The sequence below is a fragment of the Pseudopodoces humilis genome, chromosome 5 (assembly GCF_049639895.1).
Source record: "Pseudopodoces humilis isolate 2021_Gansu_Grassland_sample_001 chromosome 5, ASM4963989v1, whole genome shotgun sequence".
Lineage (NCBI taxonomy): Eukaryota > Metazoa > Chordata > Aves > Passeriformes > Paridae > Pseudopodoces > Pseudopodoces humilis.
In genome coordinates this window covers 37,478,191-37,550,279 of record NC_142204.1, presented here as the reverse complement: position 1 = coordinate 37,550,279, position 72,089 = coordinate 37,478,191, and positions in this window count along the sequence as shown.

The following is a 72,089-nucleotide window of genomic DNA, read 5'->3' as shown; positions in this document are numbered from 1 at the left end:
ACGGATATGGTCTTTAATTTCTAAGTGTTGGGATGGGTTGTGCTGCACCATCTCCTCTTTAAACTGATAGTTTTCTCCCTATATAAATGGCAAAAAAAGGGTGGTCCATAACTAGCAATCTCTTTTATAACAATTTATAGTATTTATTGTTTCTAGTATTGCATGGAATATATTTTTAATAATGAAAGTCAACATATAAATTGAAGTGAATTAGATACTTATGAAATCTGCCTGAAAAAAATAATTCTTTTCTTTCATAATCCTCTATGAAGATTCACAGGTTTGTTGCATGGTTTCATCCACAAGTAATATTCATCCTAATAATAAAAAGGATTTTTCCCTTTAGCTTTTTGTCAGTAGTTCAGTAGTTCTAGAAGTAGAAAAACTGATATATAAATGACATTTATCTTAGCTTTAATTTGTGTCAAATGAGCAAGGGAAGCTTGAAAAGTATTAAGCTCTTCAATATGTGGGTAACTTCAGTTATGTTCTCATAGAACTAAAACAAAATGCCTTTGGATTTTAATAAATAAAAAATCACATAATAAGTCTGTTTCTTATTCAAATGCACAACTGTTATTTCAAGCTATTGATTAATATCTCTTTAAGCAGTTGTTAAGCATAGCTGTGATGAGTTGTCAGTAGTTTAATCTGCATCTAATTCAATATATCAATTTTTCTTGCACAATGGGAGTATGTTATCTAATCATAGATGTTGTGTTTGTTGTCCAGGGTTTTATCTCTGTTCATTTTTTATATTCTTCATTTTAGCCCACTATTTCAATAAGAAGAGTACTTATAAAAGAGAATGCATTAGAAAACAGCAAAGCAACAAGAGAAACAACTCTATCTTGTTTGCAATCAAAGTCTTTCTTATACACCTAATAATATCAATATATGAGAGAATAGAGAGTTCTTTCCTTTAGAGTTACTGCAGTCAGAGGAATGGCATTCATAAACTGGCCTTCCTGACTCTGCTGTTTTTATTCACAGAACCACAGAGTCACAGAATGGATAAAGTTGGAAGGGGCCACACTGGGTCGTCTGGCCCAAACTCCCCTTGTTGAGCAGCAAGCCAAGATAAAGAGAACCCAGGAGCTGCCACGGGTAGGGAGGGCTGTTGGTGCTAGATTATGATAATGGAAGGATATGCTCAGTTTCTGCTTTACAGACTCCATTGGTGCTTCATCGCTTTCTTGACATGTTTTGACAAATTTGACTTCTAAATGTAGTTCCAGTCTGGAAAAGCAGTTCTGTAGAAATAGCATCATAATGTTCTGCGTTTATTGTCTTTGAATTGATTCCAAAATTGAAAGTGCTTGTTTTAAGTGGAAGAAAAACAAGATTTTTTTCATCTTTGAGTCTTCAAACTCAATCTGAGCTTGTAAATCAAGGCATTCCCATTAAAAACCGCAGAAAAAGATTGTATCTTTTGTTGCAACCATTCCTTCATCTTTAAAAAAAAAAATAATCCCTTGGTCCCTCAGTGAGAATTGGGCAAATAATTTGTGACTGCACAGGTCATAACAAGTCACATCAGCTCTTTCAGAGGGGTTAATTTTTCAGGGCTGGCAGGAATTAAAGGTGTTAGACACTTGTTTCCTTAACTGAAGTGTGCAGAAGTGACATGGTAGACACATGGGGAAAAGGCATGTTTTCTACAGCTTCTGAACTGAACTGCTCTTTAAAATACCCACTGGGTAAAAACAGCTTTTTACAAATCCTGTGGTTATTTCTCACATGGAGTAGGATTTTTTTGATGGGAGTTTTGAGTCCTGAGCAGCTGCAATTAGAATTAATCAGGGTTCATAATGCTCACAATTTGATTTTGAGTTGAAGTTTATTAGAGACAGCTGCTGAAAGAAAAAAAAAAAAGAAGCCATAGAGTAATGACTGTTTAAAAAAAAGTATGGAACTCAGCAACTAACAAAAACGTGAAGATGTAGCGCATGTACGTTCCATGGGTCTATTAACTGGAGGCAGAGAATGAAATGTATTTTTACTTTTAAACTGCATGATTCCTGAACTCTGCTGTTAATTTGGGGACCAAGCTCATGACTTTAAATGTTTAAAATGTTTAAATGTTTAACTCAGGCACCATTCCTCCTGAGCACAGGAGAGAAGACCAGGTTTTTGTGAGGCAATGAGGTTCTCCAGGAAAGCCAACCTGTGGCTGAAACATCTTATAGCACACAGTCCCAGGCTGGAGCTGTTGAAAAATATGAAGTAGGTAAAATTTTCTTAAGAAAGTATTTTTTTAAATGTTTGATATTTGTATAGTCTTGAGACCAATCAACAGGAAGGGAGATCTAATCCATGAAACATATAGCAGCTAGCAAGGTCTCAGTGATGTTCATGTGTAAGAAAAACAAATTACATGCTGGTAGAAATGCCTTGTTAGTATGATCTAGGGGGAGGTTGAAAAAGCTGTGAAGGATACTGGACATAAAAAGTGCAGAATTTATGGGCCACAAGTACATTTGGCAGAACTCCCAAGGTGTGGAAGATGCTAACAAAGCCAGCTCAGCAATGGTGTTGGAATTGGCTCCAGTGGGGTAAAAGCTAATTCTGTCAGGGGGAGATTGTGACCAGATACTCAAGGACTACTGGGCCAAGATATCCACTGACCCAAAGGAAGAGAAAGAAAGAGCATGTGAACTGATTATCATGAAAGGTGAGAGAATCATTGAACAGAAGATAGAATACTTCTAGAATACTTTTAGAATTAATTAATAATTTAGAATCAATTAATAAATAATGTAATGTGTAACCTCTAATTCCTTTGTTTCCTAAAATATACAAATAGCAAAAGGTTTTTGATAGTTCTGTCCTTTATTTGTGGAATACCACCAAGCACCCAGGCTTTTGCAACTCTGAAATAAATAATCAATGTCTCTATCAAGTGTGTAGTTATTGGCTTGTTGCACACTGGTTAATGAATATGATTTTTGTGGACAACAGGGCAGTTTCTGTTTTATTGATGTGACATGCCAGAAGCCACCAAAAAGGGTTCTAAAACTCTAAATTACTATAACACAATTAATAATGCAGAAAAAGTACTGCTATGAAGACAGAAAAATCAGATCTGTTAGATGCCACACTAAAAAAAGGACTTAAATACTTCTTCACAGACACTATGTTCTTTGTGTGCTGGTCTTTTCCTCATGCTTTCCTAACTGAAATGTGTCGGTAGCTTTTTGGACTGAAGTAAATCTCCACTGTTTTTTTCAGGTTCCAGAAAAGTCTTCTCTTCCTTGCCTTGGTTGGTTTTTGCTCCTCATGCCTGACATCTGACACACTTGCTGGGGCAACTTCTCTGTGCTCAAGATCCTTATTTCTGTCCAGGAGATTTTACACTTCTAGAACAATGTAAACAGTAGTACTGGCTCTCAGCCGCTGGCCATACTCCCTTTAATGGCATTTTTTTTCTTTATATGCCATTAATGGTTTAAATATATCTTGCAATACATGGAAGCAATGGGGACATTTGAGATATGTTTTTTTTTTCCCCATAATAAAAAGTTAAAATGACTCCTGAAGGAATGTTCTCTGAGATTAACATTTTGAATACAGACATCAGAAGCAGTCCCAAGCTAACACTGTCTGCATTTGAACACCTCTACAACTGTCCTTTCATTTCTATACCTCATAACATAGTATACCTAATCAAGTAGTAAGTAAAAATGGAAACGTATGGATACCTAATGCTTCAAGGTACCTACCATCACTAAAACAAAAAAAAAGTGTATTTATGCCTTTTGACATCAATTATTCTAATGTGAATTATCATACCATAATTATGTAAATTATATGCAATTTGCAATAATTGCTATGAAAATGAAAGGTAAGAGCACATTAGCATCCTATAAGTAATATGTTCGATGACAATGAATATTAATCCTGAGATCCATGAATTCTTTGCATTAAAAAGTATAAAGAAAAAATTCAAAACTAGAACCTTTAGAAATATCTGAATTTTATTTGTTTTCACTATTGTTGCCTGAATGTACTTTCAAATCAATTCCTTAATAAGTGGTCAATGAGAATACGTTATATCTACTGCATAATAGCCTATATTCTTTATGCAGTTTATGCAGGCTGTCAATATGTGATGAGACTTATCTGTGAAATTCAACTCTTCAGCCGCTTCCAAACTTTTTTGAAGTTTAAATTTAGGTTTTTGATGAGGGAACTGACAATGGTGTTTCAAACAGAGAGATTGTTCTGTCTTATAACACTCAAAGATTTCAAATCTAGTATTTCAAACTCCACTTTGCAAGCTAAAATTAAATGTATTAAGTGACTAGTGGCATTTTATGTTTGTGGCAGACATATTTACAAGAGCTATAAAAAATGTCTTTCATTTTGCAATAAAGCATTTGTGCTACAACTAAGAATGCAAAATCCCTCCCAACTTGAAAACAATCATATTAGTTTATCAATTATTGTATCAATTAGTCAATAATTATCTTTATATACCTATTATTATGGTTAGATAATTTTAGCTTGTGCCAAAAATAAGAATTAAAATGAAAGAAGATATCTTTCAAGGTTCTGTTTAAAAAGCACATTGAGTAGGTCTTATAGATTTTGAATTTTTTTATGCAAAGTAAAATGATATTATCTCCCATTGCTAGCTTAAAACAATTTTGTTTGTGGAGAGAATAATATTGTAAATGTGGTTTAGAATTAAATACTTTTTAAGTAATTGCATTTTGGATGTCTTACTGTAGACACAACACATCCTAATTACTACTGCACTGCACCTTCCCACATTAATCCCTGTTATTTCCTTTGGATCTTATTTTAACAAATAATTTATTCAAGGATAATAACAGAGATATAATTGAGTCAGTACTCATCTGACATAAACAGAATTGCTACTCATCTTTGTTATCCAATCTGTCAGCTGTCCAATCATTTTGATTTTGTTTGCCTTGATTTTGATTTTGCCCTGCTTTTGTCAAAGTCAAGTCTGGTTAACACCTGAGAATTTTGCTTCATGAAATACAAATACTTAGATTTTGTTTTGCTGGACTATGGCTTCAGACTGTCTTTTTCATTTACATTATGTCTTCAAGGTTTATAGAATTGCAATAAAATACAATGAGAAAGGTGAATTATTATACAAATTAATGCTTAGAATAGAACATGTGAGATTTTTCCAAGTTACCTGTACTTCTGTCATACTGGATAGACATCTGTCTAATATGGGCACTCAAAAACTTCCAACAATGGAAAGTTCACAGGATTTGTTCCTTGGTTAATCAATCATCTGAGGTGGAAATCTTTCTAAAAACTAATCTAAATCTCTCTTGTCACCAGTTACTTCTTGTCCTTGTCTCATGTTTATGGAGACCAGATTACTCCTTAGTGTCCAAAGGTTCTAACAGATTTGTTGAATGTCTTTCTACAGGCCCTCAGTTTTATTTTGCAGAAGAAGTAGAAAAAATTTATTCAAAATTCCCTTAGAAGTTTTTAGACTACCACTTGTTCCTCTTGACCTGCCCTGGACCCTCAGTCAAATTAATGCATATTTATCTGGAAGAGTGGTTATCCGAAAGTGGACATTGAATTTCAGCTGCAGTTCTACCAGTGCTATATGAAAGAAAAGTTTAAATTCTTCATTCTTTATATAAAATACACTGTGGTTTGTATGCTCTAGTTTGACTTTTACCCTTTTTGCAGTAATGTCGTGCTGTTGACACTAATTTTCATGGGGTAACTTGATGTTTCTGTAGAAGAGAGACAATTTATTTTGCAAAGTCTTGCATTCACAGCTGATTGTTCTTTCTAAGCATGGAACTTGGCACCTGTCCTGACACTGGGTTTCCATATCTTTTCTTTAGACCATTTGCACACCTAATCCTGCTGTACATCAACTCTCTGACAAGTTAATAGAATTAATATAAAGCCTTGCACAGAAGGCAGGCCAATCCCCTCATTCTTTCTGTGAACAGAGCATTCCTCTTCCAAAAGCCAGGCATGAAATTCTGAGAAACCTAATCAAGAATAATGCTGGTAGAAAGTGAATAATTCTCTTCCATTAAATACTATGTATCCATTGACATAGTAAGTCAGGAACAGCAATAAAAGTTCTCTTCCCTAAGCAGGTTCTCATTATTCAAAAGAAATGCTCCTTTGTAGAGGAGAAAAAGGAGAAAATTATTAATTCAGAAAGACTTCAGCAGTCTGTTATCCTTCAAATGACACCAAAAGGGAAGTGAGAAATCATGTGCAAACTTTTCTACCTCAGGTCTCAGAGACTCTATCTGAAAAAAAATTTCTCTTTCAATTCATTTCTAGACTACACAAAGTCGGATGAGCAGATAGGAAAAGAATGATTCTGGCAGGACATTTAGTTTTCACTCCATTCCCATTAATTCAGGAGATGAAATCTGAGAGTACTGGAAAGCAAGGGAGTTCTGCAATAGATTTCTACAGAAACAAATAGCCTGAGCTCTAGTTGGAGGCAGTCTGTGCTATGCTGACCTCCTGAAATGGCCCCTTACCTACCCTTTCTATCCATTACAAAAGACACAATCAGTTCCATTAGACAAGTTCACAGGAAGGATTATTTGTTTTAGGGCATTTTTAATCTTCAGCACCTCAAATACAGGACTAACACTTAATGTAACTAGTCACATGTTTAAATGATATCATACTCATGCACAGGTATTACTTTTTTTTGGTCAGCTACAGCAATGCTCAGATGGAAGCATAAATGAAGTTCCTGCCTCAGACTGTGTAAATTTAAAGCCTCAGGCCTGTGAAGATCAAAATGATATTTTCTTTCTTGGATCAGAAAGCCACTGAGGTGATTGAGGCTGCTGAAGAGGCTTAGCATTCAGCACAGCTTTGTAAAGTTTGGCAGGAGTGGGGCATGAAGCAAAAGCGAGGGGGATAAAATGGCCAGGAGTAAAGACTTGGTAGTAAAGACTTTATAAGGCTTTATGGGTAACAGGTTATGTACTTGTCCTAAACTATAATGAACTGTTTCCAGCTCTTAAGAACAGCAGGTTGCATTGTTCCCCTTCCTCTGAATATCAGCAGTACCATTTTCTTACCTGAATACCAGAGGTGCTATCCATGTTCAGGCAGAGGAGTTAGGGAAGGCTCTGTTTTCATTTGTTGTCCTTTGTACATCTCCTCACCAAGAGCTGTCTCACTGTGTAGTTTTGACATTGCTGTGCCTATATGTCCTACGTGTATCTTTTGGTCTTTCAGTGAATACTGAAGATAACAGCCATGATGGTCCTTGCTGGAAACTGGGGCGGAGGAAGTGAGACATTTTGAGCTGGAAAACTTCCTCTAATATGGTTTTGAACATTCTCAGAAGGAAGTTCATACTTTTAAAATTTATAGAAAGCAAATCTTGGATGTAGGCTTCAGTAAGCAAAATCCTTCAAACACAAACACAATTTGAAAACAATTCAAATGCTAAAATGCATTTATATAAAGACAAGCATTTTGAATTCTTAGCAGTAATTTATGGACAACAGAAAAGACAAAATTCTTCAAATAGATTGTAGAACATATTAATTTTTTAGTATAAACTTGGTGTAGAAAAAAAATATGCAAGAGTGCTGGCATTTTTCAATAGCAACAACTTCTATAATAAAATGTGTATTTTCCCAACACTTAATTGTGAGTTTAGAAAGCAGGTCTAAAAAAACCAGAGGTTAATGTTGACTTAATTTTTAAGGTATATTAAAACATACACTTTTCATATTCTACTTTTATAATCTCAAGAAGAAAATATGCGTGCAAATTGCAGATCTGTTTGGAAGGTAAATGTACTTGAAGTTCATTTTCTTGTAATTTATTTTACACAGTTTGATGGTTTAATGTCAGATTAAGCCTATGGAAGTCTCTAATGCTGTGCAACATCTCAAAACTAATGAACTGTATCACAATTCCTAATGTGGTCCTGGCTGATTAAGAATGTTGACTCCTTCTTGGCAATTTTGAAATGTCTGTTTAGTGAAAGATTCATGGTGTTGTGATATTTATCCTCACAGAAACATGATTTAACTTAATAGAATTTATTGCATATAGCTTTTATGGGTTAGATTTCAGAGTATTTGCTTCAGCTTATATGTGATTTAAGATCTAGTGTTAGTGGACTTGCTAGTCAGTGGGATAGGGTGATGGTATTAAAAGAATAACAGATGACATTTAGTACACATTTTAATTTTGTTAGTCTTATGTTCTGTCACAGCATGTGTAGAAAGCCAGCTTTATGATAATCTTGCCCTGTATCAAGTAAACTTTGATTTCTGAATTATTCAAAATGGAATTGCCTGTTATTTTTTTCAATGCAGAGAAAATGAATTAGTTTATTACTGCTTTTCAACACACACTTCTAGCTACTGATGATGCAGTGAAATAACACTTAAGTTACTATTAAAATTGAGTTTAACAAGGATGAGGATTTGTCCAGTACTAACATGAAAATAAGCAGCATACCCTTTTATTTCCAGAAAGAAATAATTTTGCTTAAAGACCATGTACTGAATAAAATTGCATATGCAGTCAAACTCTGTGTGTGCTAAGAAATTACTTTTAAAACTGAGCATTTCCACTCAAAATCTAATTGCTTCCAAGCTCCTCAAATTGGGATTTCATCTATAGTGTGTTGCAAGAGTGACTTCACTGTGATTTCTCTCTATTCCTGATTTTCCTTTCCTGTTCACAATTCTTCCACCGCCTCTTTTCCAAAATCCCCACCAGATTGCTGTGAGATTCGTACATTATTTCAGTGCAGAACATTGTGCCACTTGCACTGCACTGGGACTGTAGTGCGTGCCTCCCGGAGCATGGACAAATTGTGCACTTTCCAGAAGTACTTTGTTTCAGGTTTTATTACATTTACAAGCCCATTCTGCAAAGTGCTGGACTTTATCACCATGCAGGGCTATTTTTTCCCCTCCTGTCTGTGTTTAGAGTCTTGCAAGCTCTCTAGTGAGACATGCCAGAACAAAATGATAAATTAAGTTGAAAATTCTGAAGACTGAATGCTTTGCAGGGTTTTGAAAATACCCTAGAACAGACTAGATATCGATCCAATAAGGAAAATGTTTAAAAAGCTCGCTAAAATCAGCTACAGTCCTGAGGGACTGGAAAGTGGCAAATGTGTCTGTATCTTGAAACCATGTGGATTTCATCCAAGAGAGAACAGATCACTGAACCGTGTTTTGGAATCAGTTAAAACGACTGAAATAAATAAAAGGGTTAATTATCACCTACCTGCTGGAAAAAAACATGGTATCATTTTTTCAGGTGGAACAAATACTAGTCAGTGCATTTACCTGAATACTAGAATTAGAGCATTTTCATACAGAAACTGATTAATGTGAAGATCATTTTCTTTGAGATTGTCAAAATAGTTATTGGAAATTTACTGTATGTTTAAAACCAACAAATTAAGTTTATTAAGAAAAGTGTAGATAATATAACCTGTAACTGGGCAGTGTCAGACTGGTGCACACTACCATAAAGCTCTTTCCAGCATCTTGTGCTTTACCATCAGTCTTTACACAACGTTATTATTATTATTATTATTATTATTATTATTATTATTATTATTATTGTTGTTGTTGTTGTTGTTGTTGTTGTTGTTGTGTTGTTGTTGTTGTTGTTATTGTTAATCATTATGAGTACAAAGAAAATATAAAATTGATATAGTTATAATTAAAATTATTCTAATTATAAGAAAATATCATAATATAGGGCAACTTGGCAATAGAAATCAAAATCTATGTATTACCCACACCTGAAGAGAAGTCAAGTTGTTGAAGCCTCTATCGTCTTTGAATACCTAACAATTTTTCTTATTGAGGCAGATATGGTAAAGTAGAAAAGAGCCATAAGCATTCACACTTCACCATGTGATCAAACCCCTTAAATGAAGGAACTTGTGGAAAAATAGGTGTCTGGGAAACGGTTTACAGGATCATAGAGTCTTCATATTTTGAAAACATCTGTGATTAACCACTAATAAAGAAGGGATACTGAGCTGCATAGATCACTGAGCTGACCAAGCACCAACATCTATGTATTATTATATTACACTGTATTTTGCAACAATTGCCACTGGTGCTCAAGAAAGAAATATAATGGAGTGACAGTGATAATATAAGCTTTTGGTTGCACTTCTAGTATCTTATAATGTTCTTATATATGGGCTATATGGGCATATTCTTAAGCCTAGTATTAGTCTGATTTTAAAATTTAAACTAAGTTAGGGCTCTCATTTCCTCATTTGGATGCTCATAGCAAAAGAGAGCAGTAACTGTGAAAGATGAATGCCTCAGGCAATGCATGTGCCAAATGTAATAGAAAGAATAAATTATTTTAATGCTTCTATTTGCTGGACAATCCAAGCATTGTGGGACATTCTCCTGATACTAGTGCAATCTTGTTATTTATGGTAGGCAGGCTGAAACAGAAAGTGAAGTGTACCTGTGTGCCATCTTCATAAAACATAATTTTGTGAAATTGCAGTGAGTGCTGCTGGAATGGAAAATAAAAAACTGAATTCAGAAGTCCCTTGACATTATTTTTAATTAGCTGTATTTCTACATAAAATCATTAAATGGCTCCTCACTGGGAAATGGGCACTCTTTTTCTGACAGAATATTGCAATATTGCAAGGCACATCAGTTGTGTCAGAAGTTAACCAATTTGCCAGATGTCTGCAATGATAACACTTCATGAGCAGGAAGTTCATCTCAGTGCTGTGACACCAATATTAGTATTAATATCAGGTTTAAAATGATGCATAATTTGTATCTATTAGTAAAAAAGAAGATGTGTACTCTCTGAATTATTAATATCAGGCACAACTTCTAAATTATATAGTTTGATTTAAAATGGTAGAGAGCTGTTAAGGAACATAATTGAGCAGATATTTTGTCTGACATATAGGAAGCTTCTATACTGTTAAAACATAAAGGTTTCACTCTGTTGTTTGGAGTATTTCCACAGCAGGCTCCAGAAGGACAAAAAGGCATAACACAAACAGGTTGCTACAGAAGTATACCAACAACATATCCAGTGTGAGATCAGGGATACTATCTGCAAAACACAGAAGTGAATCCAAAAATATGTTAAATTAAATATTTCCCATAACATCTCCCAAACAGCCCACATCCTACATTGTAACAAATGTGCTATTATAAGACAGAAAAATACAAGATAGGACAAAGGGGGATGATTTTAAACTAAAAGAGATGAGATTTTGATTAGGTGTTAAATTGAAGTTCCTTACTCAGAGGGTGGTGAGGCATGGAAAGAGATTCCCCAGAGAAGTTGTGGATGCCTTGTCCCTGGAAGTGTTCAAGGCTGAGTTGGATGGGGCCCTGAGCCACATCTCTAGTAGGTGGCATCCATGCCTGTGGACTCTGTGTCTAACTCTGAAACAGGGAGCCTGCAGAAATTGCAGGCCGCATAGCTTTCTCAAGTCCAGCCTGAGAAAGTAGCCTGGGAAGTTTTAAGGAGGATTCAAAACAATTCTCAGAGACAGAAAACAGCCTTGTCAGGTGCTGTTTGTCTGTCCCTTGTTTTCTTTGCAGGAGAAAGTCAAGGGGTAGTGTGCCCCACTGACCAATGATGGCAATGAAGTAATTTGCTAACCAATAAGAGTTTCCTTTCTGTACTTTCCACGTATCAGTCTATAAAACAGAGCTGAAGTAATAAACTACAAGATATTCTCCTAACTGACTCCATGAGAGTCTGTGTTGCTCATTCCCAGCCGTTCCTAATAGAGCGACACATGCCCATGGTGGGGGAAGATGTTAGATTTTGAGGATTTTTAAGGCCCTTTCCAACCCAAATCATTCTGTGGTTCTATGATATGCATAAAGGCTATCATAAATAGAGTGGTTATTCAAAATGAAAAAAACTGGATGTGTTTTGGAAACAGTTCAAGGTATCAGTGAAAAATAAAGCAAACTCACAGTGAGATGGCGGAGGTAGCAAATGGTGAAAGAATAGGGTTTGGGGATAACCCAGGTCACAGTAGCTGGGATGTTGTGCATTCCAGAAGTCTGGAAATCTGTACCCTACATTATGCTACAGCATCTCAGAGAAAGAATGTTTTTTCATTAGAAAGCAGATAGGGAATGGAAATGAAAAAGTTTTATATAATTCCAAAGTGATTCTTTTTTATGGAAACATTACTGAGCTGCATCACTGGGCATTTCATTTGGTCCTCTTCAGTGAAAAGAGACGTAGAGAAAATAAAGACCTTTGAAACATAATGGACAGAATGCATGAAAACAATTAGGAAACTCTTAACAGAAATATTACCTGTAACCATCCCCTGCTCAAAACAGCTTCCCATGCAGGTCTGTACGTGAGTGATTTCACTGCTAAGCACTGCAATGCATGCTTTTCATGATTTCTCTTCAAACTGGGACCAGTTTGCTCAGTATCAAGATCTCATTGGCTCTCTCACTACATTCATCCTTTGACGTCAGTATGAGACAAGAAATGCCAGTAAAACAAGTAAAATGTAATTATGCACCTTGTATTTTTTAACATGTATCTGAAAACATACAAGGAATGCAAAAAGAAATTGAAATTTCCTGTTCTGTTGGATGGATGACAGGATAAATTTGTAATAGGTCCTTCCTGTGCAAAAAGTGCCAGAGCAATGTGCCAAAGCTGACCACATGCCTTAGGTAATGCTCCTTTTCTCCCATATAAAGCAGGATAGAATATACTTGGTTTACCCTGCAGGAAACATGGCCTATTTATTTATAAATAAATCATATTACCTAGAAATAGCTGCAAAACAGTGCTTGCAGGCTTTTCAGCAGAGAGATTAGACTGGTTAACATCTGAAGAGGAACATTTGGAAACACACCCGTAGAGTTATGCTGGTCACAGAATTGCTGAATGCTAGTCAAGGTTTCTGCAACAGACTGTAGAAAATTGTCTGTCTGACTGTTTGTCAGTATGTCACCATCACTAGCTATATGATTGTAATCCAGGACAAATATATATTCATGGCAGTTCTTCCAATGATTTTCCTCCTTTTTGCATTTCCATTGGCATTTCTCAGAACATCTCCCTTCCTATATAGTATTTAACACAGAACTACTGAAGCTTGAATCTCTCTACCTGTCTGCTCTTCCAGACTGAAGAGCCTGAAGCTTTCCTTCCCCCCAAGGGGATCATGAAGGCCTAAAGTATTGCTGTGGGTGTCTGCTTATTGCACAGGCCACTGCTTTTTCCCTCCAGGTAGCCTAAAGGAAACCTGCATGCACCTTGCCATCCTGCAAATAAAGGAGTGTTCACACTCCTCAACCATTACTGGAAATCACTTTAGTAAGTACAATGAGGCAAAGAAGAAAGAGCACTTGAATGGAAAAAAAACAAAAACCCAAAGAAACCCCTCACCAGAAATAAAAATGGGTCATGTTTGTAGAGACAGAAATTGGAAATCTTTTCCTATGGGATTCTCCTGACTTTAATCCTTATCTCTTGAGTTGCTTGGGTTTGGCTTTTTCCTTTCTCTCCTGTGCCAAACAGATTCAGTCTGTTAGCTGCAGATTAAATTGCCTGTATATTTCTTGCCCTACCAAGCTGCCACTGCTGTTATAATGGCCCACAGGTGAATAAGCTTCATTCCAATTTGTTTGCTAGATGCAGCATCCTCTGAGGAAACAATCCTGAGATTGCATGCACTTTGTAAAGCCAGTGGATTGACTTCAGATGACAGCTTCTGGGTCAACTGATTGCCTGCAAGTGAGATGAGCAAAAAGGTTTAGCTCTCTGTCCTGTGGATCCTTTCTGAATATTTCTCTGCTGATATTGAAGAGTTAGAAGCAACAACCTGTCACTTAGCACATGCTCTTGATTCACAGGAGGTAACACTCATAAACTGATCCTCCAACAAAGAGTACAATTTTTAACATCAGCAGGGAAAACAGACAAAAGTCACTATGAAAAGAAAGAGGACCTTGCTTTCAGGTTTTACTTTTTTTGGGAGACATTCATACAGCTGACTGCACTGGACACAAAACATGGCTCATTTTCATGGAACGATGCAATGGATGAGGCTGCATCTGGAGATCTACCCCTTTACTGAAAGATGAGCCATTTAGAGCAGGGTGCTCAGAACAGGGTCTGGTCAGTGTTGAATGTCTCCAAGGCTGGCAATTCCATAATCTCTGTGGGAAATCTGTGTTCAACCACCATATGAGAGAAAGCATTTCTTGTTATGTTTAAATGGAATACCCCATATTTCAGTTTGTGACCATTGCCTCCTGTTGCAGGTCACCACTGGGAAGAGTCTGTGTACTATTTACTAGCCCCCATCAGGATTTATACACATTGATATGATCCCTCTGAACCTTCTCTACTCCAGGCTAAACAGTCCCAGGTCTCTCTGCATTTCCTCACAGGAGAGATGATCCCATTCCTTAATTATCCTAAAGGCCCTTGACTAGTGTCTCTCCAAGTAGGTCCATATTTCTCTTGCACTGAGGAGCTCATGTCTGAACTCAGTATTCCAGATATATCTCACCAGGACTGACAAGAGTAGAGTGATCACCTCCCTCAATCTGCTGGCAGTGTTCGCCTTAATGGGGTCCAGGAGGCCGTTTGGCTTCTTTGACACTTACGTGCACTGCTGGCTCATGGTCAGCTTGATGTCACTAGGAATCCCAGGGTTTTTTTCTCAAAGCTGCTTTCAAGCCTTCCTGTCCCCAGCCTGTTGTGGTACCTCGAGTTATTTCTGTTCAGCTGCAGGGCTTTGCACTTCTCCGTGATGGATTTCATGAAGTTTCTGTCAGCCCATTTCTTTAGCCCTTTGAAGTCATTCTGGATGACAGCACAACCCTTTGGTGTATCAGTCATTCTTCCCAGTTTTGAAGCACCTGTGAACTTGTTGAGGGCATACTCTGTCCCATCCTTCAAGTGATTAATGAAAATGCTGAAAGGGATTTCCCCTAGTATTGACTCCTGTGGTACATTTTGTGTGAAGGAAATCAAAAGTCTGAAAAATCTTCACTTAAGCTGGTTTAAATATAGACACTTGTCTCATAAAATAATGTAAGAACATAAAAGTAATTATTGTTCTCTTCAATATCAAAATTTTCATGTTCAACACTCATTTACTGGAATTAAATAATTCATCAAAAATTCTGGCCAGCTTTATTCTTTAGTAAAATGTTTGAAATTTTTCTTGAGGACAGGGTTGAGTCAGAGAATGGGAAAAGAATAGCAATATGACGTTTTGCAATCACACAGTTATTTTGAAAATTATTTTATCTGAAGATTTTGTGAAGTTGTTTGTATCAGTTCAAAGTGATGAGTTATAGACAAACAATGAAGAAGTAGAGAATTGTCGAGAACAAAATCAAGGAGTCTAAATAACCCCATTTTCTTCTAAAAATATTTGCAGAATTTATTTTTATTGAAGTCAGGAAGGAAAACAGATGCCAAAAACCTCAGCGGTTCTGATATTGAAGCTTCATTCCATTCAGGTCAGTTCTATATGGAGAAAAGAAATTTTGAAAAAGTTCCTGGATTACAAATCACCAATAAGTGATGGTGGGTATTACTTTACTCAAAAGAGGTCCCCTTATAAAGGCTAACAATAACATACTGAGATTTAGAGTGAAAAGTAGTGATGCAAACAAAACTGTCTTTATCTGAAGAGTCGCAGTCTTTTAAAAAGGGTCATTTTGATTTCAGGTTGCTCCTATTTCATGACAATCACCGCATCTTCAATCAAAATTGAGCACTGCAGCCAGTCAAGTTTTGTTTTTATTGCTCCATGTAAATATATTGAAAAATTGTCAGTGTAAACAATTGTAAGACAGAACCACCCATATAAACCCTGTTTTGTTTCTGCTCTGAAGACAGGCTATCATTAAATCACAATTTGTGGTAATCATCTTTTACATTTAGTGCTGATTTTTGCAAGATACTTGAAATAACTTGCGGTAGCTACTGCTCAGCAGTTTCCACAGGCAATCATTCTAACATAAATCACTAGGTTAAAATAAATTTCAGAAGCAGGGGGGTGATTAGACTGGCACTATTTTTAAACTAGTGATAGGTAAGAATTGTCGTATCTAAGCCATGTAGATTACTCCAGATATTTTGGATGTGCCAAGTAGACATATCCAAGTACACATTAGAGTACATTATACTAGTGCACTAAATCCAATTCTAGTGTTAGAGGATGAGGCATGAAGCAACAGCCATAAGTATGATCTCATCTTGAGGCTAATTTGACTGATACTTAGTTTGCAAAGCAACGACTGAGTTTTTCACCGTCCAATGAAATCTCCAGGAAATGTGTTGAACTGCTAGCAATGGACTTTTTTTTATTTAACCATACCATAATACAATATGCCCAATAGTAGGGTTTTACTCTCATTGCAATGAAGTAGAATTTTTCAGAGTTTTAGCAAACAACCTGTATGTTTGTCACTTCTGACCTTTAGGCTGTTTGATGTTAGAACAGCACTATACTGTTAAATAAATAAGTTTTTAAGCCTAGTTTTGCAACAACTTTATGGTGCATATTTTGCACAAATCTAAGAATAACTAATTTTAGTAAAGATCTGCAACATTTAGCTTGTAGCTTTTCTTTGAGAAACATTATTTTACTTCAGTTCTATGTTTATCAAAAGCATTATATTTCAAAACATTTGCAGAGATAAGAGTCAATATTTCCTCCTCATGGCATCTATTCCATCCATGTGAAGAAACATGTGTAACATCTCACAGCTGAAAGAGAAGCAATACACCTAATAGAAAATAAGAAACTTAATGTGCTGTGCAGTACAAATTTCATTGTTAAGTGTGAAACTTCACATGATCTAAGAGAATGGAGGGAAGCATGAGTCGTGTCAAAATGATTGGGACCCAAGATTTTTAAAGACAAATGCCTCCATCTGAATCACTGTATTTCAAATTAAATATTCAAATTGAAGTCACTCTGTGGGCACAATGAACTTTTTCTTTCTTTTTCTTTGTGAGGGGATTGTAACTTTTTTTAAAAAAATTTTTTTGAAGCCTTCTTAGGATCACTGCTCACTTTGGATAGAAAAAAAAGCAGGAATGATTAGCAAACTCTCAAACCTATAATAAATGGAGGTAGTTAGCTGAGAACACATCTACAAAAATGTTTTGTTGTTTCTAATGATGGGACACATTCAGCATATTTCTTTATATTTTATTTTGTGGTATATCTGGCTCATGAAAACAGTTATCACAACAGTACTGACAGATGAAAAAGGTAGATTGAAAAAAGAAAAAAGAAGTATCTATGCCTCAGCTACTAAAGGATATTCAGGATCAATGATTTTATTGTGTGGATAGCCATCTTTTAGGATTTAACTCTGAGATACAGATTTCTTTCATATTAATCCCTATAAAACCTTTGGATGCTACAGGCTTTTGGCTACTTCTGACCTAAGAGAAGGTAATACCCTTAGCAGAAGGACATGTCTCTCCAGGTATGCTATTTTGACATAAGACAATTTGTTGTCCCAAACACAAAAGAATGTTAAAGGTGGAAATAGGATGAAAATGTGACTTCCCATGACACTCATCAAAAGCCCTCTGTAGCTTTGAAAATCAGCAGACACAAAAGTAACTATGTCTAAGGTACCTTAAGGAGATGTCCATAATTTAACCCCCAGATGTTTATCTGTAATTTTTTACAGCTCAGCACGTCCAATTGTGCAAACAAGCTGTGCATAAATAAATGATCTGGCTATAGCCCTAGAGAGAGTAGAGAATGCAAGTAGAATTTCACAGCCAGCATTCACTTGTGGCAAAACTGGCTTTGTTTATAAAGCCTCTGTGCTGATCTAATTCAATGATGGCCATCAGATAGTTATTTGTCAATGCAGTCTGAACAGTTCTAATTGTTTTGTTTTTTCAGTTTTTTTCCTATATAATAATTTTGGAAACTGTGTGGGGAAATGCATTTTTGCAGAATTGAAAGCACCGTTACAGATGAAAGCATCTTGATTTTATTCTAGTGGTGACAGCAAGAAAAGGATGGCTTGCTTCCAAACAATTTACTACACATAAGAGGTTTCATTTGTCCCATCTTATTCTTTTCCTCTTCTTCTTTGTGTAATTACAGCACTTCACCCCTGCAGACTCCTCTACCTAATGCTGTTGGATGATCTTTGTCAGGAGTGCTTTATGAGACAAGATTCTGTGAACCTGATATTTGCTCAATAGCTCAGGCATCCTTTTCTAAAAATACTGTTCTACTTTTTAGATATCTTACATTTATTGTTGAATTGTTCTTGGACTCATCCTTAGGAAACCAATGGTTCCCCAAACACTGATGAACAATTTCCATCTTTCTCTCAGAAAAATTGTGCTGGGTGGCACAGATTTGCTGTGTAAATTTAAACATATGTGAGGTTATGCAAAGTGAGGCATGGGCATATGTTTGCAGGACTGGAGGTCTGGTTTGTGCTAGAGGCACTATATGACTAAGATTCAAAATCTGGACAGTTATAATTACACAAAAAAACCAGGGCTTATTAGGGTGAAGAATGTAATTTTCTACTAGTCACGTATATGAAACATACTTTAAGTGTAGTAAACTAGCATTAGGAAAAGCCATGATTGTTCCTTTTTTGTCCTAACTTGAAGTAAACTTAAGATTACACTCATTAAGAGCAGAAAATGACATGCCTGTGCATATCAATATAAAACAACCATCTAAGAGGTGCATCAATTAAAAATTATTTTTCTTTCTTACTAAATAAAATTATAATACCTTGAGTGATTTTTTTTTGTTATTACATATCTTTGTTGCATAAATACTCCATCAAAATCATAATCAAATAAAGTATTTCTTAAAATTTTTCACATATACTTTTTTCTACTGTTTCCATTATGATGGGCAGCAGTAAGAATACTTACAGCAGTAAGAATATGATTTTGGTATATTGATCAATTTTTTCCTTTTATTTGCCTTCATCACTTCATCATAACTGCAGGTTTTGAGGGAGGGTTATTTTATATAGAGTTAAGGTTTTTCCTCTACCAATAATACCTCTGATGCACAGCACAGACAGCACAGCGAGGTCATGCTAAGTCATGACTCACAGGGCTGTCTCTCCTAACATTTTTACCAGGGAAAAGCATGTTTTTTCAGGTTCAAAACTTCTGCTGATCTTTGGAAAATCTAAGGTCTCTAGATCAAGACCTTGTTAGTGTCAACAACATGCTTCCATAAAGTGATTAGAGGCATATTCCTGTCCTTAATAACAACTTTCTATTGGCAAAAATACTTGCGGTGGGACTGGATTGAAGGCTGTAGCCAAAGTGCTTGTAATTGAAAATCTGCACTTAGTGCCCTTTGGGTTTAAAGAGGGGAAGGGTTCAGCCTGGTCTTTTGATTTACAGTCTACTTGGGAAAACTGCAAAGACAGGAAGGAAACGATAATTTAAAACTAAGGTGACACCAACTAGAGAGAAAAAAGAAAGAAAAATATATACACAAGCAGTTTGAAAAGATAAAAAAGGAGAATGGAGTACTTAAAAATGTGAATATCACAACAATTTTCCTTGCTGCTAGAAGCTTTCCTTTTATCTTTTTGAAGATTCCTTTTTCTCTTGTTGCAACCCCTGGTAATATACAGCAAAACTTACTGCAGACACTTTTTATGGATAATATGGCTTGATTAAAAAAATGGATTGCAAGCTGATACCAAGATCCATCTGTATGACAAAGCATCGGGCATAAGGTATTTGATATGACTTGTGGTGGACTGTGGTGGGACACTAATATTTCTCATGCAATGTACCTTCCCATGAGCATAATTTTGCAGAAGTTAATGCGTAATATGGCCATATGCTGTGTCTCACTGAATTAAGATAAATTGGAATGCAACATGCAGCAATCACAGTTTTACATTATGCAGATGCAATATAGATAAAATTGCTACCAGTTTACACTTAAGCATGAAGTGTAGATATGACAAGTTGGGTCATACTGTGAGGACAGGACAGACATTCATCAGCTTCAGAGAGCTGAGATTTTAATGCCTTGTCTATTTCTTCTCCTGAAAACAAAATAAAAGTAATATACTTGATGTCTAAGCTTGAATTTTATGGAATCAAAATATGGTCTGTGTTACTAATTCTTTCAAAAACATCTTCCAGCTCAGTTCTGTCAACTCTGATTTCAAATGTATAAAAATCCTAGGTGCAAAAAAAATTGTTCAAATACATCACTCAAAGCCAGGAAAAAAACCAAATTAAATATTTTGGACCATTAGGTTGCTCCTCTGTTGATTAATCAGTACAGTTTGACTGAAACTGGCAGAGTGACTCTGATTTCCCTGACATACATAAGCGAGGTCCTTGCTGTTAATTGCTCATGTTTAAGTAATTTTAGACATGTTTTTTTTTCCTTAGAATTACTTCCCTCTACAGGTTGTATTGGCCTTGACTTCTTACTGACTGCAGCTGTTCAGAAATGCCTATAGATCCCATGGTAGATGCAAAAATCCTTACTTAGGACTTTAACAGGTCAGCATTTCACTTTTGAGATTAAAGTGAAATACCTGTAAACACCTTTAATTTATGAGTTAATTTACTCATATGAGTAATCTCATTGAGTTCAGAAGAATCAAACTGTGTTATCAGTCATTTCAAAGTAAAGAGTAGATATAACAGAACTTTTTTCAGGGAGGGTGGTAAAACACTGGAACTGTTTGCCCAGACATGGTAGACGTACCGTCCCTGGAAACATTCAAGATCTTGCTGGATGGGGCTCAGAGCAAACTAATCCAGTTGAAGATATCCCTGGTCATTGCAGGGCATTAGACTAGAGGGCCTTTAAAGGTACCTTCCAAAACATTCCATGATTTTACGGTATTAATTTATCCTCATTGCATGAACTTTTGCAGATAGTATGCCAGAGATTGTATGCTATTTCTAAACCTGGATAAACATTCTGTAGTGCTAGGACCAGGCACTAATTCAGTAATAACACAAATAGGTGGTCATCACAACAAATAGAGGTTTAAAGAGTACAGAGTGGAAAAAAATGGGCTGGATAGCTGATAAACAATTCTTCAATTTCTGTGTAAATGCAGTTCACCTACAGCATTTGAAAAAGTGCTTGTGAATCTGCTTATGCCATAAAGTATCTTCTGCTCAGGAGCTAACCTGACGAAGAGTTAGACATCAAAAATGTCAAAAGCTTATGAATTTCTCTGAATCTTCAATTTCATATTTGCACATGTCTTTTTCCCTATTCTTTATCAAGCACCTGAGCCATAAGAAACACCTAATGAAGCTAAAGGGAAAAACAAGAAAAAGGGAACCTCATGCTCCAGTGGGCAAAACCATATGCAGCATTCATTCTGAAATTTGGACAAATGGGAGATGTATATATGATGAAGGATTGCCATAGGGCAGAATTACCTCCTTGCTACCCATTCTGTTACTGCTCTGAAATATTTTTGCATTGGTGGTATATAACTGCAGCCATGGAGCACACAGCATCTGAACTACTGTGCCTCTGGGTTAGGGGCATACCAATCAACAGCCTGCTTACTGCTTTTCAGTGTTTTAAACAAACCAAGGGGGAATTCTAACATTCTCATTTCAATAAAAGGTCATATCCTCAGTCGATGTATAAATTTGATGGAGTTGTTCTGGCACAGGTTATCTGAGCCTTTAGATCATTATTTCTAAAATATTAGAGCAGAGCCTGAGCTATTGTAAATCAGTGCAACTCCACTGGCTTCAGCAGAATCACTCCAGTTTTTGTTGGCTGAGGATATTGGTCTTTATGTAAATACAGAGTACTTGATTGATTTCTGTATTGCACTGGTTTTCCATGTGGAATTAAATTGTTTTAAACTAAAGCTGCTCTGTTACAAAGGTAGAGCAGCAGGAAGTGATGAATTAGACCCCAGCTACCCAAGTGGGATCTCATCAGCTCGTCAGAGAAATTCTTTTCTTATATGAGTGCTCATTATGGAACTCTCCCTATGGCTATGCTGAGAGTGAAGTGTTCTGTGACACCAACACACACTGAATCATGAAATGCCTTGATCAGCTCCTGTGCAGGTGGGATTGAACATGGGTACCATGCTGCCCCTATATTGTTCCTTGAGGCCTCCCTTGGGAAAGCACCTGGTCTAGAAATTCCCACCAGCATCTGCATTGCAGGCTGCTGGCATGCTCATGGAAAACTTTAGTTATGCTTGCTTCCAGGAGTGCTCTGAAGAGTGACTCTAATCCAAAAACCAAATATTAAATATATTTCCTCCTCTTTTTCTGTTTCATGTGCAATCCTTGCATATATATAGCACAGAACTCCATAAAAAATATGTGCCAGCATTCTCTGTTGCTCCTATAACTTTATTCCAAAGCTCAGTCAAGGTGAAAATCCCAGCTGCTTCAGCTCCCCATCAGTCACAGTCTGGGATGAGATTTTCTCTGAAGTTCCCAGGGCTTGGATCAAGGGTCAGGGGCACTGAACCTGCATCCACACTTCTGTAGGCTACAGCATTATGGATGCATATCACTTACTTGCCTGGTGGGATCATGGGTTTGTTCCAGCTCACATGTCAGCTGTTTCCAAGAAGTGAAAGGACACTTTGAGTGTACTGTCAGGAGCTTCCATTGGTCTGGCAGGCCTGACTTTGACCCACAAGTTGGTAGTGCTGTCTATATTTTCTACAAATCATTGCACAGCAGACTGAAATTCACAAGCAAATGATTCCTGTAATTGGTTTGTGCAACTCAACAGCATTTGTACAACTTGATATATATCCCTGGGCAATACTGTAGAGATGTTATGTACCCAGGAGGCACACTTTCTAGTCCACCATAAACATGGTAAATCTATGTGTGAGAGACAATATTCCTCATTAGTCTCAATGTTTTATTAAAAAAATAAAATAAATAACAACAGGCTGCTGTTTGCAAATTTGACATCTATTTGTAGAAAAGGAGCTGAACATGACTGATCACCCAGAGGTGGGATCTCCATTCCCGTTGTGGTAGAATGGGAATTTCCAACTGGATGACTACAAGTTGATATAAATTGTGTCTTCAGTATGTTGAAGTAACATTTTTTTAAGCTGGGAGACTACAGAAGACTGGTCAGCCCAGAGGACCTTTGATCAGGTGTGATGATCAGGATCATCATTTGCTTAGGATATGACCCTTATAACTCTGGAGGATCCATGAGTGAGTCACTGGGACATTACATTCCCCATGGCATTGTGGGGTATGAGTTGCCTGAGCTCATCTACTCCAAGCTAGCTTGTTGCTGTTGGTCATCTATACTGCTAGAGGTATTTTGACAGAGAGAGCATTTCTGCTGCATCCCCACTGGGCTGCACTCAGGACACCCAGGAGGATGATTAAAAGGAAAGGTGGTGTTGTTGAGACACCATCTAGCGCCAGGAGCGTTTTCAGAGGCAATGTGACAACAAAGTGTGGATAAAACCTGTCGTTCCTCAGTGTGGAGCCCACTTGTCCCTTGCTGAGCCATTTCCCTCCTTGTCCACTGCTGTTGTTGCAAGACAGGCTGAAAGGCCACAGACACATCTTCCACCAGCCTTGCTGATCCAGAGCTGCCACTTGAAGCTGTGCTGCCACTGGCAACCAGAATCACAGCAGCTTCCAGGAGACTTAAACTGATAATGATCAGAATCCAGCTCATGATAAGGAGTTACAAGGCGAGGTTTGTGTCACTCCTGCAGCCCATCTGTGTTTGTACAATGTGAGCTGAACTGCAGTTCAGCTCAGCCAAATGAAAAGCACGGCTTAGATAGCAATGCTGTCGATGCTTATTTAGAGAAGGCTGTTTTATTTATTTTAATTGATTTCTAGGTACATTTAATACTTGGAAAAAGGTCTTCTGCAGGGTATTAAATATTGTTTACCTTATGACATGTGATGTTTGTGCTTTATTCTGTATTCAAAATTACTCCTCTCTATTGATTAAAGGCCCCATCTGTCAGCCACTCTGCTCTGAAAATCCCATTGATTTCAAAGGGATTTGGTGAAGCAGAATGATAGAATGATAATCCCATTTTCAGGGGTTGGTTAGATAAAGTTGAACATTGTGTGATTTCCAGTAGAAATTATGTGATTCTTATGGTTCTGACTGAATAAAATAAACTGACAATGAAATAAGGGCAATAATATCTATCCATGACCCACTAACTAAAGCAAAGGCTAAACTAAATCATAGTCGCCTGTTAGGGCATATGTACTTGGTCTCAGAACTTGTCCTATGCCATAGGAGCCTTAGGCTGAATATTTGATCCCCTAACTCAGGGTGGCAGTGCAGGGAACCTGTAAATGTGCAAAAACTGCTGAGTTCAATGATCCTTGCACTTGCCTAGTTTTTCCTCCCAATTTTCAGATTAAATGATTTATTACCAGGACATTTTATTTTTGCTGCAATTTTTAATTTAGCAGAACAGACTGAAAAACACAGTTGTCATGGAACAATCCCCTCAAAATTTTATTAGCAAAAAGAAAAGGAGACCTCACAGGTACAAATTCAAAACATTTCACTATGGCATATCTACCTTTTTCTAACAGAACATCTTTCTAATTTGAGTGTTTTTGTTTTTTTTTTTTTATCCAGCAAAAAAGTAGCCTTGGCTTAAATATATGTTCATCTTGAAGATTCTACTCCTACCTAACGGTATCAAGCCAAGGGATAAGAAAATGTTTTATGGAGAAATGCATCTGGCATTGATTGGCATGAGGTTGTTTTTTTAGCTGGTGGTAATACATTGACAAACCTTTTAGAAAGATGATTACTGAACATTCATTTTTATTATGGAACCTAATTAGCACACCCAATGTACTTTTATTCAAATATTTTTGGAAAGATAACACTAGTCACAAGTGTTAAACACCTGTTTTGCTTTTCTTTGCTTACTCATGCATTTATTGAACACTTGCTGTAGCATTTTGTCTAAAATTAGGTCCACAATAATTTAGGCAGGCATATCTTATGTTAGAGATTCTGTAGAAGTCCTTAAATCATAGTGACAGCTATTGGATATTGCTTAAATGAAAAACATTTCGAACAATTTTAGGCCTTATAATGGAGCTTTTTTAAAGATTCAAAACCTCCCACTTTATGTATGGATATTTGAATTGTCCTAACTTTCAGGAAATAACAGTGTATAAAAGCTGAAGACATTCTATAGATCCTGCTTTGTACATAGTATCCTTGCTTGTACTTTAACTAAACCTGAGCTTGTCAGCAGATATTTTATACTGTTTGGAGTTTCCAAACTCTTGATCTCTTCAACTCTGAGTTCAGCACTACTGAAAAATAATTCAGCAACCAAGAATATGATGAACAGCTTGCTCTATGCTTAGCTTAAAACTTTAAAATCGTAAGGCTTTTCAGCACCTTCTCTACACACTGGGAAAGGTGACCTTCTCTGGAGTGACCTAAAGAACCTCGATTAGCAAGTACTGGTTGATGGTCCATTAAGTCTGAAGGTGAAAGCTGGACTTCTCAGTCTCTGTTTTAGCATCAAAATGCTCAAAGCCAGAAGTTCAGGACTTCATCTAAAGCAACTGAACTAATAAAAAGTTTTGCATTTGCTCTTACATCAGCCTTTCTCTCCATTTTTGTACAGTCATTTCACCTTTTCTCTATTTAATGTCATCTGTAGGAGCTCGTGTGTTGTGAAGACAAAATTCCTGGAGATGATGGTTGCACATCATGGGTGCTGGCAGGGTTTTATTGCTGTGGTTCATTTCTTCAGTTCCATTTAGATACAGCCTGACAGTTATTTCAGGAACCTGAATTTCTGCTCTGTGTATTTGGGACAACTATTTTGATTCCCTTGAATAATCGTATTGTAATTACAATAAAATAAATATATTCAATTTTTAATTTACTTGATTTTATATTAATTGTTAAAAATTTCTATATTGCAGAAAATTGGAAAAATACACTAGTTTTAGAGGAAAGAAATGTACACAAATATAACATGTACACAGTGTATAAATAATATATAATACAATATGCACCTGTATTTTCAGTCAGTCTTTGGGATAGTACCTTGTATCTTTAAGATCTCTGAGATGCTGCATGTATTGCAGGCTGAACAGAGCTGATCTATCCCTGCATTGCTCTGCTTAGGACTTTCCTTTGCTAAAACCTAGTCCTCAAACTACTCTTCTGCCTGAACTTCTTTACCTTGGTTCTGTTCTTCACATTTTAGTCTTTTATCAGTCACTGGTGTTTAACCTTTTTACCAAAAAGGGGCATCTTCATGGGGAAATGTCCATATTTTAGATGTTTCAGTTCGTATTGTTAGATCTCTGTGTCATTGTAGATTTAACCTATTGGTCTTCTCTGTTTGCTCTTTTCATTATGCTTAAAAGGAATTGACAATACTCCTACTCTTAATAGCATTTATCTAAACCTTTCCTCTCATTTTCTAAATAACATAAGGGCATTAGAAATTTAGATTCAAGAGGTACTGTCCTACAACTTACCAGGACCCAGTGCAGGACAAACTAGTAGAGCAGGCTTTTAAAAAAATCCTTCAAGTAATTTTAATAGTCTTTTTTTAATGATTTGACTATGTTTGTCTTAGACCTGGAAAAGTATACCAAGAATAATAAATCTTTGTAAATTTTTAAAACCTTTCTTTTACGTCCTTACTGTGGCTTGTGTCATATCTTGCAAGTATTGATTTGTACATGAAATCAAATTTGTAATGGCTCTGTTTTTTTTATTCTTTATTCTTCAGCTAAGTGGGAATCATAATCCAAAATCAATATGTATTTTCAAGCACACAGAAAAATGTCTATTTGAACTGCAGATGATTTATAAAGTTTCCTTGTTCTTATATGCAATATGTATAACATTTTTTTCTGATGTGAATGACATTTTTTGAAAGTGTCACTATTATACTAGCACTTTATTTATATAACTTGTCAGCTTGTCAAGGATATGTATTTTTTTTTCCTTTTTGTAATGTATCAAAGCCTACCTGAAAGCATGAATCCCTTAAGTGAGACCTCAAGCAATCTGCTCAGCTCTTACGTAATATTAGGTGATTATGACATGTTCTGGGAAAATACAAATAATTTTATAGGGGAGCCTCATTTGGAAGTCAGAAGTACATCTGCCTACCTTTAATGTAGTAGGTGTGCATGGGGAAGAAACCAAGAAACACAAAGTTGTTAAGAACTCTACATCTTTGTGGGTGAATGATATTAAATGGTAAATGGGATTATCATTCACCATTTAGGGTGGCATGTCAGAAGGTATGAGAAAACCACGTAGAAACAGCTAGCCAGGTTTATATACAGAGAAATTCAAAGGTATTTTTCCTTGTGTAACAGACTGGCTAAGCGCTTGCAAAGTTAGCCTGATCATCTGAGTTAAAAACAATAAAGACATAAAGCTCCTTGATAGGAAGACCTGCCCAGGAGTCCAGCACAGTGCAGAGGGCTAAGTCCAATGTGAGAGCACAGTGTGAAATCCAGGACACCAGCCTTGGCTCAGGCACTTTGTCCATCAGTGAGGAGTCCTGCTGCCCCGAGAGCACCATGACGCTCAAGCAGGAACTGGAGTGGTGACTGGAGGGGCTGTATTTGTACAGCACATCTATCAGTGTGGGATGTTGAACAGAAATTGCTACCCACCACTACAGTCATCCTGGTTAGTAAATAAATTTTAAATTGTGTAGGATGGGGTGCTGTGGCTTTGTTGTTGTGGCTACCTCCACCCCTAAACTCTGTTGTAACACCTTTACTATTTTGTAGTGCCACGTAGTCCTACTTTGTTGTTTTTATTTTTCATCTCATCAGCCTTCTGCCCCTGCACTATAATCCCTCTCAGTGAGATTTAAGGTTTGATACACTTCCAGCCCTGCAATGTGTGTTCCATCTCTGCAACAACTCACACTCTGTCTTTTCAAGATTTTGCTTTGCTTTTATTTTCCCTCAATAAGGAGCATTCATCCTGCGGCTTAGCTGAATGTTTCTTGTCCACACTTGTAAATAAAACTGTTTTAACTTTCAAATATTTTCTCCATTTTTAGATGTGATATTAACTTGTGTAAAAGCAACGCAAGCATATGGAAGGAGTAATCTCATTTTCAGACTAGTTGAAGGGTGTTGAAACATGCACTATTCTTACAAATTCTTCTTTTAAAAAGTGCTTTCTTTTCCTTAGGAAGGTTCAGATTTTATATGTCAAATTTTAGCTTTCCTTGAATATAATGTTCTGCTGAAAGGCTGCACTTTATTTCATTATGCTCCTTATTTTCTTGTCTTGATTAGATTTTGTATTGACATATTTTTAGGTTTTTGATTTGCTCTGGTCATTTCTATGGTCTGAGATATACTGGCAAGAAATTCCCCTTGCCCCCACTCTAATATTATAACCTTATCTCTTTCTTATGCAGCTTGGCATCAACATATTCTTTTTCTAAATATAATCCAAAATGTAAATCTAATCTAATCTAATCTAATCTAATCTAATCTAATCTAAATCTAATCTAATGTAAATTCTTAGTTGTGCATTTCTTACAGGTTTTGACAGGCATGTGATACCCTTCACATTCTAATCTGAGGTTAAGGATTTGTTGAAGATTTCAGAACATTTCTCTTAGCATTCTCAAATATGTACTACATGATTCCACTACTTGAATTACAATGCTTGCTACATTTCACTAACATAATATGTTAACTGGCTTTCCCACTCAACTGTTGATTTTTAAATTAATCTCATATTCTGCAATGTTAAAATGAGAAAACCTGCCTTATCCCATTTTTCTTTTCACTGTTTCCTCTTAGCTTCATAAAGACAAAATTGTCTTGCTTGAACCTTTTCAGTCATTTGCTATGCTCCTGGAGAGTTTCAGCCTCTTTAGATTGAAAAATTCATGCTCCACATTGTCCATTTATTACTCTTCTATTGCAATGTTTCTAAAGTCTCTCTCTCTTTTTATTTTTTTTTAACCTTTGCTCCTGATACTATTCTGTAATTACAGCCAGTGACTGGAGAGAACTCTGTATTAGAAATTATACACTCTGAGTGTCTATATGAGTATAATTGGTCAAATATTATTTTCTCAGGCATCTAGATCTGATTTAATAACTTGGGTTAATTTTTAGAATATTGTCACAACCTTTTAAAGATATCTACACTGTTTACTAGCCAAATCCAATAAATGTCTAATGCAGTTACAGTTAATTGGTAGGAAATGATAACACGGACTCACTGTTTTCTTTTTAATGTTATATCTGCAGGCAGTGGTGCAGCTGCCTCTCTTTAATTCTACTCTGTTAAACTGACTGAGAAAAGCCACAAAGCTCCAGAGAGACTTAATTGAAATCCCCTGCCTGTTTGAGGAATTTCAGGCCTTTGTCTTCTGATGATGAGGAGAATGCTTGTAAGATCAGCCCCTATATCTTGGACTCAGCAACATGTTAAGAGAGAAATCTGGAGTTTAGATAGGAGGAATGAAAAATCATATTCACCTTTCTCTACAGAAGCAGACTTTACTGGATAATATCAAGATAGTCTCATGATATAAGAAACACTTTCACATTTATTTATATTAGAACTGACAAAGAAGTTAATGCAAAGCACAAAGTGTGAGAAAGTATAATTTTGCAGCCTATTATGGTAAGGAGCTATTGCTTAAATTGTCTCCAATGAAATTGTTTGACAAATATTTGCTGTTCATTGGAATGAATTTAGTTTGAACAAAGTAACTTTAATGAGCACCTTTATCCTAACTACTTTGAAGGTAGGTTTTTTTCTTATCTACCTGCTTAAAACCGACCTGATTTACATTCACAATTTAGATGTAGGGAGTAATTAAAACCCAGAGATGACCAGTGTGTGTTAAATAGCACAGAATCACAGAATAGCTCAGGTTGGAAGGGACCACAGTGCCTTCTGTCCAACCTCCCTGCTCAAGCAGGGTCATCCCAGAGCACATGGCACAGGACTGTATCCAGACAACCTGTTCTGGCTCAGTCACTCACACAATAAAGAAATTCTTCCTCATATTCAGGTGGAACCTTCTGTGCATCAGCTTCTTTCCCTTGCCTGTTGTCCTGTTGCTGGGCACCACTGAGAAGGGCCCAGCTCCCTCCACCTGACACATTGACTCCTCCCAGTCGTGAAGGTCGCTGCCAGTTTCATCTTTGTGACGTTATCATCTTTTTTAACTCAAACAAAGATAATTCACATAAAACCAGATTCACAGCGCTGAAAGTACCAAAACATCATTCCATACATCTTCCATGCAGGAAACTGTAACAATTATGCTATAATTGCTAGATAACTAAACATTTATGTGTATATAATTATAACGTAATTTTTAGCTAAAGATATATACAGAATGCAGAGTGATATTATATGCAATTATATAATTTATTCTACGATTATCTTGTAGATTTATATAGCCTGTGAATTGCCAGCATAGAAATTACCAAATCATGGATGTTTAAGAAAAAAAAGGCAAATTTTATAACAGTGAAGAATGGTAAAAGCAGTCTTTGAAAATGGTTCTATCAAGCATTTTTTTTCTGAGAGTTTTGAAATAAATGTAGAAAAAATAGTAATGTAACAAGAGTATCCCTATAAAGAAACAACAAAATAAATGCATATTGAGCTGTCAATATAGAAAGGAAAATATGAGAACTGAATAGAGAGAAATCTATTAGACTGCAATTTTTCCCTAGTGAGCACATAGTACATTTAAAACTGAATATATCTGAGGAAATGGAAGACTTTCAGGAGGCAAAAATTTTAAGTGTTGTATGGAAGCAGACAAATATATTTTTTCCTATCTTCAAGTGAAAATATATTAATTTTATCCCTCATACAGCCCTATATCAGAGAGCACAATAAGACTGATTTTATGAACATTGGTTTGTGAACTTCAAATTCTTGAGTGCATTTGTTGAAATTATATCTTTCTGGAAAAAACAAATCCATCCAAGGAGAAGATTTGCAATGTTACACACTTTACTAGGGGATGGGGAGCCACTAATAGCAATATTAGCAGTTCTTTCCCTTCTTTTGAGAAGAAATGTGAGGGATCTCTACACAAACTTTGCAGTCTTGTCACCATCAGCTTAACTAATTAGTCATCCTCTGCAGGGAAATGGTAATTCTCTGCTGTAGTATTTTCTTTGTGGTTTCTTTCATTTCCTCTTGCTTGCTTGGTTTGCACCCTGACCAAGTGTTGATGAAACCTTGGGGACTGAGCGTAGCAAAGCAGTCTAACACTCCAGACTTAATTTCCTGCCAAGGGTAGTAAAGAATAAGGTTTCTCTGCTGTTTTGCTTTTTTACACAGTTTTTACACACTGTTTTGCTTTCTCTTTTTCTGCTGGCATCTTCCTTATTGGGGTTTTCAAGGATCTTTTTCTTCTTGATGAAAGTAGAGAGGAAAAAGACTCTCTTATCAAACTGTCAAAGAAAAAGGATAAAATTCTTGCAAGTTATTCTCCAGAAAAGAGAGAATTCATACCTAGTTGACTCTTCAACTCATGCTATCTCAGAAATTCTGAAGCTTTAAGTATTACATGCAGTGTAAACTGGGACTTTTCCTTTGGGGAATGTCACAGCTGATTGAAAACAAGAACATAATTTAAAATGCCTAAGTAAAGGCTTTTGCTTTCATTTTTAAATACATTTTTCAGGGAAGTGAATTTCATTAAGAAAAACTTTTTACAAAACGTATTAGTTTTTATGTTTGCAGTCAGTTAAGCTTGCATAGGCAAAATTCATTGAAATGTCTTCCTTTGGCTTTATCAATTCAGTTTGAATGATAAAAAAATAATGTGCTCTAGACTTAAAAATATGAAGGAGTTTCAAATAAAAGTACAAAAACCATGAGGGATAAACTAGGTTTGTTTCTAACTCTGACAGCTGGAAAATAAAGCACAGAGAATGTAAAATGTTTCTAAGATGTAAATAAAAGAAAACAGACCTCTGAGCTGGTTAAAAGTAAGGAGCTAAAATTCCTTAACTAAACTCTCAAATTCAGACTTTCCTATACATTGTCCTTCCATTAATGCCCATATTCTTGAAGTTCACTTTGATTTGTGAGTTTTAATTGCTATGTACTGTTTGTAACAGACAAGTTAGTGAGCACGTCGTCACTTCAAAAAAAGATGGATGAAGGGACAGAGGGTAGGAACTGGGAGATATTAAATGGATAAATGGACAGGTTCTTCTCTACTTAGCAGTATTTACACTTAAAACAAAGTGGGTTTTGTTATAGTGCTAGTTGAGGTGAGGTGGTTTGTCCAAAGCCATACCATAAATGCATTCTTTAAGTCTCTGATGGCTGGAAGAGTCCAGAGATTTCTCTCTGCTGTTTTCTTCTGTCATCAAATGTAGATTAATGACCCTCGATTTAAATAGATAGCAGTTCAAGAACATTTAAAGAGATGACAATCTGCTAAAGGGCAAAATTTTGAGGTATAATTAGGCAATACCAGTCAAGAAAATCCTCCTCAGGAGCAAGATATGAGTTAGAAATAACTGATGACCTAAGATACTGTAACTGTAGCTGCTTATTTTCTCCTAGAAATCAATTTATGATTGATTGGATTACTGTCACAGTCATGCAGAGACAATTATGATATCACTCTTATTAATGAGTCACATTCTTTATATTTTAATATATTGCTTTAATTATTTTAAGAAGATGATGACTGTGTATTGGCCAGTTAGATTAGTTACCTTATCTCTCAGCATCTCAGAAGATAAGTTTAGAATAATGCAGTTACAGTGATTATTTCTGAGTCAGAGGGAGGGTGTAGTCAAAAAATAAGCATCTAATCTTCATAGCTAGAAAAGTTAAGATGGGAAATATAATTTCTCTTGTTTTTCCCATACTCAAAGACTCAGTCTGGCTTTAAAACCGCTTTTATGAAGAGTGAAATGGTTCACTAGTCTGTGCTACTGTCTTGTCCTTAGAAACCTTGTCTGCCTCTTGCTGCCTCATTTGGCTCTAGTCCATCATTTCATGGGAGCCACGAGGTCCAGGAGCCAAAAATACTCAGTATCTGACCAAAATGTGAAGTTGCTTCCTTTGAACAAATATACCTTGGATTTCAAGTAAAAGATAATTTTGACTGTACATGTGAGGAAGGTATGCATTGGTACCTTGGGAAATCCCAAGGACAGACCAGTCCTCGATTTCCAATAAATCAGAACTCCACTTAAATCTTTAAAATGAATCTTTCAGAGTAGGGGGCTGCTGGAATTCTCCTCTTATTTCCCCAAATTCATATTTAGCTCTGATAAAAGATTCAGTGACAAGGAAAAAAGATAGAATTTTCAAGCCATACAAATGTAGGCACAGCTGGCTGAAGGTACAAGGCATAAGGTCTTCTGAGGGTGGCAGAACAGTCACAGGCAGTCTCTTGATTATTTCAGATGGATCACTGGAAGTCATGCATACAACAAATACTTCCATTTGAAGAGGGGTTGTTGCAAAGGAAGGCAGGGATATCCCAAAAGCAATATATTTTGCTCCTGCTGCTCCCTGTGTCCCTTCATAGCCAGTCTGCTGGCTGTTGTAGAAGTCTTCCCTTTGCCTCTTGGTTTTCTCTTGTGGACTTAGGCCCAGTCCTTTTTTCCTTGAAATAACAAGACTGAGGAGGTCTCAAGAGTCTCTAAGATTTAGTTTGAAAATCATGTGAATACAAACATTAACCCTCTGGGAATAAAATCTAAGATTTCTTCTTGTCTACAGAGATAGTTCAGCAGCTCAAAAAAGACACCCAGAAACAGCAAGAACAAGAGTAATTTTTGAAACATCACACTTTTATGTAGAAATAAGAGAAGAATTCAACTTGTAACAAGGAACCCCGGGTCTTTACATGACATTTAAAAACTTCCCTGCTGTTTTGGTGGCTGATTTTTTATACAATACACAACCAGCATGAGTGGTGAACCATTTTGAACATAAAGACATAGACTGGGTAGAAACCAATGTAAAATGCAGAGCATTTCATTAGAAAATAAATTCCCTCTATATAGTTTAAAATCATATTTGTTTAAGATCTTATACCAGTTTGAACTGGTTGTGGCTGTGTAGCTGCCCAAAGCTTGCTGACAAAATGGTTGTTTCAAACCACAAAGGAACATTTCTAGGTAAAAAGAAAAAGCATTTTATTACATACTGTTGAAATATTGCAGCTGAATGTTGATTAATTGTCCAAAACATTTTTTTTATCCCTGTCTCTCCAATAAAGCACATTACAGTTGGCAGAGACATGGAGGACCAGCCTGCTGGATGGAGTGAATGTAGACATTGACAGGTTCACATTTCTTCACTGGCATGACAAAATCAATATGCTATTTCCCATTCTTAAATATGACCAAGAAAAGGCAATGTATTATCAAGAAACTTCTAGATGCAGAGGGAAGTAAATAAAAGTCCTACCATATTTCACTATCCATAACCTTTACAGACATTTCAGGGAGTATCTGCACAGTCCCAAGGCAGTGGCAGGCAGAGAGATGGCTCTGCTGTCTCTTAGAAACCCTGTCAAGTAGTGGCCACAGTGTATCGTGGTACTGTGGCTTGGCAAATGAGCTGTGTGGAGAGGGCTGGGCATGATTGCAGCGCTGCCCTGTCCCACAGCTGTCTGTGTGCTGCTCAGGGTACCCAGGCTACCTCATTCACCCTCTGAAACCCCTCCACCCAACAAAAGGCAGTATTATCAGAGCTAATTACTCAGGCTTGGGTGAAGCTCCCTGTAATTATCTGCGGAACTCCATCATTATCCGCCTTCAAGTCCCTCATTAAAGATCTCATTTGCCAGGATGCCTACAAAATGCCTACAAAAAGCTTGTCAGTAGTCAATCTCTGCATGTTCTGAAATAGCTGCTTGTCATGGTGGCTCTGATGTCCCACTGGCTCCATGCTTTTCCTCTGTGTCCCTTTCTTGGCCTGTTTTAAGACTCGAGACCTGTGGGACTGATGATCATCTTTAAATCACTGAATTAAACCTCCACAGGAAAATACTTCTTTTGGATTTCCTGAAAAATTTCAGATTTATAGGATAGTGTCAGAAAGGATGCTTCAGAGAACTCACGCTGCTTGGTTAACCAAGAAATTGACTGAGAGACAACATAACTAATGTAAATAAGGTTCCTTCAGAGAAAGAATATACAAAGGGCCCTTTACTCTAGTAGAGAAAGACAGAAACAATAAATAATGTCTAGTAGTTAAACAGCAAATTCATACTAGAAACAAACTACCCATTTTTAACAGTCAGGGTGGTCAACCAGTGGAACAAAGTGGTGAGGAGATGAAAAGCTGCTCTCTCATGATACCAGGAGAAGAATGCTTCTGAGAATTGTCTGCATTGCCCTGCCCAGGCCATGCATTGCTAGAACTCAATGGAATACAACAGCTGCTGATACATAGGAGGTCACTCCAGATGATCCTCTCTAGTCCCATCTAGTTTTATGAGACTGAAAAAGATGGTTAACAGCAATGTGAAGACTTAAAAAACGCTAGATTCACCTAAATGGTTTGTCCCATTCACAAGTAGAAGGACACATGGTATGTCCATGTGCAGTTTTGCTTACCTATTTAAAATTGCTGGGTTTGCTTGCTTTCAGATTTCAGGTGAAATATTGAGTGCATAATATAACCACCATATCTGCAATGAGGAAAGAGTAAGGTGAGAAAACTGGATTATTATTTTCCAAGGGGAAAACACACAACAAGTCTATGTAACGAGTGTTGCTCTAAATTATTTATAGCATCTATTAGTAGAGCAGAGGAAGCTTTGTAAAGTGCAAATGAGCCAATTGCGATGACTTTCATATGCAAAACAAAATACCTGAAAGAGTAGTCAAATTCTAAATTTAAACAGTTTATAGTCAGGTTAGTAAAATAGTTTGCACCAGCCTCCCTAAGCAGATTTTTAAAATCTTTATATTTAAAGAAAACTTGGACTAAAAATCCTCCAGAAAGCTTCTTTTTTGTCTATTATGCATGTTGCTTATAGATAATGCCAGTTTATTGCTTTAAATAGCCAACAACCATAAACATCTAAAATACCCAATTTTTGTGCAGAGGACATCTTATCATGATCTTCATGCACTTAGCCCTGGATTGTCTGAGAGCTTAGATTGCATCACTGAACTATTTAATAAAGCAGTGACCTTAGCAGTGGCGTGCATTTACACTAAAAATTCAGAATTAAGGGATCTACAAAGGTAATGAGAAAATGGTTACTCCAGCCTACACGCTGAAATCTCCAGGGACTTCTACATGCAGCAGTAATGTTTCAGATGGATAATTCCCTCATTTCATCTTTGGAGTTTTTAATAAAACCAAGGTTGAAAAGCAGTGCTCCAAAAGAAGAAAATATTTGTGAAATTTATTTGTTTTTATTAAACAGTTCATATCCCTTTAGGTTCTTGAAAGAAACATGTTCAGGTAAAGGCAAATTGTAGCAAAATAAAATAAAGTGTCACCTGTGCTTGATGAAAAAGATGGATGTAATACTGCATTTCAGTCATTCTGAATACATCTTCTCACTCTTCCTTTACTGTGAAAAAAGAAAGCAAGCATCTCCAGATCAACAGTATTCATTTTTTTTTGGTGGATGAGTGATGCCTTCCCAAAAGAACCACAGACATGAACAAGAATTTAAGAACAAAGCCGTGGGATGGAGTCTAACAGAAATTGACAAAATGAAGTCAGTCCTGACATTAGTTACTAGATTTAAAATGTCAAGACCATTTTCTCTGAGTTATATCAGACTTGAGTTTCACTTAACTAGGTGGAGTTCTCTTCACCTCTGTTTCAAATCAGATTAATCTATAGTAATTGCCAGTGTTTGATTATCAACTAGAATATATATAACTTCAATCAGGCCATAGTAGGACTGTAAATAAATGATAAAAATACTGGGCGTATTTAGGGAAATTATAGCAAAGCAATGGATTATAGACTACAAAATAAAATAGAACTCCCAGCATGTGAAGTTTTTGTTTTTAATGTTTAATTTACTACTTCTTGCTGTTCAAGCAGAAGGCATAGTAATTTCCCTATAAACGTACTGATCAATATTTAGATAAAGCAGTGAATACAGTTTTATCAAACTTTATAGGGCTATAAAATGGGTTTGAGTAAAAAGTTGAGAAATGAAAATAGTAAACAAGAACTGTCACAATAATTACTTACAGGCTGAGAACTGCTTCCTTCCATACCCCCCAAACTAATAGAAGACACTTTTTCTCAGAATACAGAGTAGGGTTTTTATTGATTCATCTACTGCTACTTTCATTTGTCATTACAATTAAGCCTTTTCTATAAGCCAGCTCTGCTTTAAATAACATGAAATGGTGATAGGCCCCAAAAGATTGATTTCCTGGAATTGGTTTACCTAAGCTTTTGCCTGATTGATCTGCCCACAGATCTACCCATGGCTCTTTGCTTTTCGTCCAGACCAGACTTCTTCTTGTAGATGAGAGGAGAGCTACTCAATACCTGTGTCTCTTCAAATTCTGCTTGTAATGCTTTTGTCAGAAAGGAGAGAGTCTAGGAAGAAGCCATAAAACAGAGGCACCCTGTAGCTAGTGAAATAGCTTATTTTCTGAATTCTCCCAAACCAACGCAGGTTTTAAGGCAAACTGTAACTCTTGAAAATCAAAACTCCTGGGTTTCTGCAGGGACTGGGAATTGACTGCAAAAGACATGCCAAGAAGTAAATTGTGCAGGCATTTAATTTCTAGATCTTACTGCTATAGGCTTTCTTTACCACCTGAAAACAATATTTGCACCTCCTTGAAGGAATTCTGCCACTGTATTACACATAAGCCAAAGATTTAAAATTATAGGAGACATCCCAAACCTTGTCTAGTGCTGCCTGCCAGTTTATGGACTTTATTTTCTTGTCATGAAATGTTTGTAATTAAACTATCTGGCCTTATGTTGACAGCTTTATTCATGCTGTCTGATAAATTTTTCCCTCCCCCAAAATATTCTTGTTAAGAACTTCTGTCTTTCCAAGTGATTCTTCTGTAAAAGAAGGGAATAATATTTGTTGCAGATTACTTTATTTGATATTTAGACAGTGATTCAGAAAATGTTCATTAACCTTTGGAAGTTTGAAACATTTGGTATTTGGAAAGTCAGATTTTACTGGCCTAAGAAGCAATCCAGTTCTTAAGGACAGACAGGTAATGCAAAGCAAATCATACACTCGGGGTAAGACTGATAAAGGAGAAAGCATAGGCTCAAAAGCAGGCTACATGGTGTTGATAAAACTGTTGCTGAATTATCAATTTGTCTCTAGCAGTTACTTTAAAATCGAATCTTTTAAGTAAGATGAGGTCAAATTCTAATCCTTCCTCTCTCAAATCTGAGCAATTCCCATTGAAATCACTTCTCCCTGTATCTGGCAGAATTTGACACTTTTCAAGTGAAGCTGGGAATCCTACTTCACTGAAGGCAGGGATTCCTATTTAGAAAATAGGAATCTTTAGCTTCCTTTCAACCAGTAATAGCTATAGGTAGCCCTCCCTGGTGTACCAGAGCACAACATGAAGTCCATTACATGCGTTAATATTGCTTTTTTAAAGCCTATTGGCATTTCAGCAGCAAAGTCTAAACCATCCAGACTTTGGAGGTATTTTTATTATACCTATTTTATGCAAAAATATAAACATTTTATTATAATCTAGGAATATTGTCCTCTTTCTCTTAAATAACATATATATATATATATATATATATATATATACATGCTTATGCACACACAAAAATATATGTGTATGTATGAAGTGAGCTTTAATTGAAAGAAATACTCAAAGGGGTATTTTTTTATATTTCCCAACTTATCTTTCACCACTGAAATAATTTCCAAAGACTGCTACTGTTGGCTCAAGTTTGTCTTCCTTTCTTTGGGTATCATCTGCTTTGTTTATGTGATCTGCTTCATCAGTTTAAATGACTGACATCTATCTATGTCCTCACTCTAGTGCTTGACTGGCACAGATTGCACCTCTGATGATATCTGCACATAGAATATTAAGCATGAGGAAACAAAGGAAACAGCAACTACATGAATTGGAGAAAATATATCCACAAAATGATAGCACCATAAAGTGAGTTAAAAGGAATCATAACTTCACAAGAAATGCAAAATTAATAGGAGGCATTTTAAAGTGGACATGAGATTGAACACCAAGTAAAAACTCGAGCCACATAAAGTATCAGCCTGTCCGCAGAGGGAATTCAAGCACTGCATATAGGTAGAGTATTTTGAACAGAGTCAAATTATAGAAATGTGCCAGACATGCTTGATGTGAGACAAGACAAACAACGACTGCTTGTGGTGCATGATTTCAAACACGAAGACATCTGCTCCTGGGACTGCAGTCAGAAATATGTTGCCATGATCACCTGCTAAGCTGTGTTTGTCATGGAAATCCTCACCCCATCATTCCAGTATGCAGCTGAGTGTAGATTTAAAGAGGAGAAGAGAAAATAAATCCAATCTTTCCTGTCAAAGTAATGCCATCTGTATGCTTTTTTAGCTAAAAACGGGTCCTGCTGTGTCATGGTTCTGCATGGATTCATTGCTGAGCTCCATCATTGCTGCGTCTCAGGTGATATGCAAACACTAAATGAAATTGAAAATAATGAGAAAAAAATGAGTCAAGGAGATTGCATTATTGATTCTTAGCAGAGAAGTGTCTGAAGACATGTGAACTTTTTATACTAAAATATACTAAGTATTTCAAGTGCTTGAGCACTGCCAGTGTACTCCATAACCAATATCCCAACCAGTATTGGCAAAAATTATTATTAAGACTGCTCTTCCAGGACATTAGGTGCTACAAAAATCACCTAAGAAAGATCTCCTTTTACCATAAAGAAGGTTTTGGTTATTTTGGTTGCAATTTTTTTTTTTTTTTGCTATTTTCTTAGTCCTGTAGCTGATTCATGCAACACATATACTAGGAATTTTTACATTTAAAATATCTACAGCTAAAGGACAGCTGAATCAACAAACAGATTTTCACAGCTATTGTTCCTTCTCATTTAATTTAGTTCATGGTTTTCACACTTATAATTTCAAGAAATACAAGATGAAGGAAATTGCAGTCACACAATGAATGTTTGAGCTGGACATTAGTCAGTGGTAGTATTATGTTCGTACATCTTTGACATCTCCCAGTGTTACTGCAGTCACAGAGACAAATGTTAGCTTTTCCTGCAGTGATAAGCTGTTTATGGTTTCTTGACATAATAATAAAAACACCATGCAATAGGCAAATTACTAACGTTTTCCACAAAAATGCATGTAATTGAGAAAACCTGATTCTATGTGTCACTGCCTGTTTAGAATGAATAGCTCTATTCAATGCATTTTAATGTGATTCTACCAAACTTAAAACACCCAGAGATTTCTATTTTTTTAATTATTTTTTTTTATTTTTACATTGCTTGATGTATATTAGGGATACAGTGTATGGTTTGCTGGAAATTCAGTTTGTGTAAAACAAGCCCATCTGGAGCTCAGCTCACAAGGTTCATTGTAATGGCATTGATAAATGTCATTCCTCTCGTTAATGGTATTGTACACAGCAAGACTCTGCAACCACTGGATGACATTCCTAGGTGGGAAATCATGCCATCAGTCCAGTGGGGAATTTGCTTGAGAATGAAAGCTGTTGCTGAAAAAGTAACATTCAGAACTGAAACATTGACACAACAGGGTAGGTCTTTTGAGACCAGAATAAAGGTAGAGCTGGGAAAATGAAGACTTTTCTTAGGTTTTGTGGGTTTTGTTTGGTTTTTTCCTAGGTTGTTTCTGGGGCTCCACTAGAAATCCTGTTCTTTTTCTTTTGTTTGGTTTCAGTTCAAGTTGAACTCATAAACTAATTTTTTTTTTTTTTTCCCCAAGGGAGGAACTAGCAAAACAAAGCACATTACTTTGCACATGGATGGAAGAGAAAATTGAATATCTACAGGTTGGGGTTTTTTTTTGCCAAATACTTAAATAAAAAAAAAAAAAATCCAAGTGAAACAATTCACGAACTGGAAGAAGACTATTGAAAACACATTTGTCTCTGTGATAAACCATCTAGAGAAGAGCTTGTGTTTGCTCCAAAAGGAGAATCTCTATTTTTATCTGAACATTAGAGCCTTGAAAGAATACGAGAAAAAGAAGGGAATGACTATAAATCTCTACCAGATTAAATCCAGATATGGATACTAGGATTAGAAGTATAAACCCAAATCTATTCTGCTGAGGTCAATACATTTTTTTTGGCCCAAGGTTCTGGACTGAGAATGTAATTTAACTTTAAGAGCTGTGGTAGTTCTTTGAAAGCTTTACTTAAATTTTCAGAGTTCCGAGTCCATGGCCATAGCTGCAGATTCCTTACTAATAACACCAGGAGATCAAATTTGCTCGTGTTCGAGCAACTCTTTAAGATCTTTGATGCTTCAAATTTCCCTAGCAAGATGTGAAATGTTTTGACATAAAATCTTGTCTTCAGGTTAACAGAACTGAAACTTTTATGTTTCTCTTCCTCATCTTTCTGTAGGTCTTTTTCTCTGTGTCTGTCTCTCTCAAAGCTTCTGAATTCTTGTCTTTCTTAAACTATGGCTCCCTGCCTTCCTACCTCTTTCACAGCTTTCTTTCATGTGTGCCTTTACATTACTTCCACATCACTACCTTTTTTTCACAGAAGGGAGTATAAAAACCACCCTCTCATTTTTGCAGTCTGTTCTTACCTTTAAGGTTTTGGCTGATGCTGAGCAGTGATGACAGCCTGAAATCAGGAGAGAGGTAGGTTTCCTTGGCTTCCATTGCTGCAGCCAAGGGGAAGAGCCAGTGCAGGTGCAGGAGGCAGCACGGCACAGTTGGAATGTGGCCACCCTCTGCTGCAATGGTCCTGGGGCAGTGTCTGAGAAGAGGGATTTTTTTCTCTCTTCAGTAAGACTTCCAGAGGTGAACCTTAAGTCTCTTTCATTGGAAACTGGGGTATGAGCTCCTCAAGAAAATTATATTGATTTCCTTTTTTTTTTTTAACTTGTTGAGACTTAGATGAAATTTAAAATTAAGATCTTACAGAGTCCCTTGTGAATCAAGAAGGATTATATCAGAAGCAGCAAAGCTCCACAGTGTGAGTGTAGTGTGGCAGGAAGGCAGTCTCATACAGATGGGACACCATAAGATAGATTCAGCTACAACAGGAGGAGAACCAGGCCAGTAGATCAGAATTCCAGTCTCCAGGTGGAAGAGCACAGATGTGTCAAGCGTACACGATGATGATCCTGGTCTAAAATTCTTCAGCACTTCCCTTGCATTCCTACCAGTGAAAGCAATGTAGAAATGCATGAAAAGCATCTGCCTCACTGTCTGACCTGCTAGAATCAATCAATGTAATGAAGAGATAGCTGGTTTAATTTTACATTTACCTGGATGAAAACCAGAATAGAATGATGAAAAGGAAGAGCAGTCTTTAATCTTATTTCCTCATTTCTGGATTGACATTGGGGAAACAAAGGAACTGAATGATCTCTATAATCCGACTGCAGAAACTATCATTGATACTGTAAATTTTAGTGACAGACAAGAGGGCATTGAAAGGAAAGAAGCTTAATTACCAAAATGATAAATACTTTTTGAAATACATCTTTAAAAATGTAAGAAAAACAGTTAGGGGTAATGTAAAGGACAAGTTGTGGGTGTGGAAATATTTTTAAAAATATTAATTTAATAAAAACACTCTTTGTAGTTTTCTTGTTACAGTTCCACTTTCCATTCTATTTTCAAAACTCAACTGTCTCAGTAAGCTGAAGAGGAAAGAAGCATTTTAGTGTATGTCTCCAAATGATTAATGTAGCAGTCATGTTCCCTCTCATCAGTTCAAGACCACTTGCACATCTATAGAAATTGGGCATGAGGTATGCTGAAGTATATTCAAATCTTTTCTTCTACTACTTTTGCATTGAATAATTTTTCCTGCTCTCACTTTTGTACCACTTAAATGAGAAAGAAGGCAATTTAGCTACTATCACATTCAGCCTGAGGCAAAAGCTTCATTCAGAAAGATCTTTTAAGATAATTATTTATTTTCCTTTAGAACTTAAAGACTTAGCTTAAAGATAGTTTTTAAGGAAAATGCATAATTTTCCACATTTTTTGCTTGACTATCCTTGACTATTCTCTGTCTAAGATGAATAATACATTACCTATCCAAGAATCAAGGGGCTGGAGATGAAAAGTTCCTGTTAGATCCTATAGCTTATCTCTCTCTAAAATCAGCATTATTTCTTGCAGCACCTGTTTTTGAGATGTTGCACAAAGGTATAGTTGCCTTTTTTGCTCCTTTCATTTTCAGCCAGATTCTCAGCTTCTCTGCAGTACTTGTCAGTAGAGGAGCACCGTTGACTTCCTAGCAACTTCAACCAGTTTCTGTTCAATTATGTTACATTGCCTTTGAAATATGAACAGCTGGGAATTCTTTATTTTGCAAGTTCTGAGGACGATATTACTGTCTGTCACTAAGATTTCACCCATGTTTCCAGAGTCCAGCTGTGCCCAAGATAAAAGACAGTCAGCAAAGGTGGGGTTTAATGAAACTAAATAGTTTTGCTTGACCTACATAGTGAATCTCTCCAATGACCTCAATCACCTAATGCCTGAGCAGGGTAAAAACACTCACAGAATCACACAACAGCTGAGACCAGAGATCAACCAGTCTGATGCCCTGCTCAAAGCAGGATCATCTAGATCAGGTTGCTCAGTATTGTTTCCTGTCTGTGTTTGGGTTTCTTCAAGAACAGAGACTTCACAACCTCATTGAGAAACGTGTTAAAGCTATTAACCACCTTCAGAGTGAAAAAAAAATATCTCCTAATATTTAAATTAAATTTCCTGCCTTTCAGTTTGTGGCCACTACCTCTTGTCCTGTCACTGGACACCACTGAACAGCACCTGAGGCCAGCTTCTTTATTCCCTGTCCTCATCAGGCACATATCCCTGGACACAGGTCACCAGCCCCACTTAGCAACAAGCTCATGTTTTTCCTCTTTCTCCTTTTTCTACTGATTGACTTATAAAAGCCCTTCATGTCCATTGTCACATCCAACCCCAGAATTTTCAGCTCCTTTTAAACCAAACACAATTTGCCTGGTGGGATAACAGGCTGTGCAGATTCCAGATAAAAATGAAAAGACCTCTGTCCTTACAACTCAGTATGCTTCCCAAACAGGAAACAAAACCAACAATGGTTTTAACTATCATTTATTCTAGGCAGGAGGCTAGGTTGAACTTTAATTCAAATTGGAACTTTTGTCCTCATGGTCTTATCAAGAATAGATCTACATTATGTATTGCCCAAGATGAGGTTCATCAAAGAAGTATGTATAAAATAAGATAGATCAGAAGATAAAATGGTAGAAGAGATAAAAAGAATGCATTTCCTGCTGAGGTTTATTTTTTGGCATTTCTCAAAAAAATAAAAGCAAAAAAAAAAAGATATTTCTGCAGTGAGGCTATTTAAAGGTTGTACTACTACATTAATGATGTGCTAGTTCCAGAATAACTCCCTTTTTTGAATATAAAAGCTGTTAAATTCTTAGCTAAGAATCGTATTTCTTATTTTCATTAGTTTACATCTGTTAATAATTCCTTGAAAAGCAGCAATGAGTTATCTTAATTCTGTATAATTTTCCTGTTTACAGTAATTGCTCTCTTTAGGAAGGATATTCTAGGAAGGATTTTTTCCCTCAATGCCTTGAGAAAAAAAGTTAATTTCAACTAAGTAAGAGAATAAATGTATGTTAATTTCAACTAAGTAAGAGAATAAATGTATGTCAATTTCAACTAAGTAAGAGAATAAATGTATGTACACATAGAAGATGCATTATAGTATATATATATATATATACTCTCTCTCTTTCTTCTCCCCCTTTTTCCCCCTGAATATGCTATATATAGCTTCACTGGATCACCCAGTTCAAAACTAAAATTTTGACTTTTAGTTCTGCTTGCAGTTTTAGGTAGCAATATTTTTGTTTTTTTGTTTGTTTGTTTTGTTTTGTTTTATTTTTATGCATTTTTTATATTTTATCTTCTGGAAATGGATAAGTTGGATAAGTCTGACAGTAATCACCAAAGCTATTTCTCAGCTGTTTGCACCAGCAGAAATTTTAGTCCTCACACTGAAAAATATTTAATCAAATTTAATCAAGGCTGACTCTCAATAATTCTTAGTTCTGAGGGAATATACTGCACTTGAACAGTGAGTGACAAAAGGGGTGTTCTAGCAAACCTTTATGGACCGTGTTTTTGGATTTCTGTCTTTGGTGTCTCCACAGTACTATGGTTTTGTGAGATTAATTTCAAATTAGTCCTAAGAGTAGCTAATAAGATTAATTGAAACATCTTTTGACAGAATATTCAAACATAAACTCAACCTCATTAAAAATGTAGCTGCACAGTGATGCATTATAAAGCAAATGGATCTGAACAGAATGTTATGAAAACTGCAAAGCAGTGTTTGTGAACACATCTATCATTTCAGTTTTCATGTTCTATTGCTATTCCCTTTCCCAAACTATTTAGATGTGTAGAGTTTTGTGTTTGCTTGAATATTTCTGGGATGTTGGGCTTTTTTGTTACTCCTCTAGCAGTGCTTACAAGGATGACCATTCATGTAAAGAGTCATTAATTTTTTGCTAATTATTGTCACCTGGCTAGAGAAAAGTCAGTCATTGCAGCTAGCAGTAACGGAGCCTATATAATGTGAGTCAGGAGCCAAGTGGACATTGTGAACAAGGAGTAAATAAAATGAAGAATTAATAAGCTATCAGTCTGCAATTTAAATACCTCAGTTTTCCCAGTCTTTCTCCTCTGGGCTTGTACCTTTGTCTGCCTGTATAATCTTTACAAACCACAAAACATTAATTTTGCTTTGCAAATATGGCCAAATGGAAGAGGTCTTTTTGCAGACAAATAATATTTGTAAGGTAATTTGATTGTCTTTTTCTTCTATATGTCAGTTTAACTTTTTATACAAGTCATGTATAAACCATAAGAATTAACTTAGGCATGGAGATTCATTCGCAAGCTAGTAAATGGTTATGAGAGAAACAGCCTATGGATACAGAGCATGAAAAATTGAAAAAGAAATGAGGAATTAAACTCTATTATTTCTCTTATTCCTTGGGAGCATGAGTTGCAGCTATGCTAATGGTTAGATCAGCAGCATTTAGAGGAGCAAAGTGATAATGGATCCACATGGCTGCTGTGATAACACTCAGCATACTGAATAATTACAGAGACAATGGTAGCATGTTGAGTTTCCTCAGTGAATGTAATTAATATGGTCAGGGCCTCATTTACTCACTGAAGCACACCAAAGCTTAAATCTGGAACAAGGGCTCCTGTTTCTGCAAGGTTCTACAGTGAAAATCGTGGTGATTACACAGCCACTCCAGAACAGAGGAACAAACCGAGAGATGAGGAATTAGGATGCAAAATCAGTGTTTAGCCAAAACACTTTCAGACCCCTTGTTCCACAAAATTGTGGTCTTAATGCTTGTAATCAAGGTTTATGCTTCCTTTCCAGCAAAGCTGCACTGATTTATCTTAGATATAGTTTGCAGCAGCCCTGAGAAGTAGCAGCAGCAGTATGGGAATCATTGCAGCATTTAACGTGTGATAAATAGTCAAAGCTAGTGAGAACATTTGGTGTTTTTTTGTTGTTTGTTTTTCTCTTTTTATTAATGTGGTGTCAAAGGTGTGTTTCCTTCTGTTGTGTTTTGTGCCAGAACTGCTTGCAGCTGGGTCAAAATCCAGTCCTGGTCACGGGCTGAATTCATCTGAGTTCTGAATTATTCATCCCATCAGCACAAAGAAGTCCATAACTCTGCGTCCTTTTTTCCTCCCTGATTTTTGTGATTTTCCTTTCCCCCAGGGCCCAGTGCTGGCACTGTTGGCACAACTGGCTGCCTTGCCCCAGCACCCACCAGTCTCTCCTGCAGGGCCAAAACCACTCTCTTCTGCCAGTAGCCTCCTGCCAATGGATGTTCTTTATTAAACAGACACCAATTTCAACTAGATTAAATAAAACAAGGTTTATTAGACACAAGTAAGGGAAAACAGAAAGAAAATCGAAGTAGCTGAATGTAAGCAAAATAAATCATAACCAACATCTAGACAGCCTAGCCAGTTAGACTAAAACTCATAATTGCAAGATATTGATTGAGTAGGACTAAAAATCTTATATATCCTTGATATTTATTTGGCTAGTTTCAATTGCCATTTGAATTTGACAGCTCAAAAGTCCTCTCAACAGAACTAAGGTGTTTTTTCCTATGATGGTTATTTCTTCAGGGTTTTCCAAACTCTTTCAACACTCCTTGGCCAGAAACTCTTCTTATCTGATAATGCTCACTTAAAGCATCACAGACTTTAGATTGAAACTGATATGTTGCAATATATAATATTAATATATTAGTTAATTTTAGTATATATCAATATATTCATGTAAAAATATATATATATATATATATATATATATATATACACATATATAGTTAATATTTTAGTAATATTTATATCAGTACTAGGGTTCATGCACAGCTCACAGCAGTACAAAGGTAACCCATAATGCAAGGGGATATTTCCCTTCCCCAGGGCTCTAGAAAGTGCACATGCTGCTCTTACGGTAGAACAGTGTCAGCACATCTGAGAACAAAGCACTGGGAAAACCTCCTGAGGACAAATTTTTTTATGTCTTATGTTATATTCTTGGGTAGTCTGACATGCCCTGTGTTACCATAGTAGTATTAGACATTTTGGAGGTTAATAAACTTGTATTCACTTTATTCACTTCCTCTTCTGCCAATGGTCTTCTGCCTTGTCTCAGGGTGAAGGTGTCATTGTGAAGCCTGTCCTGTGGGGCACATCAGAGTATGTGCAGAACTCAAAAAACAATTTAAAAACCTTTCATGAGAGTGAAATAGGAAAATTACTATTCTAACTAAATAACACAAAAAGTTTAATTCATCAGTTATAAGTTTTGGGAACTAATGAGAAGATTTAGGTAATAGGCATGAGACACCCTCTCCCAGTGAGAGAAAATTGAAATATTTTACCCAATATGAATGTATAAAAAGTTTGTTTATTATCAACTAATTCAAGGAGAGCAGACCGCAATTAAGTTTATATTTTTCCTATACCACTTATCTTCTATGCAATTGTTGATTGTTTGGATCAGTTAATCCTGGTGTACCATTTGGTTGTAATAAGCTTCATAGCGTTTTTTCAATTAAGAAAAATAATCACTTCTGGTCCTTAATTTTAAATGTTATCTCTCAACAAATACATAATTTATCTTACTCAAAACTAATATGTCACACAGTTTTGGATTCATAGAAATATCAATTCTTAGTCTGCTACCATTTTCTATTTGAATGTTTAGCTCAGATAAATAAGAGTAAATATCTGCACTTGCAGTTAAGTATGTTGGAGTTGTATCTCAATTCCTGTTCTCATAGAACTTTTTTTATGGTTGTTTTTCCTGGCCACAATTTTAACATCACTTGCTGCTAATCAGTTCAAGATCTGTCTAGAATAAATGGAGCAGAATAACAGTTAGATAAAAATAACACATAAGGATGATATTTTAAAAAGATACCTTAGATTTTGTTCCGGTGTAATACTTGTGTTGAAGTTTGGACAGTGTTTTTGACAAAATTTTTGACCACTTTAAAGAAGGGAGAATTTTCATAAGAGAGGAGGCAACCTGTATCACCAGTAATAATAATGAGACAGGAGTTCTGGAGGCAGGTTTAGATTTACAGATTTAGGGCTGAGCATCCACACAGTATTTTCTGAGGTCACAATGCGCTTCATTTCTGTTTATGACAGTGGCAGATAACAGGCATGATGTAGAAGCAGTATGTGGAAGCACAGTCAGCCTCTTGAGCCCACACCTACAAAGGTGTGATGATATTTGGTGCACCTTCATGTCTAACCTTGGAGCCTGTCTCTGAGGCTCTCTGCATCTTTCTGCTCTGTTATCCTTTTCTGTCATCCTCTGCACTGCTCCCTCCAAAGCTGAGCCTCCTTTCCCCTCACAAGGGTAATACTCTGAGCCCCCTCTCCTTGGTCTCACTGCCAGGCATAACTAGGGATACAGGCATCCATCCATGAGGAACATCCCTGGCTTATTTTCAGGTTGAAACTTGACCATTGTCAAGCTAGAAATGCAAAATGGCCCGCTGAAAACTGCTTATTGGTTTCTTGTTAGAGGGATATCATCTTCAAGTGTGATAACATTTACTTTTGTTTAGTGCCTCTGTCGGTTGTTTAAACCAGGATAATATCCTATTAACATGATACTTCCAAGTTATTAATGACTTAGTGCACTTAAAGGCTGGTGGCAAAGCTGAAGGTGATCATTCAAGGAGGTCATTAACACCATGATAAAAAGGCTAATGCAACACTTTATCACTGTCAATTTTTTACAAGACAAAGGTTACATTTATAAAATATATCCTTGCAATATTCTCTGCCTTTCTAAATTTAAAAAATATTTTATTTGTTATTAATAGAATTAATTGACCAATTGAAATTTTTTAATAGCTAGTATATTGTATTGAGTCTTATTTTTCTTTTTTAACCCAGCAGGAAAAACGACTTTTTATCATATAAGTGAACCATCAGTATGATTTTTTAAAATTTTTTATTTTTTTTTTAATAAATAATAGAGTGAATCCTGGTCTTACAATGCATAAGTAAGAGCTAACTTCTGAATTCACTGAATTCAGTCTACACTGGTATGATTTGTCAAATAAAAGTATGACTTCAGGACTCTTGGTGTTCTGACCAGAAGCATTTGCCTGTATCACCCTGTATTTAATTGAGCACATTAACAAAAGCAACAAGTAAAAGAAAAATATCAGCCAACAAGTATAATGGTAACCAACCTCCAATTCACAGAGTCCTCCAAAGAACTCTAAAACCAGAAAAAGTTTCAGTGTCACTTATTGCAGCAGTACAGTGTAGAAATACCCCAGGTTCTAAATGAGAGAACTGGAAGGAAATGCATCACAATGGCAGGTTTTGGCCCTGTGGCATGTGTGAGCAGCCAACTGTGCAACCGGTGTAGATGTGGATCTCACACAAGTGGCAGGAAAGCAAAATCCACCAAGATTTGGAGGTGAAGTAGAAGAAATCTGATGCTCATATTTCTTCTGATCTTGCTCCACATCATGAAAACATTACAAATAAGGATGCTGAGAATGAAAAGAGTTTTAAACAGCTTGGAAATCAGAGAATATTTGGCCACATTCAGGCTTAGATGTTAAGTGATTTTTAATGAACCATAAAAGCTATTTTTAATTTACATCTTTTAATTATACTCAGTGAATTTCCTTTGTGGATTCACAATGGGGGAGGAGAGGTAGAGGGCTATCTTTTATTGATTGAAGTCACACGTTTGCTCCTCATGCTGAGGAGAAGCCCATCAGAAACTGGCCAGAAAAGAACAATGTGATTGCTTCCTCTGGCTTCATGTAACACACTATCTTCTCATTAACGTTGGAAGAGGAACATGCTTCAATTTGAATCTGACTTCACAGAGCTTTAAGTTTCATCTAGAAGAGTTTAGTGTTCCTTTGTCCACTTCATGGAATTTCCCTGTTCCAGTTTGTTTCCATTGACTCTTGCCAGTGGGTACCACTGAGAAGAGTCCAACTCTGTCCTGTTAATCCCACTCCAATCAGTCACTTACACACTTGAACAAGATTTCCCTGAGCCTTCCCCTCTTCAGGCTGAACAGACCCACATCTCTCAGCCTTTTCTCACAGGAGAGATGCTCCAGTCCCTTAAACATGTTACTGGCCTTTAGCTGGATTATTTTCATGTCTCTCTTACTGTAAGGGGACCAGAACTGGACACAGTAGTGTGCATGTGGCCTCCTCAGTGCTGGGACTTCTCTTCCCAATGCAGCACCACAGGCTGCTGACCTTGTTCTCCACAAGGACAGATTGCTGGCTCATGATCAGCTTGTGCACCGGATCCTTTTCTGGAATCAGCTTGTGCAACCAGATCCTTTTCTGGAAAGCTGCTATCCAGCTTGTTAGCTCCCAGCTCAGGCTGCTGCCTGGGGTTATTCCTCCCCAAGCCCTGGGCTTTGCATTTCTGGTTGATGAACTTGAGTAAGTTCCTCTCAGTCCATTTCTCCAGCCCTCTGTGGTCTCTCTAAATAGCAGCACAGCCATGGGTACTTACTGATAGCTCAACTTCTTTCCATCAGTCCAGTTTAAAATGATTTTGCCTCGTCATTACTTATTATATAACCCCTCAGGCCTTGCTGTATAGGAACTGAGCTAAGAGGATTCTATATATGTTCCTTTGTTTTGTATTTCACTGGAAAAAATACTGAGCAACACACAGAAAACTTTTAGGAAATATGGCAAATAGTTTACATATGTATGAAGTCATATAGACAGGTGTTTCACTTTTTATCCTTTCCTCTCAAGCTAAGTTTGGAAGAGAGGGCAGTTTTCACTTCTGAAAGGGCAGACATTCAAAAAGAAAAAAGAAATAATGATCTTTTCAAAGATCTGATTGTTCAGTTGTGGAAAACTGTGTAGCACAAACATAATGGGAAGACAATTGGAAACTGTGGTTATATTATTCTGCTACTGTTTTAAAATAGCTAGAATTATTTTAGTTACTAGCTAATCTAGTAACTAGATATTAACACTCAAATAATTTCATTTTCCTTTATGACTTCTGTCAGCTTCTTTCCTCATTAGCTCAAGTTATTTTATGCTTCATTTTCCTTCCTAAGGCAGTTCTCCTGTGTCTCCAGAGAGCATATGGAATGGGGAGAAAGGATTTACGCATGGTACAGGACTGTTTCCACTTTAAATTATGGTTTGTTTTTTTTTTCCAGGGTGTATTTGGTATGGATACCAAATTGTACTGTTTTCATGATACTTAGGAAGATTTCCTTGGGTGTTATAACACTACAGTAAGTAATGTCCCCTCATATTTAGGATCAAAGCACAGTATATGAAGTCTAGAAAGGGTAATCAATGTTATTTCCCATGACAAGGAAGCTGTTCTCTTTTTTTTTTTTTTTTTTGACTGCAGAGCTAAAACATGCAGTTTAAAAGAGGTAAATCTTCCTACAGTTTGCCTAAAACCTTATTTAATAAAAGTTCTAAAACAGGGATATTGCCATGCAGAGAACTCTTGTCTATACTTCTCTTATCAGTACATGTGGTTAATTTTCTATTTACTTTCAAAAGACATGTGCACATTTCTGTCTGTGTACATTTTTTATATGTGCATATGTATTCCTGTATATATGTACATATGCAAATATAAGTTAACTGACTTTCCAGACTTCTCTTTTTTGTATTTAAAGTGGGTTTTTTTTTGTATAGATGACTATGGAACAGATGCTGATCATTTATATCACTAGACCCTAAGAGGCTTTGTATGACCAAGAAGCTCTTGCTTTTAATTTTTACAATTTTTTTTTTTTTGTGCAGTTTGAAACTTAAAATTCAGCTACTTATTCTGTCATCTTCATGTGTTTCTTTACTACATTTTAAATCACTGTCAGCCAAGATACTGGACCAAGACCTGTTAAAGGTCCACATCTTAAAGGAAAAGAGCAAGCACTTTCCTGATCTTTTTTTAAGAAGAGCAGATTTTTTTTAATTTATTGAAGAAGCATGTGAAAAGGACTCTTCTTTCAGCCCAGACAGAATAAGGTACCTTAAAGGCAGAATTTTTTATGTGTTCAAGTGCACATTCTATTGAATCTATAGCTACACAGGTTAAATGTCTTGGATCCCATTTCTGGATACTTCATTTTTTATTGGAAATCTAGATGGTCAACAGATGCCTTAGACTGCATTCAAGATTACACCTTCAATATTTAAGAAAATAGTTCCTATCAAAAGTTTATATCATAGGAAATTTAATCTAAAATGCTCACAGATCTTAGCAAGAAAATCTTATCATTTTTGTATAATTTTTTTCGAGGGAAATTATTATAATTTTTATCAAATACTCTCTTGTCATAGTTATTTTGAACCTCACACAATTATCCCTCTGCTTGTAAAGAGAATCAGATATTGTTTTAAACAACTTCTTTCAGTAAAACAACTACATACAAGTGTTTGAGAATGATGAAATAAAAAAAAAAAACAAATATACCAGCAATTCAAATACATGTGAGAAAATACTTCTGGTTTTAAAATTAGAGAATGAAAAGACTATATAAATCCAACACAAAATAGCATAAATTGCATTGAATGTTCTCATTTTTCTTCTGGATTTGATTTTATATTTTACCTCTGCATACTATAAATCATTCTACTTGTGGTATTCATAGCTTTGACATAAATGGGCAATACATTTGAAAGACAAACAATTCCCTCTTTGATTAATTCACCCGCCCGTTTACTCATTCAAAGACAAAGGTACTACATTCAAACAATTTCATGCTCTTACCATGAAATAATTTGTCACAGGGTCTGCACTGATTCTAAATGCAGCTTTTTATTTTTGAGTATTTTTTATCCATATATTTGTACTTAACTGGTAGGCAGATGACCGATACAACTTTCATAACGTGTCCTTGGAAGTGATGAGCATTCTGGGTCCTACGCAGCACAGTGGAAATATGACTTGCAGATTTTGAGCCAAAACACCTGAAGTCATTGTGAGAGCTCCTGACTCAGCTCTGCTGTCAGTTTGAGGGCGATCAAGGCAGCAGTGCCAAAGAGCGATTCAGGGACAGTACACGCGGGAGGCTTCCGTGGGACATTGTGGCAAACGGCCTCTGGGGTGAGATGCCTTACTTGCTGAGGGATTTGGTTTTGACTCGGGAAGTAAGTCAGATCTACAGAGTCACTGCTACTCAGCTGGATTTCTGGTGGCAGTGTGTTTCTCACACATTTTGTGATGTGAGTATAAGCGCTGTGAAATCACCTGCTGACACGACCTCCAGCTGCAGCGAGTCTGAGGGCTCCTGTCATAGCTTTTTCACATCCTTCTTCACTGAAGCGACAAGAAGCACCATACAAGCTGTTGTACAAGGCACTGCTCACACAATTGGTATTCTGTGTTCACTGCTGAGCAGTATCATCTGCATAAGCTAGAGAGGGCCAAATCCCGATGATGTGCACGGTGTGTTGCTTTAAAAACGTGGTGAGTTGGGTGTTTAGCAATGTAAACATACGGTACTGCAGTTATTGCCGTGCCATATGGGGATGTGTAGAGCTCTCTTTCTTAGCAGATATTGCCAGGGACACATCTGTATGAACTCCTCATCAGTGGGCATCGTCAGCTCTGCTTCCTTACACCTTTTGGAGCACCACTTGTTTCTGCACTTACTTTTCATTTTAGATTGAGTAAGAGAAATTCACTGGAGATTTTCCAATTTCTAATTACTTAAGGTAATTGGAAGAAATTTAGATTTGTCTCAGGTGGCATTTTCTTACCATGGATAATAGCTTTGCTTTCTCTATCAAAGTTTAAAGAAATCTAGTGCAAGACACAATTCGCTGAGATGTGACTACCTCCTGTTTATAATTATCAACAAAATAGAGAAAATCACAGATTATCTATTTCCTGCAGTGTTGCTAAAGGAACATCAAAATCTTTTAAAGAACATAGAGATTTCTGAAATTTAGAGAAAAAATATGGATAATACACCAAAATTAGGCATCTTCATGATAGCTTTTTACTCAAAATTTAATTTAAATTATACTCTTTGTATTGTTGTGGTGAGATTTTTCACAGCTAAAAAATGATTAAAAGATTTCCCAAAAGCTGTTCTAAAGTGGTTGCAGAGGTCTGTGGCAACTTCTTTCATACCTTCTGAGGAAGAAAAAAGTGAAAAAAATACACCTCCTCTGCTTTTAATGATTTGCAAAAGTCTTTATATTCTTATTTTACTACATGTTTACTGTATATTAAATATTCCTGATACATTTGTTTTCTTGCACTTCTTTTCCTCCTTATAATTAGACTAATTGGAGAATTAATCAATGTCATCTGTAACCCTGAATGACAACTGACATTAATGAAGGAGGTTGTTCATAGTCCAAGCTTGGCAGGGTAAGAAGTCTGTATTCTGCAGATGGAAAGCCAATTAAAACTGTGAAGTTGGGTGGTACAGATTGGTTTAGAAATGAGCTTTATGAAAAATATCAATTCCTGGCTGTCTTTTGAAAGGTAAAGCTCCACCTGCAGCCTAGAAGTCATTGGAAAAAACATTTCTTTTGCTGTTTCTTCACATCCCGTTGAAATTAGACTGCTAAATTCATCAGCCCTTTCCTGAATTTTAGAGAAATAGTCTCTCTGATCAAAATATTAACAATAAAGTAAACTGAAGAGACAAAATGATTGCGGATCTCTGTTTCAACAGTTCTACTGCTGTGAGGCATTCTGTTTTTGGTAATGAACATCACCAAGTTGTAGTAACTGTTTCTCTAGTTAACAAAACCTAAGTAAATCATATATATCATATAAAGGGCAAACTGCAGGGACCAATTTACCTCTGTTGGTGAAAATTACAACTCCTATACCAGTAGGATGCCATCCCTTAGGAGTAGGGATTGAAGAATTCATTACCAGGGAATGGAGAACACCAACTGTTTTCATCTGTTGCCTCAGTGAGGATTTACAGGGTAGAGGAAAAATATGTGAGCTGGGACATTCACCCCACCCCAGGTCCGCTTGTTTTTCAATGCACTATTTCTTTTCTCTGCCTGTACTTTGCTTCTATACTTTCTAATATCTATATACATATACATATACATATAACCTGACTCAAATGACTCACATATTCAAAGTTTTGTCCTTGCTTTACAATCAAGTACCTGATTTCAACTTACTTACCTGTTATCCATGTTACTTGTCCTGAACCCTTCCTGTTGAATGCAGTAACATTAAAATAAAAAAAGAGGGATTTGTATCTATTAAGTGTTTCATAAAAGCCTCCCTCTCTGTCCAAGGAAAGCATTAATCCACTGTTTCTGCATAAAATAGATGAGAACCTTCAGTACCCACAGGTGAAGAGTCTATGTAAACTGAAATATTACATTATTTGTGATGTTTTATTTCCCAATTATACCAGATTATGCAGAAAGGTTCTGTGTAACCCACATTCAAGACTAGACTTTGAGTTTATGGTTTTTTTTCTGGCACCTGAAGTAACATTTTAGAGTGATCTTTAAGACATGTGAAAGGTAAAATGCAAAAAGAAAAGCAGACGACCATGCAGTTAAAATAATTTCCTTTGTTAGCCTTAAGTAAATTTAAATTAAGAAGGATTAGCAAAATGCATGAGATTAGGCCAGAGAGTGAAAATTAAGGAGGCTATCCCAGTTCAACACTGAGCAGAGCTTCTCAGTTATGGAAGGATTCTTTTTCTTGCTGGAAATTCTTGTAATAAAAAGCACTGAGCCATTAGGCACAAAAAGCATATTGACCTTGCCCTGTATGTTTCTTGGTAATGGAAGGACTAGAGAAAACAAGCTGCTTCCTCTGCAGTTGAAAACCAAAAGCTTCCTCCTGGCTTCAGAGTTTTTGCTGATTTACTTTTCCTGACAGTCCAGCTACTGCAATTTCCTATGAGTAAGAGTTAAGCAGAACTTTAGAAAAGTAAAGGATTCATATTAATTTTCTGCTAAGTTAGGAGGAAAAAAACCACAGATAGTCCTGAAACAAGAAGCTTAAATAAGAGGGTGATGGGAGTCAGAGGTATATGTGTCAGCAGGCTTAGCACTGTAGTCTATGTCTGTGTTGGAAGCATCTCATGGCTTCTAGGGACAAATTTTCAGCCTAGGAGCCTCCTGACTGTATCCTGGGAAAAACCTGAAATGTATGTTTTTGCTTACAGGCATGTTGGGGCAAGAACAAAAGCAACTCCTGAAAGGTCCAGTTGGATTTTGCAAGTTGGGAAGGTAGTAGCAGGTACAGCCTGATAGATTTGACATGAGCTCCTTGTGAAAACACCATTGTGCCCATCAGCAGGTTTCAATAAAATCTGTGATCTGGAGTCAGGCACCTCTGCATCCCTCTACTTAGATATCAGGAACTGGGCATCTCAGACTAGCACCAAAAATGTGACAAAAACATTTATTTGGGAGATAAGTACTAAGTGATTGGAGGAGACACTGCAAGGGTTAAGCTTTATAGCTCCGGAGCTTTGTTTAAAATACACAAATTTGATCTATTTTCTGGAGGTAAGCAGGAAACTCACACAAAGGAGAAACACAAGGAATTAAAGGAAAAGAAGTGGGAGAAGATTTGCAGACTCATTCTGAGTAGGAGTTTTAATGCAGATGTCTGACCTTGCCAGAGACTACACGAAGGAATCCTTTACAAGGTGTTTCAGAGTTGGAGGAAATGCAGCTGAATCTATTTCTCCTTGATTCTGCTACTCTAAATATTAAAAGAGACAAGTGGGTGGTGATAGCAAGCATGGTGATTAGGGTACCGAACGCTCTCCCTGTGGGCAATCCTCTTGCAATATATATGTAAGCCTCTGGTACAAACTGCAATACTGCGACAGACTTTCAGTGGCTGTGAAAAGGTCCATTAAGAGCTCTGATGTTATAAAGTCGGATTAGATGCCTAAGTAGAAGGTAGATACCTAGGCTATTTTTTGTACCTAGCATTGACTACAACCTTTGACCTGTACCATAGGTTAAAACTATGTTAAGTATGAGCGCCTGCACCTTTTAATTACAAGATACTAGAAAGAAGTGAGATCAAAATGGGAAAAGATATGTCAAAAAGAGAAAGCATGAAAGGAAAAGCAAAGTGATACTCTCACTGACAGCCAAGTTTCATTCTATCTTGTACTGTGTATCACAAAGTACAGTTACTGTCTTTGGCCCAATTCCTTGCCTTGAGGGGATGCCAGAAAGCTATTTGTACTGGCAGAATAGTTTGCACAGTCACTCAAAAGTGTGTTGATTTTCATTCTACATGGGTTTTGATAAGTTCTGAGCTTGGCATTCAGATGCCCACTAGGCAAAACAAATTGCTTCCTAGGTCTGGGAAGCATATTATACCAGTTATTGTAAAGCAGCTCATATCATATGCATTCTCAACAGTTCTCTGACTATTCCAGAGGAATTCTTTGTGTAGTAGTTGCAGTATTATTCAGATCCAGGAGCAAAAACCTAAATCTAGTGCTCATCCTTTGCCAAACTTGTCATATATTGTACTTTCAGCATCACAAAAAAATAGCCAAGGGGGAAGAACATATATGAAAATGTGAATAAATATAGAAAGTGACTGATCTAAGACTTTTTTAAGATTAAAATTGAAGTGTACTTTTACCTTGATTCACATGTTTATACTACAATAACTTCTACACCCTTGTTATATTATAGATCTCTTATAAGAGACAGGGTGCTTCGAGGAGTTTACAAAACAAACTTTATCATTGACACTAGACCTCTGTCCAAGCAGGGACACATAAACAATAGTGGAGTTCTGTCCTGACATGGATCTGCAGGATCAAGTTTAGAATCAAGACCTTGCTTAACAAGCAAACTACTAGTAAGCATAGAAAGTAGCAAAGAACGTCAGAAAAGGGGACAGACAGCAGCTACCTAGTTATAGTCAAATTTTTTAGGTCTGATAAATGTAAATATGGATTTGTATGTAAAAAAATCTTAGAGCTGAGTTATAGTATCCATGATGTTTCTTACAACACCTGAGCATTTGCCTGTTCTTTGTACAATTAAGACTTTCCTTTGCGAGTCTTCATTTATCCTTTACTTAAAACTGTTGAAATACTACAGAGTTACACCAGGCCCAAATGATAAGATATGAAATACAATCAATTCTTGGAAATGTATTGCAGCATTTAATACTGTGGTTATCTATGTCCATGATTTGTTAAGGGCTTTTTAGCTGAATGTATTTTGATTACCATATTTCAAAGCCCAAGTGTTAGGGCCCAGATAATTACAATTGAAGAGCAGGAGATAAAATATAAAAAATTACATTCTCTCTGACAAGAAAATATTAACTAAAAGTCAAGCAGAGATTGTATTTTGAAATTTAATTTTGTTGCAGAAGGAAAGGTAAAAGAAAAACTAATAAACCAGGTCACTCTCACTACCTTTACTTAGGGCTCTTAAAATGTATAGATTTTACAGCTAAGTTAAGAAAACATTCCAGTCTAAATCTATTCTATGTTGAAACAGCAACTTGGTCTGGATTGCTGTGCTGTGAATGAATCACTTCAAAAAGATAATTTAGCATAAAAAAGAAAATTTAAAAGAAAAAACAGTTGCTTTCTTTACCTCTTCAGGGATATTGTTGAATACATTATTTCCTTCTCTGTCTCAGATGGTTAGGTTGGCATTGACAGGGATCAAAGATACCATATACAAAAAGAGGAGAGATCAGTGAGGTATTTAGCCTAGAAAACTCCATCCCAACATAATTCTCAGGGTATTTTTTTGATCAAAAAAGTTACAGAAATCAATCTGCCATGACCCTTATAATGTCTTAAAGTAGTGTTTTTTTAAATCCTCTGTGGTTTAAAGGAAAACAGTAGTACAACAATAATGTCTCTTGTTAACAGAATCCTCCAAACACTGGGCAGCCATCCAGCAGTGCATACTGATTTATGTCTGCAGTAATATTCTACTAATCATATAATGCTGTTATTAGCCCACTTGTGCTCCAATGAGGAAGTGAAAAACCCTCCTAATTTTTCCTTTTCCTCCAAGTGGGTTACAGTGACCCAAAAATCTTCCTAATGCCAGGTGATGTTTTCACTGCTTTTATTCAGTACGTATCTTATATGTCTGTCAAATATTAAGGGACTTTTTAGACTGTAGTCCTGTTAGACACTCTATATCTCCACTCCCTGGACTAAATCTTTCTTTGAAATAACCTGTTTGCAATGTAGACAGGAAAGAACTACCAACACACATGCAGAAAGTATAATGAGACATATTTGGAGGATTAACTGTAATAATTTTTATTTTCCTAAATGAAGCACATTAAATCATTGTCAAGAAAATTTTCAGTCATGTTCTTTTTGCGCTTTGACCTGCTTCTGAGATCTCTGCTGAGGGTAGTAATTGAATGTATGTTTCCCATTTGAATCTGATCAAAAGGCAACCTGTGGTTTGACTGTCTCTTAAGGTGGAAATTTTATAATAATATATCTGCTGGGAATACTGACATATAAGATTGCCACTTTTTGATGGACTTTTTGGATGCTGTGAACGATATAGAACAAATAACATTGTTGCTTCTCTTGTTCCACTTCTGATTTTGGGAACAATTGAAAGTAAATACTTAAAACTCTAAAAAGACCGATTAATTTATTTTTCATTTATATAAGTACTACCTGAACAGCTAGAGTTTCATTGTCTGAGGAGAGGATCAGAGGATGTCTAGATCAACAGGTAGGGCTCAGTGGTTTTCGTTGTTATTTCATGGTTTTGTATAAAATGTATTGTCAGCATAAAATGCATTATTTTTTTCTCACAGAAATTCCCACAGTTTTTGTGTCCCAAGCTTAATATCTCAGAGCTTCTTAGCTAGGAAATGAAACTGAAAAAGGATTAGAAAAGATTAGTAAGATGTGCATAGTGAACTGGTATCAATAGTGAGCTTTTCTTCTTGCTGTGTGCCATGACTAGGTGATGAAATTCACAACTTTTTCATACGGTTTTCTCTGCATGCTGAAGAAAACTACAATCAATATTTTCCTATTTGTCATTATAAGGAGACAAGTCATATAAAGAATGCAATTAGCCTGTAATTATCAGGTGATAATGAATAACACATCCAATATCTTGCCTCCTTTGAAAGTTACAGTTATGCTGTGAAAGAAAATGAGACAAGAAACAGCATTTAGTGCTGTGCTGTCAAAATGGGTGACTAAGATTCTAAATACTTTATGAAGTACTTGTTGACAGCGAAAAAGAATTGACAAGTATTGCATTATCAATTAATTGAAAGGTCTTCTAAGCAGATGAATGAAGACTATTAGGGATTACTTCATTACAAATCCAAAAAGCAGATGAGATGAAGGGAGCAGTTAGTTAGGGGGATTAATAAGGAATGAAAATACAGATTTAGGTGATGAGAGAATATACTGGATCTCAGAAACGAGAAAATTCAAGGAAGGCTCTGTCTTTTTGAAATCAGTCAGTCTTTTGCATATAAAGCATGTATTCATGCAGTGCAAATTATGGCCAGAGGAAGTAACTGAGGCCAGGAATTAATAGGATTTGAACGCAATTTGACAGGTCTGTTGATATGAAGAATATCCCATTATCCTTGTTAATGCTAATTAAATTATGTGGAAGTGTTATTAAACCTCACGCTTGAAGCCCACCTTTAATTATTTTTGATCAGGAGGAGACCTGTGCAGCAGCAAATTAACCTTAAATTGGCTTACTTAGAGGTCTTTGAACTCTTCTTTGCAACATCATCTTGCAGTGCCCTTTCAGAGTGGAATTTGAATTCAGAGCCAGAGGGTGGTTCTGGTGATTCTTGTTCTTTCTAGTGGTTTTTCTTCATAGGTTTAGGAAGAAGTCCTTGAGAAACCATGTGTGCTAGGATGGATTTTTAAGGACTAGCATTAGGTAAAATATGCCCTGGTGCTCTCACAAAGATGGAGCATGTTAATTACCTGCTACGTGGAGTGCTTCACATTTTAACAGGTGTTGCCTCAGGTCTAAGCTATTCATCAAAGTACCTAATAAGGAGATGGAAAGTGCTGTGATCTTATTACACCAGCTACTATGAGCATTAGAATTAATGCCATTAAAGATGTTATTACTATTGCTACACAGCAGCCAATACAAACTGAAACTAAAGTTGTTTAACAAGCTGGAGAAGGGCTTTCCTTCCAGCACCTGGTTTCCTGTGTTCCTTTGTTCTAAAAAACACCAGTCTCTGTTTACCTAATATTTTCTATGCTTAGTCTTATACTTTTGAAAGCTGAGACATTTAGGTGAAGACTATTAAGTTGTCTAGGAAGAAAACAAATTTTTGTGTTTGGGAAAACACAATAAAAGTTCACTCTTAAATTGGCTATTGCCTACAATCTGTAGTTTTTCAAGCTCTCTGTGGAGAAGAAAACAACTCTGATTTTAATTTTGACAACAAGTTCTTATGCAATCATTTTTTCTTAGTGAATTTTAAATATTCTGATTCGATCATTTATTAACTTGTTTGAAAACAAGCTGATAAAATGCACACATTAGCATAATTTAAAATATAATTTCTATATTCACATGGCTTCTATTCCTGATATTTTGGCTGTATGTCACAATGCTGGTGATGTCAGTTAGTATTTACACAGCAATGTGGAAAATGTTTGAATAGGGATGACTTTGTCCAGAGGCAGAAATGACAGAAGCACTCTCCCTCTTGCTGTGCTGTGTCTTCCACTCTATCCTGTATCATAAAATAGAGTCATAGGGTAGTTTAGGTCAGAAAAGACCTTTAAGATCATCAAGTCCAACTGCTAACATGGCACTGTCATGTTCACTGCTGAACTATGTTCCTAAGTGCCACATCTAGATGTTTTTTGAACATTTCCAGAGATGGTGACTTGAACACTTTCCTGGACAGCCTGTTCAAATGCTTGACAATTTTTCCTGAAGACATTTTTCCGAGTATTTAATCTAAACCTCCTCCGGTCTGATTCCATTTCCATTTGTCCTATTGCTTGTTACCTGGGAAAAGAGGCTGACACACACCTGGGTACAACCTAATTTCAGGGAGTTTTAGAGAGATTTCCTTGACTCTCCTTTTCTCCAGACTAAACAACCCCATCTTCCTCAGTTGCTCTCCATTGGATATTTGTTCCAGACTATTCACCAGCTTTATTGTTCTTCTCTGGATACACCCCAGCACCTCAATGTCTTTCTTGTAGTGAGGGGCCCAAAACTGAACAAGGAATTCAAGGTGCAGCCAGCAGTGCCAAGTACAGGGGAACAGTCACTGCTATGGTCTACTGGCCACACCACTGCTGACACTGTCCCAGCTGCCATTTACCTTCTTGCCTGCCTGGGCACACTGCTGGATTATGTTCAGCTGCTGTTGATCAGTATCCCAGGTCCTTTTTTGCCAGGCAGCTCAATCACTCTGCCCCCAGCCCGTAGGGTTGCCTGGGGTTTTTATGACACAAGTGCAGGACCTGGCATTTCACCTTGTTGAACCTCATGCTGTTGTCCTTAGCTCATTGATCCAGCCTGTCCAGATTCCTCTCCTAACCTTCCATCAGATCAATACTTCCCCCCAGCTTAATGTCATCTGTGAAATTACTGAAGGTGCACTTGATCACCCTGTCAAGATCATCAGTTAAGATGATAAACATGTCTGATCCTGATGCTGAACTCTGGGGAACTGCTGCTGATGGGTCACCAGCAGGGTCTATCTCCATTCACCACCATTCTTTAGGCTCAGCTGGCCAGCAGTTCAGTCAGTTTTTTACCCAGTGAACAGAGCACCTGTCCAAATCATGAGTAGCTAGTTTCTCAGGAGAAAGCCATGGGAAAAGGTATCAAAAGTCCAGACTGCCATCCACTGCATTTTCCTCACCCATTCTGTGAATCTGCTTGTCATAGACAGAGATCAAGCAGGTCAAAAAAGACACCCATGCTGTCTGGGCATGATCCCCTCATTGTACTGTATGTTACATGTGATGGCACTCAAGACGATCTGCTCTATGACCTCTGGCACTGAGGTCAAGCTCATACACCTGTAGTTCTGTGGATCCTTCTTGTGGTCCTTCTAGCAGATGATTTTCACATTTGTGAACCTCCAGGCAGCTTTGACCTCCCTGGTTAGCCAGGACTGCTGTTTAATGATTGAGTGGCTTGATGAGCACCTCTGCCAGCTCCCTTGTTTTCCAAGGGGTACCTTTGGTTATCCCATTTTTGCAAAATCAGATGGAGCTGTAGAGACCTTTAGGACATGCTGCTCTCCTGAAGGAGAAGCAGAAATAATTAGTCCCTCTCTACTCCATGTGAAACCACAGGCAATCTTCAATGGCTGATGTGGTGTGACTACATTGGCTTCATCCCCAATGTACAGTGGGACTTACTAGATCCAGATGAACTATAAATGATAGTGGTAGACAGCAACTGTTACTCCCGTTATCAGACTAATTATCCCTATGTATGAAAATCTAAATTAGGAACCAGACCCTGAATGGCAGCTCAGCTGTGCAAGATTCAGCACAGAAAAAGTAAAAAAATGGCTTCAAGCCATTTGTATTTTCTCTGTGTTCAGGGCCATCTGTATTCTTGCTAGGCATGAAAATCCGAGTTGTGTTCAATGAAATTTAGAAACGCAGCTTGATTTTTTGACAATGAATCATTTCAGCAAGCTTTTCAGATATACTCTCTGGACTAAATGTTACTTCTGTGTATATAACGACTTTCTTTGGTGAATATTACATTTTTAAAACAAGTCTAAGCTTGCCTATGGACAGGAACAAGTATAATAGAATGAATTTTCATTAACTGATCACTGTGAATATGTCTTCTATCTTAGTTGTGTTAGACATATTTTCTCATAAGACATGTTTTTGATTCACCCACAGGTATAATGTATATATCTCTGAAAATCATTTGTAGATGCAGTCTGGAAATATCTGTGATTAAAGCTTTCACACTATAACAAAGCAATTAGGAAGACATATAGGAAATTTACCCAGATTCCTTCGTGATGCTTGTAATAGCACATACCCATCTTAAGACTAATCAAATATCATAGAATGGTTTGGGTTATAAGGGTCCTTAATGATCCCCCTGCTGTGGACACAGATTGCTTTCATTAGACGGGGTTGCTCAGAGTCCCATCCAACCTGGCCTTGAATACTTCCAGGAATGGCTCAGCCACATCTTCTGTGGATAATATGTTCTAGTGCCTTACCAATCTAACAATTAAGAATTTCTCACTGATATCTAATCAACCTATTGTCTTTAAGTTGGAAACCATTCCCCCTTGTTCTGTCACTACATACTCTTGTAAATATTCTCTTTCCATCTTCCTTGTAGGCTCCCTTCATGTGTTGGAAGGCCACAATTAGGTGACCACAAAGGCTCTTTTCCATGCTGAATAATCCCAATTCTATGAGCCTTTCCTCAAAGGAGATGTGTTCCATCCCTCTAATCATCTTGGCAGCCCTCCTCCAGACTGGCCCCAACAAGTTGCTCCAAAGGTTCTTCCTGCTGGGGACCCCAGATCAGGATGCAGCACTCCAGGAGGGATCTCAAACGAGCAGAGCAGAGCAGAGCAGAGGGCAGAAACCCGTCCCTTGGCCCTGTTGGCTATGCTGCTTTAGATGTAGCCCAGAACAAGTTTGGCCTTCTGGGATGCGAGTGCAAGATCATGTCCAGCCTATCATCCACCAGTACCCCCAAGCTGTTCTTGGCAGGGCTGCTCTCCATCTGTTCACCCCTCATCTTGTACTGATACTGAAGGCTGCCCCAACACAGGTTCAGCACCTTGTATTTGGTCTCTTACAAGGTCCCCATGTGGGCACTTGTTGAGCTTATCCAGGTGCCTCTGAGAGGCATCCAATCCTTCAGGTGTCAACCACACCATTTATCTTGGGGCACTGGTCCCAATACCCACCTTAATGCTTTGCTTAATTCTTTGAATAGATTTCTTCTGAAGGAAGTTTTGGTCTTTTTCTGGACTCCTGTAAAGCCTTTGAATGGGTCTCTCCCAACATCCTTCTCCCTTAATTGGAGAAAGATGGAGCTGATTCGTGGACTAATGTGTGGATAAGGAATTGGTCGAATGGGCAAACCAGAGGGTAATGGTCAATGTCTCTGAGTCCCAATGGACATCAGGGACAAGTAGTGTCCCTCAGGATTCAATATTGATACCAGCACTATTTAATATCTTCATTAATTACATGGAGGGATTGAGTACACCCTTGGCAAATTTTCAGATGACACCAAGCTGAGTGATGTAGTATTTTATCACAGAATCACGGAGTGGTTGAGGTTGGAAGGAACCTCTGGAGATCATCTGGTCCAACTTCCCTGATAAAGCAGGTTTAACTTCAGTACAGGATTGAGTCCAGGGAGGTTTTCAATATCTCCAGAGAAGGAGATCCTGCAACGTCTCTGGGCAGCCTGTTACAGAAGCTTTTCCTTGTATTCAAATGGAGCTTCCTGTGTTTCAGATTGTACTCATTGTTCCTTGTCCTTTTGCTGGAAAATGCCACCAAAAATATTATGGCCCCATTCTCTTGACACCCATCCTTATGATAACTTGTTTATACCTTCACATAAAATGCTCCATTTTGCAATCTCTTTCCAGTATTCCTATAAACCTTCAAATTTTAACTGTAACAAAAGTACCAGAAAGGACTGTTAACTAACTAGGAAACAGTGGAAACCCTGTGTAGTGCTCAAAACCCAACTGTTCACATAGATTGTTGTACTGCACAGGGTGTTTATACTGATTATAATTACCTCTCACAAGACAAGATTTCTTTAGTTTTATATCATTGGGATGGCATGCAGGAGTGGAAAACTGAAAAGAGTGTCTCCTTTTGGAAGAGGAGCAGTAGCCATTCCTGTACCTACCACACAATTTAGGAACAAATACATGGCAGCCCAGTGGCCTCTGGGCATTTTGAATAGGGGCAGCTGGGGTTGCCAGCACAGTGTGCACAAAGAGAGGAGACTCCTCCTTACATGCAGGCTAGACCTACACGGTGAATTGATTTGAATTTAAGTCTACTGACAGATATATGATATTAACCTATATTTCTCTAAGATTCTTTCTTTTGTGGTATTTCTTGCAATACAGACTGAGTGAAAATTAGTATGAGAAGAGAGTCCTTGGTTTCCTTCAGGCCAGATGAAAATCTACAAGGTCATATCTATATATGAGAAAAAATCCCATAAAGTAATACAACGAAAGTGAACATCTTTAACCCTCTGTGTTCTTCTGATAAATATTTAAAGGAAAATTTTTAACAGAACTTCCCCATGTATATATTTTGTACTTTACAATTTATTTTTGAATTTCAAGATTGAAATAGCTTTCTATCTCAGAAGCAACAAGAAGTTTAAAAAAGAAAGCAGCAATAGTTGGAGGAACTAAAGATAGTCTTAGATAGTCTCAATTAAGACTGTCTTCCAATGTAACACCATGTCTAAGAGGAAGAATCCTATATTTCTTTGTAGAGCCCTTTAGACTCACATATGAAAAAGATTATATGAAAAATATTTAGCTGTAGAAGTACATTAATATCTAGCAGGCAGAGTCAGCCTTTTTTGCAGTAGTATGTACCTGATTTTTAAAAAGTATGATGAGATAAAAATGACCATCCAAGAAGGTCTGAGAAATGTATAATGCAATGAATATTTCAATAATCTCATTCTACTATTTCATTTCTTCCAGAGAAGACTAATAGGTGACTTGATCACTGTTCAGAGATATTTAGCTGGGCAACAATATTCTTACAATTAGCTTCTGTAATGCAATAAAAAGCCTTGTTTGAAGCCTGAAGCTAGTTGCACTATGACTATGGTAATTAACATATTTATCTTTTAAAAAGAAAGTAATCATTGCATGAATATTTTCCTGAAGTAATTCTGTTGTATTGCTCTTTGGTTTTGTGCCTTTTAAATTTTTTTAATTTTTTTTTTAATTGAAAGTTCTTGCATAGAGGTTTTTACCAGTTTTTTTTCCATTCAGTCACAGCACTTAAGAATAAGGTGCAAAGTTCATCTCATGTTCTCTTCTATGCAATGCAAATAAACCATCAAGGTCATTCACAAAAAGACTTAAATCTTACCAATATTTCACTTGAAAGACTGAAAAGACAAGAATTATTCAGTTATAAAATCTTAGAGGAACCAAATTAATTGGGGCCTCTTACTTTGTGGTATAAACCTAATCTGTCTTATCACCAGAACTGGCTATCAAATCATGAAATTCTTTTCACCTTCCAGTGCTGAGGGAACAGCCCCAGAAATATCAGGCATCCTGATATTTGAGCGACATCTGGATTGTCGAATTTTGGAATATTAAACTGTCGGTCTATTAGGAACGGTGAGAAGAATGATGCAGACTCTCTTGGGAGTTGATCAGGAGAATTTTTCTCAGTTTATTACCTTGGGTCTTTTTTATAGACTGATACGTGAAAAGTACAGAAAATAAACTCTTATTGGTTAGCAAACTAACACATCACCATCACTGGTCAGTGGGGCTCACCACCCCTTGACCTTCTCCTGCAAGAAAACAAGGAACAGACAAACAGCACCTGCAAGGCTGTTTTCTGTCTCTGAGGATTGTTTTAATTCCTCCTTATTATTTCCCAGGCCACTTTCTCAGGCAAGACTGAGAAAGCTATGCAGCCTGCAATTTCACAGGCACTGTGCTCCCTGTTTCAGAGTTTGCATCCACATTAAACTTGTCTGAGATGTCCACAAAAGAAATGTCTAAACAGAAATTTCTCTTATGATTAGAAAAGTTGACACAGGTCTGCTATTTAACAATGGAAATGGAGAGTTATTGTCTTAGGAGTACAGGGCTATGGTAGTTTCTGAGTAGGTTGCTGGGAGCTAAATATCAATTCCATTTTCTTTATGCCTTGATTTCCATTTAAACCAATTTTTATGTTGAACATCCATGATGACAATATTAGTCTCAAAGAACACAGGTGTATGCAGCACAACAAAGTCTCTGTGTTCTGGATTTGTAAAATTAACCATCAGCAACACTAATAATTGATGATGTTGCAGTGTTTGCTAAAGTGAATATGTCCCTCTGCTTTCATAACCTATTTTATCCATGGTTCTTGGATAAAATACTCTCCATGACAGCAAAGACTCATTTATCTTTCAAAATGACTCTTCTTCTTTATTTGTATTATAGCTCTGCCCAGATCATCCATCCTCAATAGTTTTAGAAAGCCAAGACGAGTGCACAGCTATTAGAAAATCTAGTACAAAATCATTTGGTAGGGAATGAGCTGTGTTCTTATATAGTTGTGGTGAAAAATGATTCAGATAGTAGATCTGTCTGTAATAATATTTTTTCATAAAACCCAGTTACAAAATGAACATATGTGATGTCTGGGCTATCTAAAACTTTGATCATGTTTTATAACTATTAGATTAAAATATTCACATAATGACAAATAAGGATATAAAGCAGTAGCACATTATAAAAGCTCCTTCCTTTGATGTTCTGAAATTTCTTTTACAGCTTAGTTGAAATGCCCTTAAGTTCCTAATATCATCTTATAAGCATTTTACTTTTCAGACTTATGTTACTGTGATGACACTTTTCTTCTATATTGAAAATCCTTCGCTATAACAAAATACAGATAAGCTTATTCCTTTGCAAGCACTGAGGGTTTTTTTCTGTATATATTTTTTTCACTGTGAGACAAAGCAGCTACAAATTTTCTTATGCAAATGTGTGAGAATTCATGCTTCTTACCAATTGCAGAAAATTATGCTTTTCATTAATAAAACTTAGTAAATTCTTCTAAGAAACACATCAGTGATGAAACTAGATTTTCATCCATTTAATCTGTAATGGTCTGTAAAATTATTCAGTTAATCTCTTAGTATTATTTTCTTTAACTTAATAAAAATTGGGAAGGAAAGCTGGTATTCTTTTAAAAAGGATGGAACTAAATATTTTCATACCATGGTGTAACAAGGTGTAAATTGCTTTTACTCAGTCTTATAGATGAAAACCTATAATCTTTAATACTTTTATAAGAAAATAGACACAATATGGAACAATTTAATGTATTGCATATGAAACACCTACCACTCAACTTGTGGATGGGTCTTTTGTTTTATATGCAATATCATTCTAAGGAACTTGTTCAACCCAAGGTGAAAACTTTTAACCTTTGAGTTAAAAAAAATTAAAATTTGAGTTTTTAAGAACTTCAAATTGCCTGTGGAAGAATTTGCAGTTTGCCAAAATGCTCATTTGACAAAAATTCCTGTTAAGGCAGAGACCCCAGTGCATCTCCCTTGAAATAAAAGAATTTAGAAGTGTGCAAGTACAAAAGTCCAAAGAAACTGAATTGTTGTTTCATCTGTCTGACTTCAATTACATGTATTATCTTTATTTTCCTCCTTCTGAATTACCTATTAAATTTGACAGTGGAAGAGACATTTGACTTGGATCAGAGAATCCCCTTCCAGAAGAGAGCTGATGAAGGGTATCAATGTTCTCTTTCCTTCTCCTAACAGAAAAAATGAGGCTGCCAATGTGGAGAATATATTTATAACTTTTCAATAATCTCTTACAGAGTGTCTGTAAAAGCAAATCTACCAAAATGTTATAATGCATTTCTATCTATAGCTAAATTTTTCAAAGTGGAAGATTGGAAAGATAAAGAGGTAATTGACAGAAAATACAGAAGAGTCTGCAGAAAGCACATGGCATGCACCTTCATAGTTTCCTAAATTTTTGCATTGATAACATAAAAAGTAGCACAGTGCCTGGAAAAGAGGTTGCAGTTTACCTGACAGTAGGAGCAAATATATTGGAAGCAGAAATCCTGACATTCCTACCCACAGCTAAAATACTTACACCAAGTTTGATTGCAATTTAATTGGGAGTCAAACTGTATCCATAACAAAGGAGAACAATTATAGGTAATCTGGCCCTGTAGGCAAACAGAAATCAAGCACGATGGTGTTGTAGGCCAATAATTTGTCCTGATATCTCTAGCCAGTCACTTCATTTAGAATGGACTAAGACAGAACTCCTGGAAGACAAATTTTTTATAACAGCATTATGGGAAAGATTATTTCAGCAAAACCATGAGCTGTCCATTTTCTTTAAAAAAGCTTTTATCCTAAGAATCTTTAATAGATGAAAATGTTTTCTCCAGCTGTCTTCTTGGCTGAGCCACAATTAAACAACTCTTAAAGAACTTGAATTCTTAGTATTCCTTTGGAATTCTGACTCTTTTGTTTCAGTCTGGAAAACACATGGACAGAGTTTTATGGGCAATGAATAAAACCAGAGATGGGGTGAAATTCCACGCTGAGGTATCTAAGCCTAGATGTCAAAATGCAGAATAGGTGTCCAGGCTTTCCTTATAGGCATTGAAGACTCGTCTCTTTATTCATGGTGGTGACATAAAGGCATCTAATACTATTTATAAAATTCTGGAGTACATGAGATGTCTGTATAGGGCTGAGAGGTATGACATAGGAACCGTAGCACCCCAATGCTCTTGCTCATACAGACCAGGGAAATCAGATGCACTGGGGCTTGCTTGTGGAAATCTGAATGGAGCTAATGTTAGCTGATACAATCAAAAGCCTCTATAAAGCTGTTTTGCAAACCTATATGTAGACCTACACCTGATTAAATTGGGCATAACCTTCAGGTTTCATCCACAGGTCCACACATACACTTCTGAGTGGATCAATACAAAGAATATTGTTCCCAAAACCACAAATTTGCTACTTGATATTCCTACAGAAAGCAACACCAAATTCTGTAGTTTGATTCTTTTAATAAGTGAATTTAGGAGCTGGCAGATAAAATAGTAATGAATTTGCTCTACCTTAGGTTTCTGTGGACCAGCAGAGAGAATTGTCTTCATTACATTTCATCAAGAGAGCTTGGATTTCAGTACAGGAATTGTTTACATCAGTATCAGACCCTGCTTCCACATTCCCATGTGGAATACCATGTGATATACCGGGCAAGGCATCTCAGATCAGAGTCTAAAGGACCTCCAAGAAACTTGTGTCCTTTTAGACTGACAGGTGAGTCTGGATGGAAAAGTCCTAATCAATCTAATACAGTGTCATGTGCTAATTTGTGGGCAGTTTAATTATCCTTCTAGTTGATCCATGAAGTGTTTGCCCTGAGATGGGTTATTTTTAGATAGACACACATTTCTGGTAAAATGCAGTCTTACTGCTGTTTGATTTTGCTGTAAAAAACATGACTGTGCACTGAAATACCAGTTTTTGCACACTGCCCCTCTTCAAATTCTTGGCTTTCAATTTTGACTTTGGTGACATTTTG